Here is a 66526-nt window from a genome sequence, read left to right on the forward strand (position 1 = left end):
AACCATGCTGACTATCCCTAATCATATTATTCCTATCTAGATGATTATAAATCGTATCTTTTATAATCCTCTCCAAGACTTTACCCACCACAGACGTTAGGCTCACCGGCCTATAGTTACCGGGGTTATCTCTACTCCCCTTCTTGAACAAAGGGACCACATTTGCTATCCTCCAGTCCTCTGGCACTATTCCTGTAGCCAATGATGACCTAAAAATCAAAGCCAAAGGCTCAGCAATCTCTTCCCTGGCTTCCCAGAGAATCCTAGGATAAATCCCATCCGGCCCCGGGGACTTATCTATTTTCACCTTGTCCAGAATTGCCAACACTTCTTCCCTACACACCTCAATGCCATCTATTCTAATAGCCTGGGTCTCAGCATTCTCCTCCTCAATATTATCTTTTTCTTGAGTGAATACTGACGAAAAGTATTCATTTAGTATCTCGCTTATCTCCTCAGCCTCCACACACAACTTCCCACCACTGTCCTTGACTGGCCCTACTCTTACCCTAGTCATTCTTTTATTCCTGACATACCTATAGAAAGCTTTTGGGTTTTCCTTGATCCTACCTGCCAAAGACTTCTCATGTCCCCTCCTTGCTCGTCTCAGCTCTCTCTTTAGATCCTTCCTCGCTTCCTTGTAACTATCAAGCGCCCCAACTGAAACTTCACGCCTCATCTTCACATAGGCCTCCTTCTTCCTCTTAACAAGAGATTCCACTTCTTTGGTAAACCACGGTTCCCTCGCTCGACCCCTTCCTCCCTGCCTGACTGGTACGTACTTATCAAGAACATGTAATAGCTGTTCCTTGAACAAGCTCCACATATCCAGTGTGCCCAACCCTTGCAGCCTACTTCTCCAACCAACACATCCTAAGTCATGTCTAATGGCATCATAATTGCCCTTCCCCCAGCTATAACTCTTGCTCTGCGGGGTATACTTATCCCTTTCCATCACTAACGTAAAGGTCACCGAATTGTGGTCACTGTCTCCAAAGTGTTCACCTACCTCCAGATCTAACACCTGGCCTGGTTCATTACCCAAAACCAAATCCAAAGTGGCCTCACCTCTTGTTGGCCTGTCAACATATTGTGTCAGAAAACCCTCCTGCACACATTGTACAAAGAACGACCCATTCAATGTACTCGAACTATATCTTTTCCAGTCAATATTAGGAAAGTTAAAGTCTCCCATAACAACTACCCTGTTACTTTCGCTCTTTTCCAGAATCATCTTCGCCATCCTTTCCTCTACATCTCTAGAACTATTAGGTGGCCTATAGAAAACTCCCAACAGGGTGACCTCTCCTTTCCTGTTTCTAACCTCAGCCCATACTACCTCGGAAGAAGAGTCCCCATCTTGCATCCTTTCTACCACCGTAATACTGTCCTTGACTAGCAGCGCCACACCTCCCCCTCTTTTGCCCCCTTCTCTGACCTTACTAAAGCACCTAAACCCCGGAACCTGCAACAACCATTCCTGTCCCTGCTCTATCCATGTCTCTGAAATGGCCACAACATCGAAGTCCCAGGTACCAACCCATGCTGCCAGTTCCCCTACCTTATTTCGTATACTCCTGGCATTGAAATAGACACACTTCAAACCACAGACCTGAACACTGCCGCCCTCCTGCGAAGTCAAAACTGTGCTCCTGACCTCTCTACTCTCAATCTCTCGCACCCCAAAACTACAATCCAGGTTCCCATGCCCCTGCTGAATTAGTTTAAACCCCCCCAAAGAGTACTAACAAATCTCCCCCCCAGGATATTGGTGCCCCTCAGGTTCAGATGTAGACCATCCTGTCTATAGAGGTCCCACCTTCCCCAGAAAGAGCCCCAGTTATCCAGAAATCTGAATCCCTCCCGCCTGCACCATCCCTGTAGCCACGTGTTTAATTGCTCTCTCTCCCTATTCCTCATCTCACTATCACGTGGCACGGGCAACAACCCAGAGATAACAACTCTGTTTGTTCTCGCTCTGAGCTTCCATCCTAGCTCCCTAAAGGCCTGCCTGACATCCTTGTCCCCTTTCCTACCTATGTCGTTAGTGCCAATGTGGACTACGACTTGGGGCTGCTCCCCCTCCCCCTTAAGGACCCGGAAAACACGATCCGAGACATCACGTACCCTTGCACCTGGGAGGCAACATACCAAACGTGAGTCTCTCTCGCTCCCACAAAATCTCCTATCTGTGCCCCTGACTATTGAGTCCCCAATTACTAATGTTCTACTCCTTTCCCCCCTTCCCTTCTGAGCAACAGGGACAGACTCCGTGCCAGAGGCCCGTACCCCATGGCTTACCCCTGGTAAGTCGTCCCCCCCACAAGTATCCAAAACGGTATACTTGTTACTCAGGGGAACGACCGCAGGGGGTCCCTGCACTGACTGCTTCTTCCCAGTCCCTCTTACAGTTACCCATCTATCTCCAGTCTTTGGTGTAACTACTTCCCTGAAGCTCCTATCTATGACCCCCTCTGCCTCTCGAATGATCCGAAGTTCATCCAGCTCAAGCTCCAGGTCCCTAACACGGTTTTTGAGGAGCTGGAGTTGGGTGCACTTCCCACAGATGAAATCAGCAGGGACACTGACGGCGTCCCTCACCTCAAACATTCTGCAGGAGGAGCATTGTACTGCCTTCTCTGACATCCCCTCTAGATTTAAAAAAAAACAAGAAAAAGAAAAAGAAAGGAAGAGCTTACCTGATATTACCTCAAACCCTGATCCCGCTGAAAGGTAAGCAAATTTAAAGGCACTCACTCACCTTCACGACAGGCCCCTGCTCCCGCTTCCCAACCACCGTGGGGTGGGGGGGTTGGTTAGAGGAGGAGGTAGGGTGGGAAACACTCACAAAGTGTTTCGGGTTTAACTGTCACTTGCCGACAGCCCCTCCACAAACCACCTTCAACTTAGGCTGACCGCACTGCACGTATGCAAATTTCCCCAGAACAGCTGATCAGTAGCTCTGCTCTGCTGCCCTCTGCTGGTTGCTTGCCTTTACTCAAACTCCTTGGGTCTTCTTCGCAGGTTCACCTTCAACTTAGGCTGACCGCACTGCACGTATGCAAATTTCCCCAGAACAGCTGATCAGTAGCTCTGCTCTGCTGCCCTCTGCTGGTTGCTTGCCTTTACTCAAACTCCTTGGGTCTTCTTCGCAGGTTCACCTTCAACTTAGGCTGACCGCACTGCACGTATGCAAATTTCCCCAGAACAGCTGATCAGTAGCTCTGCTCTGCTGCCCTCTGCTGGTTGCTTGCCTTTACTCAAACTCCTTGGGTCTTCTTCGCAGGTTCACCTTCAACTTAGGCTGACCGCACTGCACGTATGCAAATTTCCCCAGAACAGCTGATCAGTAGCTCTGCTCTGCTGCCCTCTGCTGGAGTCTTGGAGATTCCCGGCCCATGTGTCTGACTTCCCCTTGAACAGGATTGCTGTCTGAAAACCAATTCAGAAGGAGATTCTATTTTTATGCAGTGAATTGTTACACAGTCCAGGTGGGCACAAACAGTAACTTTCTCAGCTGTATTGTTTCACGACTCGGGTGTCAAAGGAAGGCAGATTAAAGCTGAGAATAATTCAGCAGTTGGTCAAACCGTAATTGGAAATGATACGTCAAGAGTTGTTTTGAATCACCAATTTTCTTTGAATAGTTTATTCTGTTAGAAACACAAGTGGGTCTTGAACAAAGATCATCCCCGATGAATGGCATGAAACTTTCCTCTATTTGTAAATTGTGTGGGTTCTACCACCTCTGCGACCAGAGTCATGTTGCTGGGGTGGGGTGGGGGGGGAAATACACTTCAGCTTTACTCTGCCTCTAATTGTGTTATATGTGATCAAAGCTGTAGTTCTCCGAGTGAGGTGGTGGATAAAATAATGGTGGAGGGTGAAGAGGCAGGATTTTTAACTGTCTGTGTCTGGTTCCTATGTGAAGAATGGCCAATAGACAGAAAGAAACTCTGGTAAGGTCCTTGCACATTCAAATGCCTGCCTGATAGAACTTCCTACAATTTATGGTTCCAGAACTTTCCACGATATTTGCTGATTGATGATTTAACAAAACAATTCATGGTTTCCAGTTGTGTGGCACATTATCAAATTGCTTCAATCCTTTCTTAGCACCAGAAGGTAATGACATGTGTGTCTATGTGTCAGGTCCAGGAAAATAGATATGATGAAATAACCAAAAAAGGCAGTGTTTCTCAGCACTTTCTAAACTAGAGCACATTCTTTCCAATTCTACCAGTGCTCCATCAACGGTAAAAGAAAAGTCAGGTTTTCTAATCTTCTTCCATAGGAGCCAGATGAAATCAGAAGAATATTGCTATGAGCACAACAGATGTTGTTTGCTGAACAAGCCAGACCCCAGTGGGAAACATGTCTTCCTGACCATGACATTTTGTTGCAGTTTGAAAATGAGGAGGAGAAGCTACTGATCCCAGAAGGAATTCCAGCATTTGCAACACAGTCAAAATGTAAAATAATGTAAAGTCCATACGAAGTAAGAAAATGAGTAAGCCATTCAGCCCTTCGAGCCTGCCCTGCCGTTTAGTAAGACCATGGTTAATGTAATAATCACGAAGTGGACTTTCCTACTTAATCACTGGAACCATTAATTCCACTACTTGTTAAAAGCCTATCGATCTCAACCTTGAAAATATTCGAGGACACAGCTTCCTGGGGTAAAGAATTAAAAAGGTTCGCACACTTTGAAGAAGAAATTCTACCTCAACTCCTTCTTAAATGAGCACTCAAGAAACCTTGAAATAAAACCCAGAATTCCCTATGCCTTTCCTGTAACCTTCTGCACCACACCTATATAGAACATAGAACAGTACAGCACAGAACAGGCCCTTCGGCCCTCAATGTTGTGCCGAGCCATGATCACCCTACTCAAACCCACGTATCCACCCTATACCCGTAACCCAACAACCCCCCCCTTAACCTTACTTTTATTAGCACACTACGGGCAATTTAGCATGGCCAATCCACCTAACCCGCACATCTTTGGACTGTGGGAGGAAACCGGAGCACCCGGAGGAAACCCACGCACACAGGGGGAGGACGTGCAGACTCCACACAGACAGTGACCCAGCCGGGAATCGAACCTGGGACCCTGGAGCTGTGAAGCATTTATGCTAACCACCATGCTACCCTGCTGCCCCATATGTTCTCTTTTAATGTTTCATGAACAAGGACTCCTCAAGCCCCTTTATGATAGGGCTTCCTGCAGTCACTTGTCATTTAAATAATAATCCGCCTTCTTATATTTTCTTCCAAAATTAAAATCTCACATTTTCCCACATTCAGGGGAGGGGGAGGAGGAGGGGGCTGAGAGTCTTCTCATTTTAAGATAAGGATGGATAGTTTTTTGAAGAATAAAGGGATTAAGGGTTATGGTGTTCAGGCCAGAAAGCGGAGCTGAGTCCACAAAAGATCAGCCATGATCTCATTGAATGGCGGAGCAGGCTCGAGGGGCCATATGGCCTACTCCTGCTCCTAGTTCTTATGTTCTTATGTTCATCTTTGAGGTCTTCAAGCCATCTTTAAATATTGTGCATATCCATAACAGGGGCAACTACAGATGCTGCCTATCTTTCCTACCAAACACTTCTTGGTTATATACTGAAAGTCACTTTATTATAGAATTTTATAGTGCAGAGGGGCTGGTTTAGCTCACTCGGCTAAATCGCTGGCTTTTAAAGCAGACCAAGCAGGCCAGCAGCACGGTTCGATTCCCGTACCAGTCTCCTCAGACAGGCGCCGGAATGTGGCGACTAGGGGCTTTTCACAATAACTTCATTGAAGCCTACTCGTGACAATAAGCGATTTTCATTTTCATTTCATTTTTCAGAAGGAGGCCATTTAGCCCATCGAGTCTGTACCTGTCCTTGGAAAGAGCACTCTACTTAAGTCCACACCTCCACCCCAGCCCCACAATTCAGTAACCCCACCTAACTTATTTTGGACACTAAGGACAATTTAGCATGGCCAATCCACCTGACCTGTACATCTTTGGACTGTGCAAGGAAATCGGAGCACCCGGAGGAAATTCACGCAGACACGGGAAGAACGTGCAGACTCCGCACAGACAGTGACCCAAGCCTGGAATCGAACCTGGGACCCTGGAGCTGTGAAGCAACAGTGCTAACCACTGTGCTACCCTACCACCCATTTAACTCCCTTTGACTGTGAGAAACCTCTAGCTTCACAATGACAGGTTATTGCTAATGAGGCCTTGTTAGTTGTAACAGCAGTTCACAGCTGCAGGTTGTGTTTGCTGTTTGCTCCTGCTGGTGCTGCAAATGCCTGTATGCTGCTGTTGCTGTTTCCTTCCTTTTCTGGAGCCAGAAAGAAGGGCATTTATTTCTAAGATACCTGGGTCCTGGAACACCCGGCTCAGGCGGACATATGAGCCCAGAAGTCAATCCGGTTTGAAACAAGAAGACGCTGTGGGACCTAATTCACAAAACATTTCCAAATGGGCCGCCTGACAACACCAATAAAGGAATGATTTTGTAGATTGCAGATGCTTTTGATGCTAGTGTGGTGAGTGCTGCATGTAACTGGCACGTCACCGCAGATGTGAGCGCCAGTGGAATATGTGGATGCCACGATTTGATTCCAGTGTGATTGGGCCTCATGGGAGAGGTCTGCACAACTGCGGCTCCTGGACAGAGAATGGTACAGACATGTGGAACAAGTCACACATTGATGGACACATCATTTCTGTGACAAATTTCTGGACATGATAACACATTCTCAGGTTTATCCTTCATTTCTGTTGAGGCACCTGCGAGGGGTGATACCATGGGCGCGATTCTCCCATATGGGGAGAAATCGTAAGGCTGGCGTCAAACCCGCCCGGATTTGACGCCAGCCCCCCCCCTTCCCGACTGGGAACCGATTCTGGTCCCCGGTCGGGGCTAGCATCCCGATGCCGTAAACTCCGGCATCGCGGGCTTAACGAATTTCGTTAAGCCCGCTTGCCAGAGTTAGCGCCGGCTGACGCGTCATATGACGTCAGCCGCGCATACGCGGATTGGAAGACTCCAACCCGCACATGCGCGGATGACGTCATCGCGCATTTGCGCGAAACCCGCGCATGCGCGGGCCGGGATGCCCCTCAGCCGCCCCGCGAATGGATACTGCGGGGCGGCAGAAGGACAAAGATCGGTGGGTACCGATCGCGGGCCCATGGCACCCTTGGCACGGCCGTGGTACTGCCGTGCCAATCGGTGCCATGTTTTTAAAAATCGACAGTTTACGGCCGTTTTTACGAACGGCCAGACCAGGTGTGTTTGCCGTTCATAAAAACAGCCGGAAAGGGCTGGGAACTCGGCCCATCCATCAGCTGAGAATCGCTGCCGGCCGTAAAAAAACGGCGGCAGCGATTCGTATCGGGAGTTGGGCGTGGGGGGGAGAGAATAGCGGGAGGGCATCGGAACAGCGTGGCCGTAAAATTTTACGAGCCACGCTATTCTCCGCACCGTCGGGAGTGCGGAGAATCGCGCCCCATGTGTTTTATATCTTTTATGAAAATAAGCTGATATAGCTTTGTATTGGTACCAGTATGGAACGTTCACGTTTCCTTGTTGTTTAATGGATCGTGTGACATGTGGTATGTTGCCTAGTTGATTTTTAAATCTTAGTTACTGTTGACCATTTAATAAACAAAATATTCTCAGTGCATTCTTGTGGGTACACATGCCATGTTTCAGACAATGATTATTGCATTGCATTTCAATCAGATCTTGAAGCCTGAACAGTTTGCCTGACCTTGCCAAGCACCAACACCATCGAGACAGCAGCCAAGAATCAAATACTCAAGAGCTGGGCTTCAGTACTGGGGATATACTTGCAACCAAAGTGTGAGAGTGTGGATCAAGGGAGGGCACCTGAGCACAGTCTCCCGAATGTTCCCGGCAGGGGTCTTGGGACTAGGGGCTCCTGCTGTGGCTGGGGATGAGTGTACAGAGTGAGGTTTTCCAACTCAGATGGCTCGGTGGATGGCATTCTGAGAAGGTGGGACACATAAGGCTGGGGGTAGCATGGGGGATTTGAGGGTCCTGGAGGGAGGCCCTAACTGATTGTCAGTCTCTGTCCTTCTTCAATGCCTTACAGATACCAAAATGGATGGTGGTATCAATCCCGCAGAGGACATCCTCACAGTGCTGATGGCAGCCCAGGTAGCCAGACACCAGAGAAGGCAGCAGCATCAACGCAAGCTGGAGGCGGCACCCCATGTACTGCACACCCTGAAGACCCAGCCACCCATCAGGCTCAGGAGGAACCCAGAGAGGGACACCAGTGACGACCCAAGATGTACAGGCGTCATTGGTCTTTCAAGGAGATGAAGGACAGCATGTGCCACAGGAGACATTGTCTCAATAAAAAGGATGTGTGGCACCTGTGCCACGTCCTCATGGACTTAACACCTAGTGGAGGAGAAGGGCACCTGCTCCTGGTGACGTGAAGGTCACCACAGCCCTGAACCTTTATGCAATTGTTCATTCGGGGCTCAAGCGGGACTTGTGCGACATTTCCCAAGCTACAACCCACAAGTACATCGGTGAGATCACGGATACCCTGTATGCCCGGGCAGCAGACTGTACCAACTTTGAGCTGGACCAAGCCCATCAAGATGCCTGTGCTGCAGGATTCTTTGCCATTGCTGGGATGCCCCAGGTCCAGGGTAATTTTTTTTTGTATAAATTTAGACTACCCAATTATTTTTTTTTCAATTAAGGGGCAATTTAGCGTGGCCAATCCACCTAACCTGCACATCTTTGGGGTATGGGGTGAAACCCACCAAACAATGACAGAATGTGCAAACTCCACATGGACAGTGACCCAGGGCCGGGATTCGAACCTGGATCCTCAACGCCATAGTCCCAGTGCTAACCACTGCGCCACATTCTGCCCTGGTGGTAATTTATGGCATGCATGTCACCTTGCACTCACCGGGGCATCAGGAAGTGTCCTTCATTAACAGGAATGTGTTCCACTGCCCTAATCTTCAACTCGTGTGCGACCACCGCCTTTGGATCATGCACATGTGCAAATACTTCCCAGGGATCAGACGTGACAGCTATATCCTTGGGCACTCGAAGATCTCCGGCATCTTTGACGACTACCCAAGGATGACGGATTGGCTCTTGGGGATAAGGGGTGACCGCTGATATCCTGGCTGATGCCGCCAGTGTCGAGACTGGAGACTGAGGCGGATACCTGAAGTAACCAGACCCTTGTTGCCACCCGTGCAAAATGCAGTTCCGGTGCCTGGACCTCACTGGTGGTGCCTTCAGTACACTCCCCAGAGGGTCTCCTGCTTTGTGGTGGTCTGCTGTGCCATCCATGGCCTGGCACAGCAGCAGGGTAACATTCCTCTCCTCTCCCATCCTCATTCCCCTACCTTCCCACTCTCCACCCTGTTCCACCCTCCAATGGTCTGTGTAACATCACCACAGGGTGATGAGACTGTGTTAGCACTAAGATTGATGATCAATCGCTGTGAGGTTTATGCCAATTTATGCCAAAGTCTGACACCTGTCTGTCTGCAGACCGTGCATTCATACCCATCCTCTGAACAGAATCTACATAGGATCTACAACAGGATCTCCCAGTTTGATGTTGGACCACTGTGCCCGAGGGGCAGGGGGTGGGGGTAGAGGCATCCGGGGGTGGGGGTGGAGGCATCTGCTTTACATGTATCGGGTATGACATGTTTTCATTGTGAACATTTGACATTGCGAACTTTTGACATTTCCATTCCCCCTAGTTACAGATAGTGACCCCTCCAGTGTCCCCAGTGCCCACTCAGTCATCTTCAATCTTCTTGATCTGACATGGTCGACTGCTATGTCTCGGTGTGACCCCAGGATGAACATCGGAGTGTGGGACAGCCTGCTCCCTATCATGCCCTATGACCTTTAATACCCTTGATATACGTCCTCTGGAGGCCCTGGCCGAATAACCAGTGTCACTAGCATCTCCGTTCCACCCTGTTTTGCCAGCTGCCTTTGAAATGCGACAGTGTCAGGAAGCGGGGGAATCGGAAGAACTGGACCACTGCCGCCTGCTTGGTGGCAGGCCCTGGGTTGTCCTCCAGTGCTTGCTTCCTCTACCCTGATGGTGCCCGTAGGGCCCTGGGGGACTCCTTGGTATGGAGGGGTCAGCTGGAGTGAGCACTAGAGCTCTCTGAGACATCTGGCTCTGCCAGTCCTGGCACCTCCCCACTGTCTGCACCATGGTGTTGATTCCCTCAGCGCTGATCCTCAGTGACTGGGCCATGCTCTGCAGTACCTCAGCAATGTCCGCCTGCATCTGGGACATGGACCTCAGCCATGGTGGTCACAGACTGAGCCACACCTTGGGCACCACCACTCAAGATGCTGACATCCTACTCCAGGCTTTTTACTGCGGTCACCACCCCAGTAATGTTAGCCTCAATGCCATACATTGTTGGTACCATTTCCTGCGCCCATGGTCTTTGGAACCCCTCCAATCGGCTATGCACTCGCTGGAATGTCGCTGCCAACCCTTCCTGAATCTCACGACCATGTCCCAGCATCTGCATCAGCTCTGGGATAACCTTGTCCAGAGGCTCCACATCTGACTGGGACCCAGCTAAGTCCTGAGATCTAGCAGGCCTCTGACTGATGACCCACTTGAATGCTCCTGCCTCCACTTGATGTGCATCAGCAACTGTGTGGCGCTCACCAGATTGTGCCTCAGAAGCCTTCCCATTAATATCACCCAGCAAGGTACGTGTCTCTGCGTTGGTGGAAGGTGGAGGCAATAGCTGTGATGCCTCGATGATCTGTTAGGAGCTCTCCTCTGAAGTGTTCTCTTGGGTGGTGGGGGTGGTGGAGGGGGGGGGAGAGGGGGAATGACTCCGGATGCCTTGGCCCCATTGGATGGATGTCCTACGAGCGAATGGACATGTGTTCAGTTTAGATCATTTTGTCTGACATGAACAACTCACTGGAGGCAAGCCATCTGTGTGAAGGTGCAGTGGACCCACACTTCTGTGACACAGGCAAACCTCGCTGCCGGTAACCACTCTCTCATTTGTATACCTCGCAATCTCCATGCCCTGTTCCTCACAGGGGTGAGGATCTGGAGCTCAGACACCCCGGCCCCGTCTTGGCCCTTTCACGCCTATTATGGGCTGTCTTCTCCTGCGGGGACAAGAGGAGGCCGCTCTGAACCACCCGCTTTATGGATCAGAGGAATCAATGGCAGGTGGCATGTGTGGGCACTGCAACTGGACATGAAGAGATTGTGCTGGTGGTGCCAGGGGACGCTGAGGAATATACATGAAGATCAGATATGGGGAAGGTGCGAGTTGTCAGCCAGTGATTTGGGGGGGGTTGGGAATTTGTGGGGTGGCAGGTGGAATTGTTGCCAGGTGACAGGTGGTAATTTACCCTTGGAGTTCAGTGGAGGTTGTTGGTCTTTTTCCTACATTGTATGGCGGTCCTCATGCTGCCCGCACTGACAGCCACTGCCACTGCCTTTGGGCGGCATTGGTGGCCCTCCGATCCCCTCGGGGGGGACAGGATGTCCCGTCTTGCCTCCACATCATCCGGAAGCCTGACTAGGATCAGTGAGGTGCAGGTCTGTGCGATGCCATTCTTGTGTGTTCACTGAGTGAGTGCTGAAGGAGCATTTAAAAGCAGATCCTCTTGTTAGCAGTGAGACGCTGAGGCACGATTCTGGTGAATCAAACGATGAGACAGCCAGTAATGGCGAGACGCTTGTGGGGACTCATTTCTGGCAGTAAGTGATGTTAAATACAGGCTGCGATGTCGTCAAGGCAGCTGTCAGGAAACACCCCGTCAATCGCACCCAAAATGACACAGAAAGGTTTCCGTTCAATCGCGCGCAATATGAATGCCAAATTTCTTGTTACTTCCTTTTGAAACCTGAAGGGTAAAAGATTGGCCTGCAGCTGTATTCGGGTATGAATGGTCGCAACGAGGCAGGGAGCGGAGGAATTTCATACTCACTCCTCATGTCCCTGACTGGAGCATGCAATCAAGCAAGATTCATGATGCTGGCTGACTGTCGGCTCACCTCGGTCCCTGACTGCCTCTGAGAATAGCAGTTGTTCCTGCTGGCCTCCACTTAAATGGAAATGTCAGTGCAGATAAGAGAGTAATTAAGGTCATGAACACAGTGCTGGAGGCTTTAGCCACGGTGGTTGACAGGAGCCAAGTGTTCCTATTTCTGTAGAAATAGAAAAAAACACAGGAGGAGGCCAATCAACCGATTAAGAGGAGACTTTTTGCAAAGACTGGACCCGGAACCCGGCGCGATTCTCCGCAAATGCGGAGAGTCGTGAAGGCTGCCGTGAAACACGCGTCCCCTCCCGAGACCCGATTCTGCTCCCCGGTCGGGGCTAGCAGCGGGGCCCCGTGAACCACGGCATCGCAGGCTTAGCGAACTTCGCTAAGTGCCCACCGGTGCCCACCGATTGCGGCCCATGCCACCCTTGGCACGGCCGTGGTGCGACCGTGCCAATCAGTACCATGGTTCTCCAGAACGGCACTTTGCGGCCATTTTCACGAACGGTGAGAGCAGGTGTGTTGGAGTTCGTGAAAACGGCCGTAAAGGCCTGGGAAATCGGCCCATCGGATAGGGGAGAATCGCCGCTCGCCGTAAAAAAACGGCGAGCAGCGATTCATGTCGTGGGGCGGCCGTGGGGGGGGAGAATAGCGGGAGGTCGGGAAAAATGTCGGGAAGGTCCTCCCGCTATTCTCCGACCCGTCGTGGGGGGCGGAGAATCGCGCCTCCCAGGTACTTCCCCTTTCTCCCAATAGCGATTGTTCATGAGAAAGGGATGGGCAATAAATGCTGGTAGACGCCCACATCCCAAAAGTGAATTTTAAAAAAAAAGTTCTGAAGCAGTCTAAACATTAACCCTCACATGTTTGCGTTTTTTTTTAATGATTCAAGTCCTGTCCAATCGCAGCAACGTTCACATTTTTAAAAAAGCAGTGAGTTAAAGTCCGAGTGAACTGAACTCTTACTTTTTCTCAACTGCGAGAACCAGAGATGGAGTCATCGATGAAATCCCTCTCCTCAGACTTTGCACTGTATTGTAAGTCCCTTGAAGTTGCCTATGGACACTGCAATGAACATCAGTGCCTGAAAAGGTTCATTGACGAGACTCTGCCTCATGTAATAGCCAGGTATGGTGTGTATGGTTTGCTGAAAAGTGAGGAATCCTGAAGACAAATAATAGCTACATAGCCTATTACATGTTCAGTAGGAACCAAGATTTAAGTTATGTTAAGTTACTGGTAAATGTTTTTGTTTTGGCTTGCAACATGTAATTTCTTGGAAAACAGCCGACCACCAAGTAGATTAACAAATAAACAGTTTATAAAGGCAAATAATTATTTACAGAGAGTGAAATCAATACTCCATGATTTACTCCATGACTCCTAACTAACAGTAATACCCTCACTCAACTCCAGGATTCACACATTTCGATCCCATTGGACTTACGTGCCACGTTTAATTTAATTTTCATAATCTTTATTGTCACAAGTAGGCTTACATTAACACTGCAATGAAGTTACTGTGAAAAGCCCCTAGTCGCCACATTCTGGCGCCTGTTCGGGTACACGAGGGGAGAATTCAGAATGTCCAAATTACCTAACAAGCATCTTTCGGGACTTGTCGAGAATGTGACCCTTTATAGGGGCACGTTTGCGACCAAATTCCTTCCCCTTTACAACAACAGTGGAACTATTTACAATATTGTATAACTAATTGATCTCAGTACAGTCCCTTATAAGGTAAGTCGGTTCAGAGAATTCCAGATTCTTTTGTAGCTTTGTAATTCACTGGTGGCTATGCCCGCAGGAGAGAAAACTTTGGTTTGAACCTCAGTGGGCTTAACACTCAACTTGGAAATGTGCGTCCTTGTAGATAACTTCTCCAGTTCCCCCTGGAACATTACTGGGCCCTTCCACGGGGTAGCTGGCCGTAGCATCACTTTATCATTTCTGCCAGGCATATTAGAGGCGAGTTGCCCCACTAATTCGGAGTGCCATTCTCTCCTCAAATGTGTTTCTTCAACCGTTCTCCTTGGAGATCTATCTCATATGGCACTGGACCTGTTCTGGCCATTACTGTTCCAGGGATCCAATTGGGACCATCACTAAAATGTTTACATATTCCAAGTCAACTGTAACATGACCTGCCAACTCTTGTACTCAATACCCTATCCAATGAAGGAAAGCATGCCGTATGCCTTCTTGACCACTCTATCGACCTGCGCAGCCACCTTCAGGGTACAATGGACCTGAACACCCAGATCTCTCTGTACATCAATTTTCCCCAAGGCTTTTTCATTTACCGTATAGTTTGCTCTTGAATTGGATCTTCCAATATGCATCACCTCACACTTGCCCGGATTGAACTCCATCTGCCATTTCTCCGCCCAACTCTCCAATCTATCTATATTCTGCTGTATTCTCTGACAGTTCCCTTCACCATCTGCCACTCCACCAATCTTAGTGTCATCTGAAAACCTGCTGATTAGACCACTGATACCTTCCTCCAGATCATTTATATATATCACAAACAACAGTTGTCCCAACACGGATCCCTGTTAAACACCACTGGTCACAGTTCTCCATTTTGAGAAACTCCCTTTCACTCTCTGTCTCCTGTTGCCCAGCCACTTCTTTATCCATCTAGCTAGCACACCCTGGACCGCATGAGACTTCACTTTCTCCATCAGCCTACCATCGGGAACCTTATCAAATGCCTTACTGAAGTTTATGTATATGACATCTACAGCCCTTCCCTCATCAATCAACTTTGTCACTTCCTCAAAGAATTCTATTAGGTTTGTAAGACATGACCTTCCCGGCACAAAACCACGTTGCCTATCAATGATGAGCCTATTTTCTTCCAAATGGGAATAGATCCTATCAGTATCTTCTGCAGCAGCTTCCCTACCACTGACGTCAGGCTCACTGGTCTATAATTACCTGGATGATCCCTGCTACCCTTCTTAAACAAAGGGGACAACATTAGCAATTCCCCAGTCCTCTGGGACCTCACCCATGATCGAGGATGCTGCAAAGATGTCTGTTAAGGCCCCAGCTAGTTCCTCTCTCACCTCCCTCAGTAACCTAGGATAGATCACATCCGGATATGGGGACTTGTCCACCTTAATGCCTTTTAGAATACCCAACACATCCTCCCTCCTTATTCCGTCTTGACCTAGAGTAATCAAACATCTATCCCTAATCTCAACATCCGTCAGGTCCCTCTCCTCGAATACTGATGCAAAGTGCTCATTAAGAATCTCACCCATTTTCTCTGACTCCCTGCATAACTTTCCTCCTTTGTCCTTGAGTGGGCCAACCCTTTCTCTAATTACCCTCTTGCTCCTTATATATGAATAAAAGACTTTGGGATTTTCCGTAACCTTTTGCTAAATATATTTCATGACCCCTTTTAGCCCTCTTGATTCCTCATTTCAGATTAGTCCTACATTCCCGATATTCTTCCAAAGCTTCATCTGTCTTCAGTCACCTAGACCTTATGTATGCTTCCTTTTTCCTTTGAGCTAGTCTCACAATTTCACCTGTCATCCATGGTTCCCTAATCTTGCAATTTCTATCCCTCATTGTCACAGGGACATGTCTGTCCTGCACTCTAATCAACCTCTCTTTAAAAGCCTCCCACATATCAAATGTGGATTTACCTTCAAACAGCTGCTCCCAATCGACATTCCCCAGCTCCTGCCGAATTGTGGTGTAGTTGGCCTTCCCCCAATTTGGCACTCTTCCTTTAGGACCACTCTCGTCTTTGTCCATGAATATTCTAAAACTTACGGAATTGTGATTACTATTCCCAAAGTAATCCCCGACTAAAACTTCAATCACCTGGCCGGGCTCATTCTCCAACACCAGGACCAGTATAGCTCCTTCCCGAGTTGGACTTTTTACATACTGCTCTAGAAAACCCTCCTGGATGCTCCTTACAAATTCTTCTCCATCTAGACCTCTGACACTAAGTATATACCAGTCAATATTGGGAAAATTAAAATTTCCTATCACCACTACCTTGTTGCTCCTACATCTTTCCAGAATCTGTTTACATATTTGTACCTTTATCTCACGCTCACTGTTGGGAGGTCTGTGGTACAGCCCCAACATTGTTACCGCACCCTTCCTATTTCTGAACACTGCCCATATCGCCTCACTGCTCGAGTCCTCTATACTGCCCTCCTTCAGCACAGCTCTGATATCCTCTCTGACCAGTAATGCAACTCCTCCACCCCTTTTACCTCCCTCTCTATCCCGCCTGAAGCATCGATATCCTGCGATATTTAGTTGCCAATCTTGCCCTTCCGTCAACCAAGTCCCAGTAATAGCAATAACATCATACTCCCAGATACTAAACCAATCCCTAAGTTCATCTGCCTTACCTACTACACTTCTTGCATTAAAACAAATGCACCTCAGACCACCAGTCCCTTTGCGTTCATCATCTGCTCCCTGCCTACTCTTCCCCTTAGTCACGCTGACTTCATGATCTAGTTCCTCACAGGCTTTAGTTACTACCTCCTTACTGTCCACTAACCTCCTCATTTGGTTCCCATCCCCCTGCCACATTAGTTTAAACCCTCCCCAACAGCATTAGCAAAATCACACCCTAGGACATTGGTTCCAGTCCGGCCCAGGTGTAGACCGTCCAATTTGTAGTAGTTCCACCTCCCCCAGAACCGGTCCCAATGACCCAATAATCTGAACCCCTTCCTCCTGCACCAACTCTCAAGCCACACATTCATCCTGCCTATTCTTTCATTTCTACTCTGACTACCACGTGGCACTGGTAGCAATTCTGAGATTACTACCTCTGAGGTCCGACTTTTTAACTTGGTTCCTAACTCCCTAAAGTCTGCTGGTAGGACCTCATCCCATTGTTTACCTATATCATTAGTGCCTATATGCACCACAAGGACTGGCAGTTCACCCCCCCCCCCCCCCCCTTCAGAATGTTCTGCAGCCGATCTGAGACATCCCTGACCCGGGCACCCGGGAGGCAACATACCATTCGGGTGTCTCGTTTTCAATTACAGAACCGCCTATCTACTCCCCTTACAATTGAATCCCCTATGACTATAGCCTTTCCAATCTTTTACCCGCCCTTCTGTACAGCAGAGCCAGCCATGGTGCCATGAACCTGGCTACTGCTGTCTTCCCCTGGTGAGCCATCTCCCCCAACAGTATCCAAAACGGTATACCTCTTTTGGAGGGAGATGACCGCAGGGGACACATGCACTGCCTTCCTGCTTTTTCTCTGCCTTTTGGTCACCCATTTCCTTTCTCCCTCAGCAATCCTAATCTGCGGTGTGACTAATTCGCTAAACGTGCTATCCACGTCCTCCTCAGCATCGCCGATGCTCCAGAGTGAGTCCACCCGTAGCTCCAGAGCTGTTAAGTGGTCTAACAAGAGCTGTAGCTGGACACACTTCCCACACGTGAAGGAGTCAGGGACATCGGCCACGTCCCTGAGCTCCCACATTGAGCAAGAGGAACATAAGACGGGTCTGAGATCTCCTGCCATTTTTAATCTTAAGCTTAACTTAGTCCAACTATAATATCAAATAATAGATAAATGAAAAAGGGAAAAAATAAGAAAAATTGTTACCTATCACACGATAAAAAAAATAGAAATAGAAAAACCTTACCTTATCAACATACCTCAGGGAAAAGAAAAACTACTTACCAGTCACCAGCCAATCACTTATCTGCTGGCTGTGACGTCACGGTTCAACTTCTTTCTACTTCTACCTGCCCTTGAGTCTCCCTCTTGATCTTTACTCGGCTAGGATCCTTACAGTGATTGTTTTTTTTTGGTTAGAGGAGGAGGTAGGGAGGGAAACACTGAAGAAGTGTTTGGGGTTTAACTGTCACTTGACAACAGCTCCTCCATGATCTACCTTCTGGATACAGTGACCGCAATGCATTGACGCAAATTTTCCCCACAACAGCCAATCAGCGGCTCCGCTGCTGCCCTCTGCTATTATTATTTAAATAATAATAATCTTTATTGTCACAAGTAGGCTTACATTAACACTGCAATGAAGTGAAAATCCTTTGGTCGCCACATTCCGGCGCATGTTCAGAGGGAGAATTCAGAATGTCCAATTTACCTAACAGCACGTCTTTTGGGACCTGTGGAAGGAAACCTGATCACCCGGAAGAATAACAATCGCTTATTGTCACAAGTAATCTTCAATGATGTTACTGTGAAAAGCCCCTAGTCACCACATTCCAGCACTTGAAACCCACGCAGACACGGGGAGAACGTGCAGACTCCACATATACAGTGACCCAAGCCAGGAACCGTCCTAGGACCCTGGAGCAGTGAACCCACTGTGCTACCATGCTGCCCCAGACTGCATTGTCACGACAATCAGGAACAGTTTCATGGTCATCATTAGACTTTTAATTCCATATATTGTAGTGAGTCTAAATTCCATCACCTGCCATGCTGGGATTCAAACCCGGGTTCCCAGATCATTATTCTTGGTCTCTGGATTACCAGTACAATGACAATATCACTCTGCCACATCCTTCCCAAGGGTACAGTAGGGCTGCAAACAACATCTTTTTCCTGCATTTGACACTGGTCACAATTTTGAACAGATTCTCTATGTCGATATCAATCCCAGGCCACTACGCATATCCATGTAGTTTTTCGAGTCATAGAGGTCCGTGTCTCGTGGGGTCAGTTTTGGGGCCCTTGCTGTTTGTGATTTATGTCAGTGATTTAGACTTCAATGCAGGAGGGTCATTCAGTAAGTTTGCAATGACACGTAATTTGGTGGGGTGATAAATAGTGTGGAAGAAAGCCTTAGATTCAAGATGGATTACAATATATTTTAGAGTCATAGAGGACTACTGCACTGAAAGGGCCCTTCAGTCCATCATGTCTGCGCCGGTCAAAAACAACCACTAAACTATCCTAATCCCATTTTCCTCCACTTGCCCATAGTCAACGTTATGAAGGTTTCTGCCTCCACCACCCTTTCAGGCAACAAGTTCCAGACTTCCACCACCCTCTGGGTGAAAATGTTTTTCCTCACATCCCCTCTAAACCTCCTGCCCCTTACCTTAAATCTATATATCCTTGTCATTGGTCTTTCCATCCAAGGGGAAAGTTTCTTCCTGTTTACTTTATCTATGGCCCTTATAATTTTATACATTTCAATCATGTCCCCTCTCAGTCTACTCTGCTTCAAGGAAAACAATCCCTATCTATCCAATCTCTCAATTTGACTAAAACTCTCCAGCCCAGGCCATACCCCGGTAAATCTCCTCACTACCCTTTCCACTGCTATCACATCTCTCCTGTAATGCAGATTCCAGAACTGCACACAATACTCTAGCTGTGGCCTGCCAATGTTCCAATATAGCATCCCTGCTCTTCAACTGTATGCCTTGGCTAATAAAGGCAAGCTTACCATATACCTTCTTAACCACTTTTTCCACCTGTCGAGCTATCTTAAGGTACCGGTGTACATGCACACTAAAGTCCCTCTGATCCTCGATACTTCCCAGGATCCTGTCGTTCATCATGAATTCCTTTGCCTTGTTTGTTCTCCCCAAGTGCATCACCTCACACGTATCTGATTGAATTCTATTTTCAGTCGATCTGACCAGCCTGTCTATATCCTCCTGTAAGATAAGGCTTTTCTCCACACTAGTTACCACCCCGCCAAACTTCGTGTCATCTGTAAACTTACTGAACAACCCTCCTGGATTCATGTCTAAATCATTGATAGAAGCCACAAACAGCTAGGGCCCCAACACTGATCTGCGAGTAATCCCACTGGACACACACTTTGCTTCCTCCAACACTGGACTTTGCTTCCTGCCACTCAGCTAACTCTGGATCCAATTTGGCAAATTTCCTTGTATTGCATGAGCTCTTATCTTTGCTATCAGTCTCCCACGTGGGACCTTATCAAAAGCCTTGCTAAAGTCCAAGTAGACTACGTCAAATGTATTTCCCTCCTCTACATACCTGGTCACCTCTTCGAAAAATTCAATCAAGTTCATCAGACATGACCACCTCTTAACAAAACCATGCTGACTATTCGAGATTAATCCCTGCCTCTCCAAATGCAGATTAAATCTGTCTCAGAATAGTTTTAGATAGTTCCCGCACCACTGAGGTTAGACTGACTGGCCGGTAGTTACCTGGTTTATTCTTTCCTCCATTCTTAAATAACTATGCCATATTGGCTATCCTCCAGACCTGCAGCACCTCTCCTGTGGCCAAAGAGGAATTGAAAATTATTGTCAGCAGCCCGACTATTTCTTCCCTTGCCCCACTCAACAGCCTGAGATACATTTAATCTGTCTATGTTAATTTTGTTAATTATAACACTCTCCTTCTCCCTGATTTCTATCCCCATATTGTCCCTCTTATTCGTGAGCACCAACACAAAGTATTAATTCAGTATCCCATCTACAATCTCCAGCTCCACACACAAATTACCAACTTGGTCCTTAATGGGCCCGACTCTTTCTCTAGTTATCATTTTACCCTTAACGTACTAATAAAACAATTGAGGATTTTTCTTTATTTTAACCAGTATCCTTTCATGTCCCTTTTTTTTCCTCCTAATTTCCTCTTGCACAGTCTATACTCCTCTAAGGTATCCCCTGTTTTCAGCCCACAATATTTGCCATAAGTCTCCCCTTTTCTCTTTATCCAATACTGTATACCCTCTATATCCAAGCCTCACTGGAACATGCTGGCCCTGTACTCTCCCTATTTCCTTCAGGACATCGTCCCACTGTTTTGCCACACATTTACCTAAAAGTGTCTGCACCCAACCCACCCTCAGAAAGTCAAATCTGATCTTATTAAAATCTGCTTTGCCCCAGTTTAGAGTTTTGATTTCATGCCCATCCTTGTTCTTTTCCATAACAATCTTGAATCTAATGGAGTTATGATCACTGTCTGCAAAATGCTCCCCTGTTGATACTTTAACCACCGGCCCGGCTTCATTACCTAATTTTAAGTCTAGGACTGCCACCTCTCTTGTAGGACTTTCTAGGTACTGACTTAAAATGTTCTTCTGGGTGCATTTTAAGAATTCTGCTCCCTTTAAATCTTTCACACTATGACCTCCCCAGTTAATGTGGGGGAAGTTGAAATCAACCACTATCACTACCCGATTACTTTTACTGAAACTTGCCTGCATATAACAAAGAACAAAGAACACTACAGCACAGGAACAGGCCCTATGACCCTCCAAGCCTGCGCTGATCACGTGTCCTATCTAGACTGTATCCTCCGTCTGTTACCCAGTCTGTTCATGTGCCTATCCAGTTAAGTTTTATAGGTCGCTAACATATCTGCCTCAACCACCCCACTTGGCAGGGCATTCCAGGCCACCACCACCTTCTGTGTAAAAAAACCTCCCCCGCACATCTCCACTGAACCTTTTCCCCTCACCTTGAACTTGTGCTCCCTTATAGTTGTCATTTCCGCACTGGGAAAAGCCTCCAAATGTTCACCCTATCTATACCCCTAATAATTTTATAAACTTCTATCAGATTGCCCCTCAGCCTCCATCTCTCGAGGGAGAACAATCCCAGTTTATTCAATCTCTCCTCATAGTTAATACCCTACATACCAGGCAACATTCTAGTAAACCTTTTCTGTACTCTCTCCAAAGCCTCCATGTCCTTCTAGCAGTGTGGTGACCAGAATTGGACACAGTATTCCAAATGTGGCCTAACCAACGTCCTATATATATGTAGCATAATTTTTGAGCTTTTATACTCCATACCCCGTCCTATGAAGGCAAGCATGCCATATGCTTTCTTTACCACCATTTCCACCTATGCTACCACTTTTAAGGATCTGTGGACCTGCACGCCCAGATCTCTCTGTGTCTCTATGCTCCTCATGGTTCTGCCATTTATTCTGCCATTCAGGCTCCCACCTGATTTGAATTGACCAAAATGCATCACTTCACATTGGTCCGGGTTAAATTCCATCTGCCATTTTTCTATCAATTTTGTAGCCTATCTATATCCAGTTGCATTCTCTGACAATCTTCATCACTATCCGCAACTCTTGCAATCTTAGTATCATCCTCAAACTTGCTAATCAGACCCGTTACATTTTCTTCCAAGTCATTTATATATATTACAAAAAGCAGAGCTCCCAGTACTGATCCCTGCAGAACACCACTAGTTACAGACCTCCATTCGGAAAAACACCCTTCCACTGCTACCCTGTGTCTTCTTTACCAAGCCAGTTTGAATCCATCCTGCTAGTTCACCCCTGACCCCATGTGATTTAATCGTTTGCACCAGCCTGCCATGAGGGACCTTATCAAATGCTTTACTAAAGCCCATGTAGTCAACGTCAACAGCCCTTCCCTCGTCAATCATTTTGTCACCGCCTCAAAAAATTCAAGCAAATTAATGAGACATGACCTCCCTCGTACAAAATCATGCTGTCTGTTGCTAATAAGACCATTCACTTCCAAATGTCCTATCTCTGAGAATCTTTTCCAACAATTTCACTATCACCGACTCAAGCTCACTGGCCTATAACTACCCGGATTATCCTTGCAACCCTTCTTAAATAACAGTACAACATTGGCTATCCTCAGAGCAGCACGGTGGCCTAGTGGTTAGCACAACCGCCTCACGGCGCTGAGGTCCCAGGTTCGATCCCGGCTCTGGGTCACTGTCCGTGTGGAGTTTGCACATTCTCCCCGTGTCTGCGTGGGTTTCGCCCCCACAACCCAAAAATGTGCAGTGTAGGTGGATTGGCCACGCTAAATTGCCCCTTAATTGGAAAAAAATAATTGGGTAATCTAAATTTATAAAAAAAAAACATTGGCTATCCTCCAATCCACTGGGATCTCACCTGTGGCCAATGAGGACACAAAGATTTCTGTCAGAGGCCCAGCGATTTCATCTGTTGCCTCCCTCATTAATCTGGGATAGATGGCATCTGACCTTGGGGATTGTCTACCTTAATGCTTTTTAACACACCTAACACTTCCTCCCTCGTAGTAACGACCTGTTCTAAAGTGTTTACACATCCCTCTGACACACCACCAATCAACATGTCCCTCTTCTTTGTGAATACCGATGCAAAATACTCATTAAGGATCTCATCTACTTCCTCTGGTTCGATACATAATTTCCCTCCTTTGTCCTTGAGTGAGCCAACTCTTTCTCTAGCTACCCTCTTCTTCCTAATATACGTATAAAATGCCTTGGGATTCTCCTTAATCCTGTCTGCCAAGGACATTTTGTGACTCCTTTTTACCCTCCTAACTCCCTGCTTGAGCTCTTTTCTACTTTCCTTGTATGCCTCAAGCGCTTTATCTGTTTTTAGTTGCTATACCTCACATATGCATCTTTTTTCTTCTTGACAATATTCTCAATTTCCCTGGTCATCCATGATTCCCAAACCCTGCCTTTCCTGTCCTTCCTTTTTACCGGCACATGCCTGTCCTGCACTCCCATCAACTGTTCCTTAAAAGACTCCGACATGCCAAATGTAGATTTACCCTCAAACACCCTCTCCCAAACAATAGCATCCAAATCCTGCCTAATCTGGTTGTAGTTTGCCTTCCCGAATTTAGCACCTTAACCCGAGGACAACACTTGTCCTTTTTCATGAGTATCCGAAAGCTGACGGAATTGTGATCACTGTTCGCCACATGTTCCCCCATTACAACGTTAATGACCCGGCCGGGCTCGTTCCCCAGTACTGGGTCCAATTCAGCTCTCTCTCTAGTCGGACTATCCACATATTGTTTCAAAAAACCTTCCTGGACACACTTAACAAATTCCTCACCATCCAACCCCCTAGCCCTCAGGGATTTCCAGTCAATCTGAGGCAAATTAAAGTCTCCCACTACAACAAACCTATTATTTCTACATCTATCCAGAATCTGCTTACATATCTGTTCCTCAACTTCCTGTAGGGTGTTGGAAGGCCTGTAGTGCACCCCCATCACAGTGACTGACCCCTTTCTGTTTCTGATCTCTCCCAACAGTGCCTCGTTACTTGATTTTTCCATGGTGTCTTCCCAATGTACAGCTCTAATATGTTCTTGAACCATATTGCAACACCCCCACCTCTTTTACCTTCCTCCCTGTCTCGCCTAAAACACCTATATCCTTGAATATTTAGCTGCCAGTTCTGTCCCTTTTTTAACGAAGTCTCCATTACAGCAACCACATCCATGTTTCATGCATGAATCAAGGCTTTAAGTTCATCTGTCTTACCTGTTATACTCCGTGCATTGAAGGAAATACACTCCGGACATCCAGTCCCACTGAATTCGACTACCCCCAGCCTACCCTTCCTCTTAGCCAGCCTGACCCTGGTACCATGCTCATCCGCAGTCTCTACACTTGCTGGCTTGCTGTCCTGATTCCCAACCCCCTGCCAAATCAGTTTTAAACCCACCTGAACCATATTAGCAAACCTCCCAGCCTGTTCTTCTATTTCAATTGGATTGGTAGGGAGCCTGTAGAACACTCCTAGATATATGATTGCTCCCTTTGGTTTTTAAGTTCTTTCCATATCGCTTCAGTTGAAGAGCCTTCTAAGATGTTGTCTTCTTTACTGCTGTAATTCATTCCCTGATCAAAATTGTGATATCTTCGCTTTTACCTCTTTCCCTGTCACAGCTGAAGATCATAGATCCTGGAATATTGAATGTAGGACATAGAATATACAGTGCAGAAGGAGGCCATTCGGCCCATCAAGTCTGCACTGACCCATTTAAGCCCTCACTACCACCCTATCCCCATAACCCAATAACTCCTCCTCATCTTTTTGGACACTAAGGGTAATTTATCATGGCCAATCCACCTAACCTGCACATCTTTGGACTGTGGAAGGAACCGGAGCACCTGGAGGAAACCCACGCAGACACGGGGAGAATGTGCAGACTCCGCACAGACAGTGACCCAGCATGGAATCGAACCTGGGATCCTGGCGCTGTGATGCCACAGTGCTGGCCACGTATGCTACTGTGCTTCCCATGGTATTGAGCTGCCAATCCTGCCCCTCTCTCAACCATGTTTCAGTGACAGCAATAACATTGTACCCCCATGTTTTAATGTGTGCCCTCAATTCATCTGCCTTGTTCGTCTGACTCCTTGCATTAAAATAAATACCATCCAATCTTGCAAAACTCTCTTGTGCTTTAACTGGCCTATAATCTCTGTGCCTTCCTGACTCACTTGTTGTTTCTTCTAATTTTGGGTATGCATCTCTCCCTGCAGAAACTCCTCTCAGGATCCCACCTCCCTGCCAAGATAGTTTCAAGTAAAACTAAAGTCACCATAGTCCCAGATGACCATAGGTTGCTGTCCCCTTTGAGGGGGAGAGCTGACTAGTGGTGATTTAACCTGAGGATCACCACACCTCAGGCAAGGAACAAGGTTGAGAAGACAGGTCTTCATGAATAACCTCGGCTGGTACGAAAATTGAACCTGTGCTCTTCGCCGCACTCTGCCTCACAAACCAGCTGTCCAGCCAACTGAGCTGAACAATGGTCCTCAGAGACCACTGGAATTTCCATGATTTGCCACAGAGCATAGGAAGAGACTATCACGGAACAATTCTCCTGCTATTAAGCCCCTCATTTACTCACTTTAAGCTTATGTAGGAATACTATTTACTTGCCTCCCTTATGCTAACTTTACTTATTCTACTTTGCTTACTTGTGTTAGTAACTAACTTTCACTTATTATGTGTTGTTCCTCATTGAATCCTCCTTCTAAAAAAAAAACACTTTTTGAAATCGCAACTGCTTCTCTGCAAGCTGGAGCGAGGACAGTGTTCCCAGGCTGCTTCATTGCAATGCTGACTGAAAGGACACTGTTCACAGACCACATCATTGCGATGGTGGCTGAGAGGACACTGGACCCATACAGTTTCACTGCGACGAGGACTTAATTCCTGGACCGCTTCATTGCAATGCTGACTGCGAGGACACCGTTTCCAGACTCTTTTCATCCTTGTCATCCCAAGATGGGAACAGTCCGGCTCTTGCAATGACAGCTGTTTAACAAAGTGTGAAGGACCATCCTTGCTCCCCATAATAATACCCATTCCCTCGCCCTCCCGCTCGGAGTGCAAGCCACAAGTTCCCTGTTTCTCAGGATTTTCACCAATTTATCACATCAGGGCTCCAAGCTGTGAGGGGCTTTGCATCCCAGGAGGTGGGTGAATCGGGCGTCCTCCCCGGTAATAATATTTAAATCAGGAGGTGTCTTCATGTTCCTGGCAGTTCTGGACGGAAATCTTACTTGGGCTTGCCGGAACCTCGTTCGGGCCAGTGGGGTTGGCTGGGAAACTCTCAATGACATTGATGCTCAGTGTCAATTTTGTTTTTGGCCTTGCATCCAATTCACCGGGCCATCGTGATTCCCTTTGCTGGCTGGTGGTCCCCGGGAAACCCTTCCCCACTCCAGAGGTTTCTGTCAGCTTCAGAGATGCTGCAACCACAGCAGATGTTGTTGCTGAACAAGACTGAGTGAAGCCTGTCTGATTATAAATTGGTTTGCATTCTGAAAACAAGGAGGAAGATTGACTGACCTCAGAAGCACAAGCTCCAGGAACAACTATAAAATTTTAAAAATTAAAAAGATTGATTGAGAAGAAACAATACATACGCATATAAGATTTTCGCCACACAATTAAAACATTGTTGCAGAACAACCTCCAAAAACACACGCTTTGTCAAAAATGCACAGGTCAACTTCCTTCTTGGCAACAGCTCCTGCATAGATTTTTGATGGGAAATTATAGGCCGACTAGCCTGACTTCGGTCATTGGTAAGATTTTAGAGTCCATTATTAAAGATGAGGTCGCGGAGTACTTGGAAGTGAATGATAAAATAGGACTCAGTCAGCACAGCTTTGTCGAAGGGAGGTTATGTCTGACAAATCTGCCTGAGTTCTTTGAGGAGGTAACAAGCAAGTTAGACAAAGGAGAAGCAGTGGACATGATTTATTTGGATTTCCAGAAGGCCTTTGACAAGGTGCCGCATAGGAGACTGTTAAATAAGTTAAAATCCCATGGTGTTAAGGGTAAGATCCTCATGGATAGAAGATTGGCTGATTGACAGAAGGCAGAGAGTGAGGATAAAGGGGTCTTTTCAGGATGGCAACCAGTGACTAGTGATGTGTCTCAGGGGTCTGTGCTGGGACCAGAACTTTTCACAATATACATTAATGATCTGGAAGAGGGAACTGAAGGCACTGTTGCTAAGTTTGCAGATGATACAGAAGAACAGGTAGTATTGAGGAAGCACAGGGCTAAATCGCTGGCTTTGAAAGCAGACCAAGGCAGGCCAGGGGCTTTTCACAGTAACTTCATTGAAGCTTACTTGTGACAATAAGCGATTTTCATTTCATTTCATTCATTTTCATTTTCATTTAATTTCATGAGGCTGCAGAAGGGTTTGGACAGGCTAGGAGAGTGGGCAATGAAGTGGCAGGTGAAATACAATGTAGAAAAGCGTGAGGTTATGCACTTTGGAAGGAGGAATTTAGGCATAGACTATTTTCTAAATGTGAAGATGCTTAGGAAATCAAAGCACAAAGGGACTTGGGAGTCCTTGTTCACGATTCTCTTAAGGTTAACGTGCAGGTTCAATCGACAGTTAAGAAGGAAAATGCAATGTTAGCATTCATGTCCAGAGGGCTAGAATACAAGACCAGAGATATACCTCTGAGGCTATATAAGGCTCTGGTCAGACCTCAGTTGGAGTATTGTGAGCAGTTTTGGGCCCCCATATCTAAGGAAAGATGTGCTGGGCTTGGAAAGGATCCAGAGGAGCTTCACAAGAATGACAGCTTGTAGTATGAGGAATGGTTGAGGACTCTGGGTCTGCACTCAGAGTTTGGAAGGATGACGGGGAACCTTATTGAAAATTACAATATACTGTGAGGCCTGGATCAAGTGGATGTGGAGAGGATATTTTCACATGTAGGAAAAACTAGAAACAGGACACAATCTCAGACTAAAGGGACGATCCTTTAAAACAGAGATGAGGAGGAATGTCTTCAGCCAGAGGGTGGTGAATCTGTGGAACTCTTTGCCACAGAAGGCTGTGGAGGCCAAGTCACTGAGTGTCTTGAAGACAGAGCTAGATAGGCTCCTGATTAATAAGGGGATCAGGGGTTATGGGGAGAAGGCAGGAGAATTCTAACGTTCTATTTGCCTTCCTAACTGTCGACTGAATTTGCACGTAAACCTTAAGAGAATCCTGAACAAGGACTCTCAAGTCCCTTTGTGCTTCTGATTTCCTAAGCAGTTCCCCATTTAGAAAATAGACTTTGCTTCCATTCCTCCTTCCAAAGTGCATAACCTCACATTTTTCCACATTGCATTCCATCTGCTACTTCTTAGCTCACTCTCCTCGCCTGCCCAAGTCCTTCTGCAGACCCTGCTTCTTTAATATTACCTGTCCCTCTGCAGATCTTTGTATAATCTGCTAGGGGGCCAGTACATAACTCGTATCAGGGTCTTTTTACCTTTGCGATTCCTCAACTCTACCTACAGAGATTCTGTGCCTTCTGCTCCTATATTGCTCCTTGCTATCAATTTAACTTCATTCCTTACTAACAATGCAACCTCGCCCCCTTTGCTCACCTGCCTGTCCTTTCGATACGACACATATCCTTGTATATTTAGATCCCAGCGCTGATCCTCTTGCAGCCACGTCTCTGTGATGCCCACAACAACATATCGGTCAATTTCAATGTGTGTAACAAGCTTATTTACCTTGTTCCGTATACTGCGCGCAGTGAGGTACAAAACCCTCAATCCTGCATTGACCACCTCCCTCCTCACACTTGTCATTTTTTTTGCTCTGCCTGAGGGTGATGTTGTTCTCTTAATTTAGTTCTGTATTTTCCCACCTGTTATGACACCTTCTAAGCAAACGCTCTGGTTCCCAACCCCCGCCATATTTGTTTAAATCCTCCCGAATGACTCAAGCAAACCCCCCAGTCAGGATATTGGTGCCCCTCCAGTTTAGATGCAACCCGTCCTTCTTGTTCAGGTCCCACCTGCCCCGGAAGAGATCCCAATGGTGCAGAAATCTGAAACCCTCCCTTCTACATCACCAGTTTAGCTGCATGTTTAGCTGCACTGTCCTCCTATTTCTAGCCTCACTAGCACGTGGCACAGGGAGTAATCCTGAGATTACAACCCTAGAGGTCCTGCTTTTCAACTTACTGCCTAACTCCTTGAACTCCTTCTGTAGGTCCTCATTGTCATAATATACATCCATGTATATGATGGAGTGCAGACAGGCAGTGATTGACACACAGGATGACCAGTGAGAACACAGGACACAGCAGCCAATCACCAGACAGGACACGACCACTATAAAGCTAGAGGGAACCAGTTTTCCCGCTCTCTTGGGATCCAGCCACTAGGACAGTCAGAGCTCGTGAGCAGCAGCCAGTGCAAACACCATGTGGTAGTCAGTTAGTCTGGTCAGGCTAGCCTCAGGTCTCCAGTCAAGTCAGCATAGTGTCAACCCACAGTTGAACATGTAAAATAGATGTTAAATAAAATAGTGTTGCATCTCATCAAGTGTTGTAAGTCTGTCTTTCGCTACACTGCATCAAGCGCAGTCCACATAGACCCAGCCTACCCAACACATCACTCATCATTCTTCCTGCCTATACCGTAAGTATCTATGTGTACTACGACCTCTGTCTGTTCACCCTCCCCCTTCGGGATGTCCTGTGTTCATTCAGAGACATCCTTAACCCTGGCACCAGGGAGGCAACATACCATCCTGGAGTCTCTTTCACTTCGACAGAAGTGCCTATCTGTGCCCCTTACTATAGAGTCTCCTATTACTATCGCACTCCTGCACTTTGCCATCTCCTGTTGAGCAACAGAGCCAGTTGTGTTGCTACTGTTCTGGTTGCTGTTGTTTTCCCCTGATTGGCTATCCCCTCCCCAACAGTATCCAAAATGGTATACCTGTTAGAGAGGAGGGCAGCCACTGGGGATTCCTGCACTGACTGTCTACCCTATCCAGCGGTCACCCATCTGTCTGCCTGCACCTTGGGTGTGACTATCCTATCTATGACGCTTTCCGCCACCTACATGCTCTTAAGTGCTTCCAACTGCTGCTCCAACTGATCCATGTGGTCTGTGAGGAGCTGCCATTGGTGACATGTCCTTCAGACATAGTCGACCAGTACGCTGGAAGCATCACGGATCTCCCATATCTCACAGTTAGAGCACTGCACCCCGCAGAGTGATATTTATGCCCTAGTTAATTAATTGAAAATAAACACTGAAATTGTTATGAGATTAAGTTACAATTAAGTATATTACCCTGGCGCTATATTTTTACTGTAAAATTAAATACTAAATACAGATCTCTGCACTCAGGTTTAGTTACTCCTCTACCTAGTTAATCAATTAGTTTTAATTGTTTTTTCAATGTTATTTTTTATTTATTTAACAGATTCCCCACCAGCCAATTAGGCCACAGTTTTACTGTGATGTAATTTCAGGTCTTTATACCAAAGGCCCTGTATTCCTGGTCAGCAGAATGCACAATTTCAATGTGGACCAGGCCCACCAGGATGCCCGGGTATATGGGGCTCGCTTCATCGCCGAGGTCCAGACGGTGATCGACGGGATGCATGTCACCCTACGAGCACCTGCAGATGACAGGCCTCACTTCACAAACTGAAAGGGGTTCCACTCAATGAACATGCAGCTGATGTGTGACCATCAGCTGCTCATCATGCATGACTGCGCCCAATACTTGGGCAGTGTGCATGACACCTTCATCCTGGCACACTCCAGGGTTCCTGGGTTCTTCGGCAGCGGGGTTAGCTCCTGGATGATAGGGGTTATTTGCTGCAGTTGTGGCTGATGACAACTGTCCGGAGGCCACAGATCGACACGGAGACCTGTTACGACGATCGTGCCTTGACCAGGGGAGAGCTCGAGCGGTTCTTCGGTATCTTGAGTATGCACCGTTCTGGAAGGGTCCTCCAATATAGCACTGGGAGGGTTGCCCACATTGTGGAGGCCTGCTGTGTCCTCCATGACACTGCGCAGCAGAGGGGTGACGTGCTGGAGGAGGAAGTTGCGGGGGAGCGATTGATTGATTTAATTTATTGTCACATGTACTGAAGTACAGTGAAAAGTATTTTTCTGCAGCCTAGTCCATAGGAAGGTGACGGTGGGCAGGACATGGGGCCCGGGCAGGCACGGAAGGCCACACAACGTGTGCACCAGGGCCAATGTTCATAGGACTCTTTGATCGTCTCCAGGTTCACCGATTAGGTGGGGGCATGGACACCACATCCCTACTCTACACCCTCCAGCTTGCAAACCCCTCAGTGATTCCTTCCTGTCTCACTATGGGGTATGGGTGTGGATTGGTAGTAACAGCGGGTAAGGCCCATGGGATGAGCTGTGGTGCTCCACATCATTTGCCAAAGTCTGCCTCTTGCCCATGGTAGCACTTTCCACCAACCACCTGAGTGATCGCTGGTGGGGAGTGTGGGGGTGGGGGCAGTGGGGGTGTGACCGCTGGCAGAACCACGGCCCATGAGCCAATCCCACCCACAATGTCTTCCCATTCCTCCCCTCTCCCGTCGTGCCTCCTCTGCGGCTAGTGCAGACCAGCCCACCCCTCACATCCTTCTGATAGACCACTGAGGCAGGTTATAATGGTGTGCACAGGTGTTTCATATACCCTACGCCCTACCTGCCTTGCACTCGTGCCAACATAACTGCTTTCTGCTCTCCTTACATGCTCTAATGCTGCATCTAGGTGGATCCCTAGATGGTACATCAGGAGTAGAAGCGGCCTACTGTAATTCTCGCCCTGTGACCTGGATCCCCTTTGACACCCATCTTCTGGGGTGACTGGCCTTGATGGCTCTGACTGCTGCTGAGGTGTCCCAGGTGGCGTGGTGCCACCCTGTTCTGCCCACTGCTCCTGTATAGCGCCAGAGACAGATGGGGATGGGGGAATCTGCGGTACTGCCGTGTTCCGACATCTCCCTTACCGGAGTCACCAGCGTGGGCCTCATCACCTCCTCTTCCCTTGGGGTACCTGATGGGATGGGGGTGAGTGCAGCGCTAAGCCCTGAGGTTCCTCCTCCACCTGGCACTGCCAATCCTGGAGGCCCACTCTCGTCATGACCATGAATTCCTTGCTGGTGCCATGGAGTATAGGAAGTGGACTACCTCCATCTGCGACTGAGCCACATCACGCTGCAACTGTGCCACCACTTTCTGGGTCCATGCCAATTCTACCAGTGACTGCACCATCTCCCTTTGGAACTGGGCCACCTCTATCTGGGTCTGTTCCACATCAGCCTGCGCCTGGGCAGTGCCGCTGACGCTCCCTGCCATGGCCCGCTGTGCTTGGGCCATGCTCAAGCACCATTGCCGTGTCCAGGTAGCTCTGGCTGCAATGATAAGGCAGCCCTGTCTGGGCCTCGGCCATTACCTGCACAGATTGCTCCAGGCCTTGGACATCTTGACCCATGTCCAAAACCTTTGCCACCAAGGCCTCCACTGTGGACGCCACCCGTGCGGTGTTGGTCTGGGTGGCACGCATGGTCAGCACCATGTCCAACTCCTGAACGAGGTTAGACTCCTTGAACTGCACCTGCTGGTACTGGATGCTCACCGACAACCCCTCATGTAGTCCTTGGCTCTGCGACTGCATCTCCCCAATCAATGGGACTGTCCGTTCAAGAAGCCAGAAATCCTCTGGATGGCAGCTAGTTCCTGGGGTCGGCCTGCCCCTCCTACCATCCGCCCCCTCTGGAGTTGCTACCTCCACCTGCTGTGCCAGAGATCATGTGTTGTGCACACTAGATAGTGCCCCAGGAGCCTCTTCACTAAAGGCAGCACGGTAGCACAAGTGGATAGCACTGTGGTTTCACAGCGCCAGGGTGCCAGGTTCGATTCCCTGCTGGGTCACTGTGTGTGCAGAGTCTGCACGTTCTCCCCGTGTGTGCATGGGTTTCCTCCGGGTGCTCCGGTTTCCTCCCACAGTCCAAAGATGTGCAGGTTAGGTGGACTGGCCATGATAAATTGCCCTTAGTGTCCAAAAAGGTTAGGGGGGTTATTGGATTACTGGGATAGGGTGGAACTAAGGGCTTAAATGGGTTGGTGCAGACTCGATTGGCCGAATGGCCTCCTTCCGCACTGTATGTTCTATGTTCTATGCAAAGTGCCTAACCGAGAAGAGTGTCTCTGGGATGGTGGAGAGCAGTGAAGAGAGCTGTGACGGGAAGTCCGTGTCATTCCAGACTCGAGCACTGAGGTGTCTCGGGATGCGGATGACATGGACGTCTTTCGCGCTGGTCAACACACCGGGTTCTGCCTGTGCCTGGAGTCAGGAATGGTGGACTTCTTAATGTTCCCACCCCATCACCAGCAACTCCTGGCAAGACAAGACACATGATTGCATAACGGGTCTGGGTAGGGGTAGGTGTGTGTGTGGAGGGGGCGTTGGGTGACGGTAGTGGAGTGGGGCTTGGGGGTAGTGTGGTCGGGAGGGGTGTGGTAGCGGTGGTGGTTGCAGGAGTGATGGTGAGTGTGTGGGTGGGTGACACATGTGCCATGGGGAACCGCAACTCATCAAGGTTTCACTTCCTCGCCCGATGCCAACCTAAGCCCCGATGACTGCCCTTTCCTTGGGCCCTCCGACCACATCCAGTGTCCTTTGTTTTGCTATGGAGAGGGGCCACAGATGTGACGGTCCCCTCCAGTCTTCTCCCACTCAAGATGGTTATGTGCGGCCATTTCCTGGGGGGTGGGAGGAACAGAAAACGCACAGTGTTAAATAGTCTGATGCATGCAGTCCTGGGGGTGGGTAGCTGGTGGCTTCAGTGGTCGTGAACACAGCCCTGTCCATCACACGAACCTGCCTCCCATCCATTGACTCCATCTACACCTCCTGCTGCCTGGAGAAAGCGGGCAGCATAATCAAAGACCCCTCCCACCCGGCTTACTCACTCTTACAACTTCTCCCATGGGCAGGAGATACAGAAGTCTGAGAACACGCACAAACAGATTCAAAAACAGTTTCTTCCCCGCTGTTACCAGAATCCTAAACGACTGTCTTATGGCTGACCTCATTAACACTACACCCCTGTATGCTTAGCACGATGCCGCTGTTTATGTCATTACATTGTGTACCTTATGTTGCCCCATTATGTATTTTCTTTTCTTTTCATGTACTTAATGATCTGTTGAGCTGCTCGCAGAAAAATACTTTTCACTGTACCTCGGTACACGTGACAATAAACAAAATCCAAATCCGTGGCGGCCAGTATGTGCTGGTGTGTGGGGCAGGGTGGGGATTCGGCAGGCCGCCAGGTGGTGAGGGGGCGGTGGGGGGCGTAACGGGTGTATGGGACGGCATTGGTGCTCGGGGCACAGTGCTGCCTATTTACCCTGGCCATCCTGAAGAGGTTGTGCAGTTTCTTCTGGCACTGCTGACCGGTCCGGACGATGTTGCCCAAGGTGCCGATCAACTCTGCTACCTGCGAATGGTCCAGCATATGATGACGGCTGGCAGCCTCCTTCCCACCCCGGGGGACAGGGTGGGCTTGCTCTCCTCCACGGCATCCAGCATGGTCTCCAATTCAGCGTCAGTGAATCTCAGACTGCGCTGCCATCTTGTTGGCTGAGATGGTGTGCGTGGGGAGTGAAGTGTGTGTATATGCGGCTGCATCTTGTCAGCCTCCTGAGTGTCAATCCCAGACCTGGCAAATCCAGCACCGTTTCTCATTGGAATTGACTGTGTTCCGCTTAACGGATGTTGAATTGGTCCAGGTGCGTTGCCAGTTTTGCTGTCGTAAAAGTCCGCTAAACCTGCCCCGGCATCAACATTTCATCTCAGGAATGAAGAAGGCGACCGTATGAGTTTTGCCTTCACGTCTATTGCAAAATTGAAGCAATGTCTTCATAGAATTTACAGTGCAGAAGGAGGCCATTCGGCCCATCGAGTCTGTACCGGCTCTTGGAAAGAGCACCCTACCCATGCCCACACCTCCACCCTATCCCCATAACCCAGTCACCTCACCCAACACTAAGGGCAATTTTGGACACTAAGGGCAATTTAGCATGGCCAATCCACCTAACCTGCACATCTTTGGGCTGTGGGAGGAAACCGGAGCACCCGGGGGAAACCTACGCATACACGGGGAGAACGTGCAGACTCCGCACAGACAGTGACCCAAGCCAGAAATCGAACCTGGGACCCTGGAGCTGTGAAGCAATTGTGCTAACCACTATGCTACCGTGCTGCCCACTTCTTGATTATGAGCTAAAATATTTCAAATGCTTTGGTAACAGTTGCCATTTGGTTTTTGCATGTTAAGATTAAGATTTGCAAGCCTGTGGGAGAATGAGGCTGTTTGCTACTAACGTCATTGTAGGTTGGTACAGATCAGTTCAAAATAAAACTTTTCTTACTTTGCAGAATTGGCAAAAAAGGAGGCTCCAGTCTTGGGGTCCTGGGAATAGGAAGCGGTTCAGGTAGGCCATGCAGTTTCCATTGTTGAGTGTCTAATGATTAAACAATCTATTCTTGATGCATTTGTTTTAACATCTTAGTCAATCAAATGCACATTTACCACAGTATTCTAAGAATAGTGATTATGTTGGAATGTTGATGGAGCCTTTCCATGTTATCCTGTAGTTAATATTAAAATATTGTACCCTGGATTTCCAATTTATAAGCAGAAAGTTACAAATGGAACATAGTTTTTCCACGACAACCTTTACTCTAACATTGTCTGCCATTAACCTCAGGCTGACTTTGTCAAGCAAAATTATTAATTTACCTCCTTTAGTGGTCACACAGAGGAGTCAGGTATGAGAGTACAACAAAAACGATTTATTGTTAAAGCAAACGATGTACAGGTCACAATCCAGGTCCCAGCCGGGACCTCTCTGCCTTGGCTCCTATGTGGGCCAATTTTTATGTCCGTAGTTAATTAGCACACTAATAAGCCCCTGCCCCTCAGCTTGGGAGCTCGGTATTCCATGAGGCTTGGGGGGAGGGGAGGGGTAATCAGTTCCTCCCCGTAGGTTACGTGAGGGTTATAGCACATTCCTTTGACAAAGTTATCCTGTATATGAAACCAAGAGTGGATATAAATTGTTAAAACTTATCTGTCGGTTTTATAAAGTCCTGAATAAATATTACATACACATGCCAAATTCAACAAATTAATTTTTGTGTTCCAGGCAGAAATATTGAAAAGGCACAGTAGGTGAAATATTCATATTAACACTGCCACCCTGAGGGCAGCATGGTGGCCCAGTGGTTTGCACTGCTGCCTCACGGCGCTGAGGTCCCAGGTTCGATCCTGGCCCTGGGTCACTGTCCGTGTGGAGTTTGCACATTCGCCTTGTGTCTGCGTGGGTCTCACCCCCACAACCCAAAGGATGTGCAGAATAGGTGGATTGGCCACGGTAAATTGCCCCTTAATTGGAAAAAAATAAATGGGTACTCAAAATTTATAAAAGAAAAAAAAACACTGGTACCCTTGCACTTTTGCAAACCTTCTCCCAATGGTTATTGGGCCAAAACATACTGTGAGGACAAAGGTTGGAGGAAGAGGTCTTCAGTGGATCCAGACCCTGTTTGCTTCAGTAGTGGACTTTTCCATTGTTCTTTTACTCAGCCACAACATTAGCATTCCATTCCCTGATTACCTGGTCAATGGCGACGTTCGGCCATGTTGATGACTGGCATTGCATTTAATTTAATAATCTTTATTGTCACAAGTAGGCTTACATTAACACTGCAATGAAGTTACTGTGAAAAGCCCCTAGCTGCCACACTCGTGTATCTGTTCGGGTACAAAGAGGGAGAATTCAGATAGTCTGATTCACCTAACAAGCACGTCTTTTGGGACTTGAGAGAGGAAACCAGAGCACCCAGAGGAAACCCACGCAGACACTGGGAGAATGTGCAGATTCCGCACAGACAGTGACCCAAGCCGGGAATCGAACCCTGGTCCCCAACGCTGTGAAACAACAGTGATAATCACTGTGCTACCGCGCCACCCTCCCCATTTGAGGTAAGATGTATTTTTAAAGAGCCCAGTCAGGGGAGTTAAGCCAGCCACTGCTGCTCAAAACATAAGAAAATTAAGGATGAAAGGAAGACACGGGAATGCTGTCACTCTTCCCCATGCCCTCCGCAGTTCTCTGACTCGAACCTCAAGCTCAGACTTGGAGTACTTAAGGCACATGTGTGAGAGTGACCAGCCACCCACACTATACAATCATGGCTGGTGGCCAGAGAAAGTGTGAACAGCAGACCTGTCATTCCTCACTGCTTGCTGCTGTACCACAAAAGGATTAGTGATCAAATAAGGGCAGGAAAGGTGAATTGGACGTATCACATTTAGGTACCAAACCCCAGACTGAAATCAATGGGAATCAGCGGGAATATCCCCCTTTGATTGGAGTCATATCTGGGACAAATTAAGATGATAATGGCAAATTACTGCAGATGCTGGAATCTAAAACAAAAACAGTAAATACTGGGCAATCTCAGCAGGTCTAACAGCACCTGTGAAGACAGAAGGGAGTTAACAGTTTGTGTCTGGATGACTCTTTGTCAAAGCCAGAGATAATTGGAAATAGGGTCAGATTTATAAGGTTGAAATGAAATGAAATGAAAATCGCTTATTGTCACGAGTAGGCTTCAATTAAGTTACTGTGAAAAGCCCCTAGTCGCCACATTCCAGCGCCTTTCCGGGGAGGCTGGTACGGGAATCAAACCGTGCTGCTGGCCTGCTTGGTCTGCTTTAAAAGCCAGCGATTTAGCCGAGTAAGCTAAACCAGCCCCAGGTTACGGGGGAAGGCGACAGCTGGAGATTGACAAAGATGGCGTGGTCAGAAAGACAAAGGGAATGTAAATGGTGTTGATCATGGCTAAGAAGGCTGCTGGTGTTGGCACATTAAGAGATCAGAATGTGTTAATGGCAGAACAAAGGTAAGCAGTATGTCAAAGGACAACTAGGAAAAGGAAAAGGTGGCCAAAGGTGGGGTGGGAAGAAGGGGACAATGGTGAGAGAAAAACAGATCGATGGAAGAAATGAAAATGAATGGATAGAAATGAAAATGGGTGAAGGTGGAGGAGAGAGTTCACAGTCTCAAAATTCACAAGATGAGATGATTGTGGTTGAGCACTTTTTACATTTTAGAGAAGAGTGGAGCCCTGTACACATTATAGGAAGCTAATTCCCTTTTTGCTTTGCACACTTCTGTCCAATTTATATCAAGGTGGTTGAAATTCCCAATAATTATTCAATCTCAGTTGTGTATGCTTATTTCAATTCATTGATCATACTCGTTTAGCACATTGGGCTAAACAGCTGGCTTGTAATGCATAACAAGACCAGCAGCGCGAGTTCAATTCCTGTGCCTCCCCGAACAGGCGCTGGAATATGGCGACTAGGGGCTTTTCACAGTAACTTCATTGAAGCCTTCTTGTGAAAATAAGCGATTATTATTATTACTGTACATTCTGAAGTGTTCTGTTTCTTCATTCAGGTGAAATAGACATTGAAATTCTTGGCAAAATTCAGTCGCAACATCCAGGTCTTTCAATTCATAACGAGGTGGTGGAGCCGAATCCTGAGCTTTTCTCCAAATACAAAGGTTTTTCCTTCAGAAATAAATATTTATATTTGCCACATATATTTTGAGGTAAAAAGCAGCAGTTTTGTTTGAGGTGTTAAATCGTCTTTGACCTGTTTCAAGGTAGTGAACACGTATGGGTGAGACATCAGTATCTTTTTGATTGATCACAGAACCATTGTTTGTACTAAGGCATGTAATGAAGGCTAGTGACCATGTTCAGCAAAAATAACTTAATTTATGAATTATTATCTTCTCTGATTATATGTTGCAATCTGTGTTCAAAAAAGTTCATTATCTTTAGTAAAATCTATTTTTGAATGAGATTTTGTGCTCACTGGACTGAGCCAGTTAATAAATGTTTCAAAAGAAACAGATGGGAAGGGCACAATGTTGTTCAGTCCGGAACATTAAATCTCTGAACTTAAAATAATGGATCACAATAAATGCATTCCCTGTTTCTGAGCTGAAGCACGGTCAGAGGTGAAGAATGCAGAGTGGGATTCTCCGATTGGCGACACTGAAATCACGCTCGGCAGTCGGCCCGAGAATCCATTTTTACGCTGAAATCGGGGGGCGTTGCCGTTTTTCTGATGCTCAACCCCTCAAAACCGCCCTATGCCCACACCATCGGGATAGCCTCAGGACATCAGCTGAAGCCCTCCTTCGATGCTCCGTCCCCATGGCCCGACTTCCTGACGTGTGGTACACGTTCTCTCACTTTTCGTAAACCTGGCATGGCGGCTGCAACTGTGTCTAGCGTCGCCACAGTCGGGAGGAAGCCTTTCCGCTGCCAGGGGAAAGGTGCTGGGGGGACTGGTGGGGGGGTGCTAAGGAGGTGGTGACGGAGGTTACAGGGGGACAGTTTTTGTATGGTACAGCCGCCCATGAGCAGCTGCTGTGCGCATACACATGTCCACGTATCTACCCTAACTCCGTAACCCAGTAACCCCCACTTAACCATTTTTGGACACTAAGGATAATTTAACATGGCTAATCCACCTAACCCACACATATTTGGACTGTGGGAGGAAACTAGAGCACCCGGAGAAAACCCACGCTGACACGGGGAGAACGTGCAGACTCCGCACAGACAGTGACCCAGCCGGGAATCGAACCTGGGACCTGTGAAACAATTGTGCTAACCACTATGCTACCGTACTGCCCGATAATAAACTTTTAATGTCACAAGTATGAAGTTACTGTGAAAAGCCACATTCCAATGCCTGTTTGGGTAAGCCGGTATGGGAATTGAACCCGCGCTTCTGGCCTTGTTCTGCATCACAAACCAGCTGTCTAGCTCACTAAGCTAAGCCCGCCTCTCTGAAACTCACAGAAATGATCTTCTGTGGATTTCTCTTCAAATCCCCCCCACATGATAGTCACATGAATGTTTTCAAACTCCACTCTCAAAAGAACACACTTGAAAATCTTCTGTCAAACAATAATTTCCTTCCACTTTTTTCATCAAGGATCCACCTCCAGGTTTTCCACCTATCATTTCAAACAAAGCTTTCTGTCAGTTGTTTCAGCAAGGATCCCCATCCAGGCTTCCAACTCTCCTTTCAGTATACCTTTGTCTTGAATTTCCGCAAGCATCCAAACTTCTACACAAAATTCAGGTTCTCAGTCCCCAGCCGATTACTATTGTTTTCAAAGGCTGGAAATTAGGACACCAAAATTACAATTGCTTCAGGTATCTAGGGCTGGATTCTCTGATTCTGTGGCTATGTCCACAGTATCTGTCGGGTCTTACAACCAAAAAGTCGGCACCGTCCCACACCGATGCTTCGCCCGGTGGGGGGCTAGCAGCCGTGCCACGTAAAGTCCCCGGCTTTACCTGTGGACACGGCTGCAAAATGGCCAGGTCCGTGGCCGCTCATGCGCATGGTGATGTTTTGCTTCGCCCAACCCGCAGCTCAGCAAGCAACTAACAAGGGGGCAGTTGCACATTTAAGCGGTCCCTCAGCATTCACTCCCAGTCAAGACACAAATTTGGTAGCACAGAGTCCACCTCCCCGATTTGTGGGTGCTGACCTGGTCAGGCTTCTCGGCACCATCGAGGAGAGACAGGTCAGCATGTTCCCCTGGGGCAGTAGGAAACCCAGCAGAATGGTGACAAATGCCACCTGGGCAACAGTGGTAGCTGCAGTGACCAGACGGACCACCATCCAATGGAGGAAGAAGATGAACAGCCTCCAGCGAACTGCAAAGCTAAGTTACCCACTCTCTCCTCCTGGCATCAGCTCCACCTGCCATCCTTCAATTCCAAACCCCTTTCTTCAACCCCCCCCCCCCCAATCCAGTTACTGTCACCTCTTACCCTCCCAACATTCGACCTCCAAACTTGTTCCTCAGAGACCCCTGGCACACTCCATTACAAACCTTTCACGTTGAGTCACGGTGCCCACACATGCCACCTGCTACAGACCCTGACCCATCAAACATGCGGATCACCATTCTTCTCTCCCCAGAGAAGATAGCCCAGGATCAGAAGGAATGGGGGAATATGGGGAGTTGGCATTCCAGAGTTGCAAGTCCTCCCCCTCCATGAGGAACAGGCCATGGAGCTCGCAGGGTAACTCGATGAGGTGACTGACAGCAAGGTCCTGCACCACAGAGGTGAGGATCCACTGCCCCTTCACCCAGATGACCTGTCTCAAGTGAGTTGTTGATGCCCCACAAGATTAACATTTCCGTTTCACTGATTGCATGCCCATTGTCTTGAAGGATCACCACTTGATGATGCCAGGCCACCCAGAGTCGTACCACCCCCATTCCACCCAAGAGACCAATTCAGAGGAGACCTCTCAGGAGAACACCGGCAATGCATCACAGCTTTCACCCGCCCCTTCCACCATTGCAGAGACACACACCGCATTGGGCAATATTAGCATTCAGTCTTCTGCATCATTATCTGGTGAGCACCACAAAGCTGATGATGCACATCAGTTGGAGGCAGGAATATCTAAGGGAGACAGCAGTTGGAGGTCTGCTGGATCTCAGGACACAGCTGAGCTCTAGTCAGGTGCATCTATGGACAAGGTTCTCGCTGAGCTGCGAGAGATGATAAACCAGAGTGGTGTCAGCAACATTGCTGTGACCGCAAGGCCGATTGGAGTCCAAAAGGCTTCAAGCACAGGAGATGGTGCCGACAATTATGTGGCGCCCAGGTCAACATTGGGTGGCGACCACGTGAAAGACGTGGAATACAACGTCCACACAATGAGTAGTGGTGTGCAAGGCATGGCTCAAACTCTGACAACCACGGCTGAGAGTGTCGACATCATATCCCATTCACTGAGGAACGTGTTCCAAATGCAGGTGGACTTGCCAAGGCACTCCAGAGCACTGAGGAGCATTTGTGAGGGTGTCAAACACCATTGTTTAGACAATGGGGAGTCTCCATGACTGACAGCGCCAGATGAGACCTGGACTATTGTGTGCAGTTTTGGTCTCCTTCTCTGAGAAAAGATGTTCTTGCTCTCTAGGGAGTCCAGCGAAGGTTTACCAGACTGATTCCAGGGATGGCGGGACTGTCATATGAGGAGAGATTTACTAGGTTGGGATTGTTCTCGTTGGAGTTCAGAAGAATGAGGGGGGATCTCATAGAGACTTATAAAATTCTACAGGACTAGACAGGGTAGATGCAGGGAAGATGTTACCAATGATGGGTGTGTCTAGAACTAGGGCCACAGCCTGAGGATTCAGGGTAAACCATTTCGGACAGAGATAAGGGACGGGATTCTCCCCTAAGCGGCGGGGCGGGGGGTCCCGGCATACCGGAATGGCGAGAACCACTCCGGCGTCGGGCCTCCCCAAAGGTGCAGAATTCTCCGACCCCCCGCAGGGTCGGGGAATCACCCAGGGCCTTCGTAAACCCTGCCCCGGCCATGGGGGGAATTCTTCGCCACTCGTGAATTGGCAGGGGCGGGAATCGTGGCCCCGGCTGTCGATGGGCCCCCCGCGGCAATTCTCCAGCCCACGATGGGCCAACGTCCCGCCGCTGACAGTGGCCTGGCCCGCGATCGGCGCGGGGCACCTGCCGGCGGGGCACGATTCCCGCCCCCGCCAATACCCGGGAGACAAAGAATTCCCCCCACGGCGGGGGCGGGGTTTACGAAGGCCCCGGGCGATTCCCTGACCCTGCGGGGGTCGGAGAATTCCGCACCTTTGGGGAGGCCAGACGCTGGAGTGGTTCTCGCAACTCTGGTACGCCGGGACCCCCCCGCCCCGCCGGGTAGGGGAGAATCCCGGCCCTTATCTCTGTCCGAAATGGTTTACCCTGAATCCTCAGGCTGTGGCCCTAGTTCTGGACACACTCATCATTGTTAACATATTCCCTGCATCTACCCTGTCTAGTCCTGTAGAATTTTATAATTCTCTGCACCTCTAGGGGCTAGGCCCGCGCCGGAGTGGCTCCCGCTCTGCCGACTGGTGCCAACGGCCTTTGGCGCCCTGCCGACCGGTGTCAGTGCCTGCCGAAAGGCCTTGGTCGGCGTGGGTCCGCGCATGCGTCTGAGCGTCAGTGGCCGCTGACGTCACCACCGGCACATGCGCGGTGGAGGGCGCCTCTTCCGCCTTCGTAATGGTGGAAGCCGTGGCGGCGGCGGAAGATAAAGAGTGCCACCACGGCATAGGCCCACCCGCCGATCGGTGCGCCCCGGCGGGCTAGGCCACCGTGGGGGCAACCCCCGGGGTCTGATCGCCCCACACCCCCCCAGGACCACGGGGCCCGCTCCCGCCTGATCCCGCCGGCACCAGAGGTGGTTTAAACCACGTCGGCAGGAGAGGCCTGACAGCGGCGGGACTTTGGCCCATCGTGGGCTGGAGAATCGTCGCGGGGGGGCCCGCCGACCGGCGCGGGGGGCCCGCCGAGCGGCGGGGCACGATTCCCGCCCACGCCAATTCCCGAGTGGCGAAGAATTCCCCCCACAGTGGGGGCGGGGTTTACGAAGGCCCCGGGCGATTCCCCGACCCTGCGAGGGGGTTGGAGAATTCCGCACCTTTGGGGAGGCCCGACGCCGGAGTGGTTCTCGCCACTCCGGTACGCCGGGACCCCCCGCCCCGCCGGGTAGGGGAGAATCCAGGTCCTTATCTCTGCCGACGTGGTTTAAACCACCTCTGATGCCAGCTGGAGCAGGCGGCGGGAGCGGGGCCGGGGTCCTGGGGAGGTGTTGGGCGATCGGACCCCGGGGGGTGCCCCCACGGTGGCCTGGCCCGCGATTGGCGCGGGGGGCCCGCCAAGCAGCGGGGCACGATTCCCGCCCCTGCCAATTCCCGGGTGGCGAAGAATTCCCCCCACAGCGGGGGCGGGGTTTAAGAAGGCCCCCCGACGGGGGGTCGGAGAATTCCGCCCAAGGATACATTTCTTCATACAAAGAGTGGTGAGCCTATGGAATTTATTACCACAGGAAGTAGTTGATGCTAAAATTTTGAATATATTCAAGAGGCGGCTGGATATAGCACTTGGGAAGAATGGGATCAAAGGCTGTGGGATGAAAGCTGGATTAGGCTATTGAGTTGGATGATCAGGCATGATCGTGATGAATGGCGGAGCAGGCTCAAAAGGCCTCCTCCTGCTCCTATCTTCTATGTGTCGATATATCTGTGACCTAGAGGCTTCTGGAGCTCATTCCAGCTGGCCTCCGTCCCATGGAGTTCCCCAGGTCCCGACGGGAACCCTCTTGGAGGAGGATGCTCTGGAGCCCATCCAGCGTCCTTCCACAAAGGAGATTCCGGCAATCTCCTCCAGTGCTTCTGAATCACCTCCCCCCCCGCCCCCCCGCCTCCCCCCCCCCCCCCCACCCCGCCCCCTCTGATAGCAGCACACCCGAAGGGCAGTGGGCAGAACAGGATGGAATGGTGACACCTTTGACACTGATAGGTCAACCAGGGCCCTCCAGCTCCAGGCCCTCCAGAGGGTGAATGCCAAAGGCATAAAAGCCCATAGGGCATGGAAGGCAGCAGACTGCCTCCACCTCTGATGTGCATCCTGGCAGCACACCTCAACGTAGCACTAGACCACGGAGAATCAAGAAGTTTTCGGAGCACTGAGTGGTAACTATTGAAGTCAATATTTGCAGCTATGGGAATAGTTAATTGTCACATTAAAATGTTCACCAATAAAACTTTTCACACCTGAAACCTCTAATGCCTCTGTGACTTTAATCCTCACAATGGGGTGGGTAGCTCTCTTGAGTCATTTCCTGCTACAGGCTCTCCAAGAAACAGCATCGGTGAGAGCATAGGAAACCACAAGTGGCGGAGGAGGGGGGGGGGGGAGCAGCGGGATCGAGGATGGGGCGGTGTGCTGGAGGAGTGCTGTGTAGAGTTGACGGACACACAATCACATCTCACGGAAATCTAGAGAATATGAGGTCCTCCCTGATCCTCCTGGCATGTCGGGCCCTTACTGCCGCCTGACCTCCTTCCTCTGGATCCTCTTCAAGCTCGTACACCAGCCCCACCTAATCCTCCTCTTCCTCAGAAAATACTTCATTTTCATCCTCCTCTTCATCCAGCATGTCGTCTCACTGCTGTGCCAGGTTTTGGAGGGCACAGCAGACCACCGCAAGGCAGGAGACCCACTGGGGCCTGTACTGCAAAGAACTGCCAGAGTGGTGCAGGCAGTGGAGCCGCATTTTGAGTAGCACGATGCACTGCTCATGGCAGAATAGGTGGCTCATTGTATCAGGTCTCCACCTCTCACCGCACTGGTGTAATCAGCCATGACAGTATCAGGCATCCCTTTCCCCCACAAGCCAATCTGTCATCCTGGGGTGGTCCTCAAAGACACCGGGGATTCTGATTACCTCAGGATGCAGCTATCATGACTGGTCCCAGGGAAGCGTGCGCACACTTGCATGATCCTGAGGTGGTGAGGTGGTGGTCGCACAGCATCTGTACATTCAGGGATTGGAATCCCTTCCTGTTAATATCGGACAAACCCCTACAGTGCAGGAGGAGGCCCATTAATTTTGCATCGACCCTCTCAAAGTGCACCCTACCTAGGTACCTGATCCCTCACCCTATCATCCATAACACCACCTAACCTACACACCACTGGACTCTACGGGGCAATTTTATCACGGCCAATTCAATTTACCTGCACTTCTTTGGATTGTGGGGAGAAACCGAAGGAAACCCATGGAGACCACAGGGAGAAAGTGCAAACCCCGCACAGACACCCAAGGCCGGAATTGAATTCGGATCCTGTAATACCCAGTAGGGACATACGATGGGGCATGATTGCTTTCCCCCTGCTCATTGAGGAGAAGAAGCTCCCCCACTAGGGATAGGGTAGCTTACCCGTGCTTGTATAAAAGCTCGGCCAGTTTGCAACCGATTGATGGGAGGGAGTATCTTGTGAGATTCTACCAGCACTCATGCATATCATCGCTATAAAATAAATGTTGTTTACTTTTGTTTACTTTGAACTTCCCTTATTAAAGATCCCTGCTGCTGGGAGGCAACAGTGCTAACCACTGTACCAACATGCCGCCCATGCATGCCATCGATGTTCTCCTGGATGTGGTGCATCACAGAGCGATGGCAGCAGATCCTGCAGCCCGGATATCTTAGTGTACCTGATGCAGGTCGAAGGTGATGTTGTTGAATGCCCGGGTATGCAAAGCATCCATCAGCTCCCGGATGCACCTTTGGACTGACAACTGTGAGACACCACACAGGTACCCACTCGAGCCCTGCAGTGACCCAGTGGCAGAAAGATTAGGGCTGCAGTGACCGTCACAGCCTCTGGGAATGGGTGTCCTCCTACCCCTGTCTGCAAGGACGTGGCACAGCTGCTGCACTGTCTCTCTATTGAGAAGCATCTTCTGTGGCACATGGTGTCCATCAGCTCATTCTAGGATCATCAATTCCTGTACACCCTTTCTCATCATTGGTCTCCCCTTCTGGATGCCTCCTCGGTCTGATAGACAGCAAAATATTGAGGTTGTCCAACCTCGGCTACGACAATCAGAACAACAGCCATCTCCGTGGGATCAGCTTCAACATTCATCGTTGTATTTGGAGGGATTAGGGGAAGGAGAGACACTGACAATCAGTTAGGTCTTCCATCCCAGGACCCTCAAATTCCCCAAGCCTCTCCCGCCCTTACCATGACAATCCGCCCTCTCTGAGTGCCAATTGTGCTGGCAACCTTTGCTCTGTGCACTCGCTCCCATCCAGATCTGGAGCCCTTAGGCCTGGGCGTCTTCCCAGCTGTCATCCGCTCATCCAGCCAGTTACCCTTTGGCCGCGAGATAGTGCTCAGTGGTGAACCCCTGCTCTTGACTGTTTGATTGTTGACAGCTGCCACAATGGTGCTGATGCATAGAGAGTACAGGCACGCTACTCAGGCATCAAAGCTTGCAGGACACCCAGTCCACAAATTATCCTCTCAGACAGGCCACCTGTTGTTTTGAGAAGGCACTTGAGAGTTCAGAGACCGTGAAGTGCGAACACAACTAACACGCTTAATCCCTCCTTTTGAGATAACCTTCAGCTGTTAAACTAGAGGCTGGTCACAGTCAAAGGGGTGTGAAATGGAACGTGAACACCCAAGTACAAAGGAAGAAAAGAAGGTAGACTGCAACATTGCAATGACAGAGACTCTTGGAACCACAAGGGGCCAAATGGACTTTCATAAGGCAAGCTGCAGCATTGCTCTGTTCTGGAAGACTTTGGTAGGACAGGCGGGCTTCAGCTAAGGTTTCCCCTGTTTCGCATCTGCACAATATTTAAAGATGGCTTAATGACTCACATACGCCTAGGGCGACCCAAGACATGACCCTCTCCAGCACTCCAAACAGCCCAGCCGACTTGAAGGGTCCCCCACCCCCTCACAGCACTGGGGCATCAGCTATGGTACCTTGAGCAGCATGCCAGTTAATAATGAGTGCTACTCACCTCCTCGCGCCCCTTTGTAAACGGGATTGGCGCCGGGCGCAGCGTGGTGGGAAATTCGTGTCTGTTTTTCTCATATCAATTTGTTAACATGAGTGTTTTTTTAAAACTTCAGCACTTGTGGAAGAAAAGTGTTCGGGCCTTAACATCTCATTCCGCTGGAACCAGATGTGCTCAGAAGAATATGAAAGGCAAAACAAGGAAAAAAATGAAAGCAAAAAGTTTGATTTTATTCACATGATTGAGGTAACAGCAGCTAAAGATAATTTTACAAGCAACAGAAATGGTGGACAGTGAACCCATCAGTCAGGGCTGTATGTGAATCCAGTTCCAGCCAAATACCTAACTCTGCCACTTTATGTCCAACATACTGATGGTTGTATGTATCATAGTGTCATGTGAGTGTCCCTTTAAGAAAGGTTTAGTTTCTTATTATGTGACTTGTAGCACATTGGGCTGTGGCTGTGAGGTGAGAGGGGGTTTCAGTTTCAGTTTGATTGCTTTGGACTGCAAAAGGGTAAAGAAGTGTTTTCTTTGTTTTTCTCTGTGTTTATATATATATATGTTAACTACATTCTTCGAATAAACCTTGTTTTAATTAAACTGTTGAATCACACCTGCTCATCCTAGCCAAATTCAATATCAAGGTTATAGAACATAGAACAGTACAGCACAGAACAGGCCCTTCGGCCCTCAATGTTGTGCCGAGCCATGATCACCCTACTCAAACCCACGTATCCACCCTATACCCGTAACCCAACAACCCCCCCCAACCTTACTTTTATTAGGACACTACAGGCAATTTAGCATGGTCAATCCACCTAACCCGCACATCTTTGGACTGTGGGAGGAAACCGGAGCACCCGGAGGAAACCCACGCACACAGGGGGAGGACGTGCAGACTTCACACAGACAGTGACCCAGCCGGGAATCGAACCTGGGACCCTGGAGCTGTGAAGCATTTATGCTAACCACCATGCTACCCTGCTGCCCCTGCTGCACCTATAGGTCAGGTGAACTTCATAATACACTTTGGATTTTCTAAACTCTGGTCCATAACAATAGTCATTAATGTTCTTTTTGTCATTATTCCTTTGTTAGTTGATCTGTCTGCCATTGACACAACTGGAGCAGGGAAAAGTGTATTATATAGAAAATAGAACAGTACAGCACAGTACAGGCCCTTCAGCCCACGGTGTTGTGCCGACCATTTATCCTAATTTAAGATCAACCTAACCAACAACCCCTTCAATTTACTGCTGTCCATGTGCCTGTCCAAGATTTGCTTAAATGTCCCTAATGACTCTGACTCCACCACCTCCACTGGCAGTGCATTCAATGCACCCACCATTCTCTGTGTACAAAACGTACCTCTGACATCTCCCCTGTACCTTCCTCCAATCACCTTAAAATTAGGTACCCTCGTGGCAGCCATTTCCACCCTGGGAAAAAGTCTCTGGCTATCCACTCTCTCGATGCCTCTCATCACCTTGTACACCTCTATCAAGTCACCCGTCTTCCTTCTTCGCTCCAGTGAGAAAAGCCCTAGCTCCCTCAACCTTTATTCATAAGACATGCCCTCCAGTCCAGGCAGCATCCTGGTAAATCTCCTCTGCACCCTCTCCAAAGCATCCACATCCTTCCTATAATGAGGCGACCAGAACTGGACGCAGTATTCCAAGTGAGGTCTAACCAGGTTTTATAAAGCTGCAGCAAAACCTTACGGCTCTTAAACTCAATCCCCTTGTGAATGAAAATCAACACGCAATACGCCTTCTTAACAACCCTATCAACCTGGGTGGCAACTTTGAGGGATCTATGTATGTGGACCCCAAGATCACTCTGTTCCTCCACACTTCCAAGAATCTTGCCTTCAACCCTGTATTCAGCATTCAAATTCGTCCTTCCAATATGAATCACTTCACATTTATCTAGGTTGAGTTCCATCTGCCACTTCTCAGCCCAGCTCTGTATCCTGTCAATATCCTGTTGTAACCTGCAACAGCCCTCAACACTACGTACAATTAAACCAACTTTCGTGTCATGGGCAAACTTACTAACGTACCCTTCCCCTTCCTCATCCAAGTCATTTATAAAAACCATAAGGGCAGAGGTCCCAGAACAGATTCCTGCGGACACCACTGGTCACTGATCTCCAGGTGGAATATTTTGCATCCATTACCACTCCCTATCTTCTTTCGGCGAGCCAATCCTGTGTCCAGACAGCAAAGTTTCTCTGTAACCCTTGACCCCTGACTTTTTTGAATGAGCTTACCATGGGGAAACTTATCAAATGCCTTACTGAAATCCATTTACACCACACCCACCCCCGACCTTCATCAATGTGTTGCGTCACATCCTCAAAGAATTCAATGAGGCTTGTGAGGATCACCTGCCCCTCACAAAGCCATGCTGACTATCTTTAATCAAACTATGTTTTTCTAAATAATCGTGAATGCTATCACTCAGAATCCTTTCCAGTATTTTGCTCACCACAGACGTAAGGCTGACTGTCTGTAATTCTCAGGGATTTCCCTATTCCCTTTCTTGAGCAGGGGAACAACATTCGCCTCCCTCCAAGCATCCGGTACTACATTGAATGTGGCTTGGGCCTATCCATCAGCTCAGTGGTGGTAGAGGCGGGTTACCTCACATCCTTTAAAATGTACCTGCATGAGCACTTGGCACGTCTTAACATTCGTGGCTATGGGCCAAGTGCTTGCAAATCGAATTAGGATTGTCAGATCAGGCTCCTTGGGTTCAGGTGCAGACTCGATGGGCCTAAGGGCCTTTACTACACTGTATTTTTCTGTGATTCTGTAATACTCCAGTGGAGAGTGAGGACACAAAGATCATCGGCAACGGCACAGCAATCTCCTCCCTCGCTTCCCGTAGTAACCTTGGGTAGTAACCTTGGGTATATTCCGTCTGGTCCAGGGAACTTATCTATCCTGATGCTATTTCAAAATTTCCAACACATCCTCCTTCTTAATATCAACCTGTTTGAGCCTATTAACTTGGTTCACGCTGTTCTGATGAGCAACAAGGTTCCTTTCTCTAGTGAATACTGAAGCAAAATATTAATTTAGGGTTTCTCCTACCTCCTCAGATTCTAGGCGCAAGGTCCCTCCACTATCCTTGATTGGCTCTACTCTCACTCTGATCATCCTCTTAATTCTCACATAAGTGGAGTACGCCTTGGGGTTTTCCTTAATCCTTCCCACCAGGGCTTTTTCATGCCCCCTTCTCGTTCTCCTAAGTCCATTTTTAAGTTCCTTCCTGGCTACCTTATAACCCTTGAGAGCCATACAAGATCCTTGCTTCCTCAACCTTACATAAACTTCCTTCTTCCTCTTGACTAGAAGCTCCACTTCTCTTGTCACCCATGGCTCCTTCAACTTACCATTCCTTCCTTGTCTTAGTGGTACAAAATTATCCAGCACTCGCAGCAGTGCTCCTTAAACAATCCCCACATTACTTTTGTGCATTTCCCTGAGAACATCTGTTCCCAATTTATGCATCTCAGCTCCTGTCTAATAGCAGTATAATTTGCCCTCCCCCAATTAAATACCTTCCCACACTGTCTGTTCCTATTCCTTTCCATTACGATGATAAAGGTCAAGGAATTGTGGTCACTGCTACCAAAATGCTCTCCCATCGAAACATCTGACACCTGGCTTTGTTCGTTGCCAAGCACCAAATCTAATATGGCCTCCCCCCCTAGTCGGCCGATCTACATATTGAGTCAGGAATCCTTCCTGGACACACCTGACAAAATCTGTTCCATCTAAACCATTTGCACTGAGGAGGTTCCAGTCAATACTAGGGAAGTTGAAGTCACCCATGACAACAACTCTGTTACTTCTATATCCTTCCAAGATCTGCCGCCAACTCTGTTCCTCCATATCTTTTGAGGGATCTATAGAAAACTCCCAATAACGTGCCCGCTCCTTTCTTGTTTCTGACTTCCATCCATACTGACTTAGTAAACAAATCCTCCTCGACTAACTACTTTTCTGCAGCTGTGATGCACTCCCTAATTAACAGCGTCAGTCCCCCTCCTCTTTTACCTCCCTCCCTATTCTTCTGAAAACATCTGAGCCATGGAACATCTAACTATCATTCCTGCCCCTGTGAAATCCATGTCTCCATAATGGCCATAACATCGTAATTCCGAGTACTGATCCATGCTCTAAGTTCATCTCCCTTATTCCTGTATAATGTGAAGATGCAGTAGGATTGGAAATGTGAAAGAATGATCTGAAATAGACTGAAGGGCCACTTTTCATAAAACCTCGGGTTGAGAACAATGGACATGAATCTCTCCCTCCACATGTTAAGATTTATCAAATAATCTCTGAAGAAAGCAATCACCTTCCCAGCCAATTTGACTCCTGTAGCTAAAGATTTCACAATATCATATTTCAATCAGCCATGTTGGAGATTCCAGCGAAACTGAACACCAAATTATTAGACACTTGAGTGTGAAACTGTTGGTGTCTTCAAAGAGCTGGCGCAGGCACAATGACCTGAATGGTCTCCTGCTCCAGCTGCATGATTTATTTCAGGAATTTTGAGGTGGGATTCCTTCTGGGATTAATTACAGATGGATGAGGCTCTGGGGCTTTTCTAAAGGTCTCTGCTGAGACTTCACAAAGTTATTCCAGATGTAATTCCCATGGAATACAAAACCCAGCCAGATGTAGATGTTTGGGGAAATAGAAACTTTGTCCGCAATTAACTGTGGGGAGAAAGTGTCAAAACAGGTATAATCCTATTTTTAAAATTCTCTCTCCCCTGGGATGTATTTGTTGTCCATCCCTCGTTACCCTTGAACTGAGTGGCTTGCGAGGCCATTTCAGAGGGCAGTCAAGAGTTAACTACATTGCTGTGGGTCCCGAGTCACATGTCGGCCAAACCTTGTAAGGATGGCAGATTTTCTTGCTTCAATGACACTCGTGAACTAGTGGGATTTTATGACAATCGACAATGGTTTCATGGTCACCATTAGACTTTTAATTTCAGATTTTTATTGAGTTCAAATTCCACCATTGGCCTTGGTGCGATTTGAATCCAGTTTCTGAAAGGATTACCTTGGGTCCCTGGATTAGTAGCCCAGTGAAAATGCCACTATTGCCACCTCCTGCAGAAGTAAGTCTGCCCTAGATACAGACCACCCAATCAGAAGTCTGCATGATTCCACCACTGCCTGAATGAAAATTACAATGCCATTACCTTCCAACACCCTTAGATGGATCACCATTAATTTTGAGAGAATGAAAGTAATTTATTGAACAATATATTCATATTTCTGAAATTCTATTTTCTCGTCTAGATGTTGTACTATGTAGAAAGTGTGCCCGACACCCTCAAGTACTTCCACAGTCTTCTGGAAACCAATGGCAAACTCCTAATAACACAGACAGCAGGTAGGTGATTGTCCTGCGTTTCTGATATGTGGACACGTCCAGTGTTTCTGAAGTGTAAATATGTACAGTGTTTCTGAAATGTGGACACGTCCAGTGTTTCTGATATGTAAATACGTCCAGTGTTTCCAATGAGTGAACACGTCCAGTGATTCTAATGAATGAACACGTCCAGTGTTTCTGATGTGAAAACACGTCCAGTGTTTCTGACGTGCGAGCAAGCCTGATGTGTGAACATCTCCCTTGATTTAGAGATGTAAACGTGCCCAGTGTACCTTTTTAAAAAATAAACTCTGAGTACCCAATTTTTTTTTCCAATTAAGGAGCAATGTGGCACGCCATTCCACCTATCCTGCACATCTTTGGGTTGTGGGGATGAGACCCACGTACACATGGGGAGAATGTGCAAACTCCATATGGACAGTGACCCAGAGCCAGGATCAAACCTGACACCTCAGCGCCGTGTGGCAGCAATGCTAACAACTGCGCACCATGCCGCCTAACATGCCCAGTGTTTCTGATGTGCGAACATTTCCAGCGTTGCTGACGTGAAAATGCGTCCAGTGTTGCTCCTGTGCGGACACGTCCAGTGATGCTGATGCGCGGACGTGCCCAATGTTTGCTGACGGGCGGACGCATTCAGTGTCAGATGCATCCAGTGTTGCTGACACGCAGATGCGTCCAGTGTTGCTGTTGCGCAGACGCGTCCAGTGTTGCTGCCACGTAGACGCGTCCAGTGTTGTTGAAGCACAGGTGCGCCCAGTAGTTGCTGACACGCGGTTGAATCCAGTGTTGCGGATGCATCCAGTATTGCTGATGCGTGGATGTGCCCAGTAGTAAGTGATGTACGTGCGTGCCCTGTTTGCTGACACGCGAACGCCTCCAGTGTTGTGGACGCATTCCATATTGCTGACGCTCGGAAGCGTCCAATATTGCTGACGCGCGGATTCATCCTGCGTTACAGATGCATCCACTGTTGCTGACGCGGGGACACGTCCAGTGCTGCTGATGTGCGGATGTGTACAGTGTTGCCGATGCACGGATGTGCCCAGTGGTTGCTGATGCGCGGACACATTCAGTGTTGCAGACGTATCCAGTGTTCCTGACGCATAGATGCGTCCAGTGTTGCTGATGTGCGGACACATCCAGTGCTGCAGATGCATCCACTGTTGCTGATGCGCGAATGCGTCCCGTGATCCTTTTTTTAATCAACTTGAGAGTACCCAATTACTTTTTTTGCCAAATAAGGGGCAATTTAGAGTAGTCAATCCATTCATTGGGTTGTGGGGGTGAGACCAATGCAGACACGGGGAGAATGTGCAAGCTCCACATGGACAATGACCCAGGTCCGGGAATGAAGCTGGGTGTTCAGCACCATGAGGCAGCAGGTCAAACCACTGCGCCACTGTGCTGCCTAACATGTCCAGAGTTTCTGATGTGTGAAATCGTCCAGTGAATCTGCAGTCCAGTTTTTCTGACGTGCAATAACGCCAGGTGTTTCTGATGTGCGAGCACGCTCCTTGCTTCAGATATGTAAACGTGTCCAGTGCATCTTTTAAAAAAATTTAGAGTACCCAATTTTTTTTCCAATTAAGGGGCAATTTAGCGTGGCCAATCCACCTACTCTGCACATCTTTGGGTGTGAAGATGAGACCCAATGACACATGGGGAGAATGTGCACACATCCAAATGGCCTGGGACGGCAACCTGGGATGGGATCAACCCAGATCCTCAGCGCTATGAGGCAGTAGTGCTAACCACTGCACCACCATGCCGCCTAACATGTCCAGTGTTTCTGATCTGCGAACAGTTCAGTGGATCTGACGTGCGGTCTCGCCCAGTGATTCTAAAGTGCAGACATGCAAAGTGGTTCTGAACTGCGGACGCGTCCAGTGGTTCTGAAGTGTGGACGCGGCCAGTGATTTTAAAGTGCGGACGTGCCCAGTGATTTTGAAGTGTGGACACGCCCAGTGGTTCTGACGCGTGGATGCGCCCAATGTTTCGGATGCGCCCAGTGGTCCTGACAGCGGATGCACGCAGTGGTTCCATGCGTGGGGACAGCCCAGTGGTTGCAGACACGCGGATGTGCACAGAGGTTGCTGACACATCCAGTGTTGCAGACACTAGGACCCGTCCAGTGTTGCTGACGCATCCAGTGTTGCAGACGAGTCCAGTGCTATCGACGCGTACAGTATTACGGTCACTTCCAGTGTTGCTAATGTGCAGACGCGTTCTGTGTTGCTGACGCTCGGACACATCCAGTGTTGCTGATGCGCAGATGCACTCGGTATTTTTGACTCCAGTGGGTCTGAAGTGCAAGCGCGTCCAGTGGGTCTGACATGCGAACACGTCCAGTTTGTCTGACGTGTGATCCTGTCCAGTGGGTCTGACGTGCAAACCCTTCCAGTGCTTTTGTTTTTAAAGAACTTAGAGTACCCAAAGTTTTTTTTCCAATTAAGGGGCAATTTTGGGAGTTCAATGTTTCAGACGTGCGAACAAGTCCAGTGGAGTGAACACCTCTCTTACTTTCGATATGTTTACAGAGGCGCTGATTCTTTTATAGAATTTACAGTGCAGAAGGCGGCCATTCGGCCCATCGAGTCTGCATCGGTCCTTGGAAAGAGCACCCAAATTAAGCCCACACCTCCACCCCATCCCCGTAACCCAATAACCCCTCCTAAACTTTTTGGACACTAAGGGCAATTTAGCATGGCCAATCCACCTAACTTGCATATCTTTGGACTGTGGGAGGAAACCGGAGCACCCGGAGGAAACCCACGCAGACACAGGAAGAACGTGCAGACTCCGCACAGGCAGTTCCCCAAGTCACAAATCGAACCTGGGACGCTGAAGCTGTGAACATATGTAAATATGTCCAGTGTTTCTTTTTATAATAAACTTAGAGTACCCAAATATTTTCTTTCCAATTGAGCGGCAATTTAGCATGGCCAATCCACCTACCCTGCATATCTTTGGGTTGTGGGTATAAAAATGGGCAGAATGTGAAGCTCCAGATGGACAGGGGCCTGGGGCCGAGCTTGGAGCCGGATCCTTAGCACCATGAGGCAGCAGTGCTAACCACTGCACCAGCATGCTGCTTAACGTGTCTGATGTGTGAACACTTCCAGTGTTTCTGAAGTGCAATATCGACTAGTGTTTCTGAAGTCCGAATGCGTCCAGTGTTTCTGACGTATGAACATGGCCTGTGTTTCTGATGTATGAACAAGGGGCGCGATTGTCCGCTCCCCACGCCGGGTTGGAGAATCGTGGGAGAGCCGGGCGACTCACGACACGCCCCCCTGGCGCCACCGGCGATTCTCCCACCCCCCGCTCGGATGAATCGCCGCTCGCCGTTTTTCACGGCGACCAGCGATTCTCCGGCCTGAATGGGCCGGTCGGCCTGCCGTTCCCAACCGGTTCACAACGGCGGCAACCACACGTGGTCACTGCCGTCGTGAACATGGGCACCAAATGCTCATTTGTGGCTTGTGGGGGGCGGATAGTGGAGTGAGCACCACTGCCGTGCTCGGGAGGGGACTGGCCCGCGATTGGTGCCCACCGATCGTTGGGCCGGCTTCTCCAAGAGACGCACTCTTTCCCCTCCGCTGCCCCGCAAGATCAAACCACCACGTCTTGCAGGGCAGCGGAGGGGAAGACGGCAACCGCGCATGCGCGGGTTTGAGCCGTCGTGACGTCAGCCGCACATTTGCGGGTTGGAGCCGTCAGCCGTCGTGACGTCAGCCGCGCATGCACGGGTTGGAGCCGGCAAACCTGCGCATGCGTGGCTGATGTCACTTCAGCACCGCCATCGCGTCATTATCAGCACGCCGCCTTGACACAAGCGTCCAGGCCCGGCTGCCAAGAGTTATGGAGCGTCGCTCCTAGCCCCCCGGATGGGGGTGAATAAGGTGCGAGGAGCGATCTCCGAGGCCGTCGTGAAACTCGGCCGAGTTCGTGACGGCCTTCAGTGGGCTTGACGTGCGAACGCGTCTAGTAGGCCTGACATGCTAACACATCCAGTGAGTTTGGTGTGCGAACACGTCCAGTGGGTCTGACGTGGGAATATGTCCAGTAGGTCTGACATGCGAACACGTCCAGTTTTTCTGAAGTGCGAGCACGTCCAGTGTTTCTGACATGTCCACTCTGCAGACGGTCTGTGTATTTCCTGAGTACATTATAGCAGAAGTTATTTTCTAACCTGCGTTATGGTTGAAATATGGGTATATTTCTGAAGCTAACAGGGAGTGAAACAGTGGTGTATAATAGAGGTTTAAAAATGGCTAATGTAACACCCCTGTTTAAGAAGGGGGGGGGGGACAGAAGACATTATAGGCTTGTTAGTCTGATTTTGGTTGTTGGTGAGATATTAGAGTCTATTGTTAAGAATGAGATTGTGGTAAAATAGGACTGAGGCAGCATGGATTCGTCAAGGGGAGGTCATGTAATATAATCTTTTCTTATTGTCACAACTATACTTACATTAACACTGCAATGAAGTTTCTGTGAAAAGCCCCTAGTCACCACATTCCGGTGCCTGTTTGGGTACTGCTGGTACGGGAATTGAACCCGCACTGCTGGCCTCGTTCTGCATTACAAACCACCTATCTAGCCCACTGAGCTAAACCAACCCCTGTGTAGGGACTGTAGCTATTCACCATATACATTAACGATCTGGAAGAAGGAACTGAGGGCATTGTTACTAAGTTTGCAGATGATACATAGGTACGTGGAGAAATAGGTTGTGTTGAGGAAGTCAAGAGGGTGCAGAGGGGCTTGGGCAGGCTAGGAGAGTAGTCAAAGAAGTGGCAGATGGAATACAATGTTGAAAAGTGTGAGGTTATGCACTTTGGTAGGCAGAATAGAGGGATAGACTATTTTCTAAATTGGGAAATGGCTTCGGAAATCAGAAATACTTTGGAGTCCTAGATCAGGATTCTCTTAAGGTTAACATGTAGGTTCAATTGGTAGTTAGGAAGTCAAAATCAATGTCAGCATTCATGTCGAAAGGGCAAAAGTACAAGAGCAGGAATGTCCTGTTAAGGCTGTATTAGGCTGCGGCCAGACCCTATTTCGAATATTGTGAGCAGTTTTGGGCCCAGTATCTAAGGAAGCCTTGAAGGGGGTCAAAAGACGTGCACAGGAATGATCACCGGAATGAATGACTTGTCAGATGAGGAGCGGATGAGGACTCTAGGTCTGTACTCAATGGAATTTAGAAAGATGGGCAGGATCTCATTGAAACTTAGAAAGTACGTGGAGAGGATGTTTCCACGAGAAGGAAAAGCTAGAAGCCAAGGACACAGCATCAGACTGAAGAGAGAATCATTTGAAACTGAGATGAGGAGGAATTTCTACAGCCAGAACTCACCATCACATATTGCACCCCCCCCCCCCCCCCCCGCCCCACCCAAACCCGGATCGGCCACCTCGAACGCTATCCGCTTATTAACCAACACCGCCACCCCCCCCTTGTCTTCATAATATCCAGCCCCGAATGAAACACCTGTCCACCCATCCCTTTCTCAACCTTGTCTGGTCACCTACCTTCAGGTGCATCTCCTGAAAAAAAGCCACATTCGCCTTCAAATTCCTAAGATGCGCGAACATCCGTTTATCCGGCCCATTCAAACCCCTCATTTTCCATGTGATCAACGTGCAGCATGCCCCCATTGTCCTCCGCCATCTTTTCCGTGGTGCACCACGAAGAATTCCTGCTCCCGTTGCTTTCTTTCTTGTGCTGCTCCTTGTTCGTGGATCCATCCACCAGCCACACCAAAGGAGTATTACCTTCCCCAGGCACCCCTGTACCTTTTGCCCTCAAATATCTTGCCCTTTGGGCAGGAAGAGACTGAAAACAATCTGCTTTGATCGGGAGCCACCAGATGTGTGACCATTCACTCCATGGTCGCCACTGGAATTCTTGGGAATGTATTTTGCATATATCCAAACTGTCTCCCATTTGAAAGCAGTCCATTGTTCCAATCCTACCAGCCTTTGATTTACATTTACCTGGGCCAGATCTGTTCACACTCCATGGAATGCTGTACCCTCCCCCACCTAATGTTTTTATCCTTTATTGTACCTTTTACTTTCCATTGCTAGCTTAAACCTCTTGACGTTGTGAGCTCTGTCCCCTAAATATGATCAATGCATAAATATTTTACAGAGGCATCTTATAATAGCAGCATTTCAATTCAATAAATTATTTTTCACAATTATGTTTCAAATATTTCTAGATGAAGGAGGATATCATTCACTTTGGAAAAAATTTGGATCCCGGTTTGTTAGCAGTTGTCGTTTCTTCGACGTCCCCAAAGTGCTTGATGAATTAAGAATGAAGTATCAGATCTACAAACTCTCCTCTGTCATGGATATCACGGAGTGTTTCATTGAAGGGAACGGAAATGGGGAACGCCTGTTAAATTTCCTCACAGATACAGTAGATTTCAGGAAAAATGCCCCAGCGAATCTGAGGGATGAAGTTCTTCATTATCTCCGTCATCCTCAGTGCTCAAGAGAGGAAAATGGGAAAGTTATTTTCAACAATGATTTGTGTTTCATGGTGGTTGACTATTAAATATAATTCTTTCAGCCAGTCATTTTCCAAATAAATTCATTGAGAATTTATATTCTTGCTCCAGGTTTATTCCTATCGAGATCAAGTAATTAATAGATTGTGCTTCGAATTAATCCATTATTGGATTGGATTTGTTTATTGTCACGTGTACCGAGGAAAAGTATGTTCCTGCGAGCAGCTCAATAAATCATTAAGTACATGGGAAGAAAACGGAATAAACGAAAATACATAATAGGGCAACACAAGATATACAGTGTAACTACATAAGCACCGGCATTGGATGAAGCATACAGGGTGTAGTGTTAATGAGGTCAGTCCATGAGAGGGTCATTTTGGAGTCTGGTAACAGCAGGGAAGAAGCTGTTTTTGAGTCTGTTCATGCGTGTTCTCAAACTTCTGTATCCCCTGCCCGATGGAAGAAGTTGGAAGAATGAGTAAGCCGGGTGGGAGGGGTCTTTGATTATGCTGCCCGAATTCCAGAATGTCACCTCCCCGTGCATGTAAAATTTCTGTTCACCTGCCCTCTCATCCTACAGCCAATCGCTTTAAATCACTGCTCCAAGGTTATTGACCTCCCTGATAAGCAAATGGAATTTTACATTCCACTCTTTCTAGGCCCCTCATCATTATATACAATTCAATTATATCTCCTCTCAGCTACCTGTTACAAAGAAAACAACTCCAGTATATCCTCTTTCCTCAAAGCTATTGTAAATCTCTTCTGTCCCCTTTATAGTGTGATCACGTTCTTACTATAGTCAGCGGCCAGAATGTACGCAGTGATCTAGCTATTCCAATGTTTTCCACAGTTCTGGCACATCTTCCTGCCCTTATATTCGTTGTCTTGTCTAAAAGAGGAAGGTATTGCACATATCTTGTTCACCGCCTTATCTACATGTCCTATTATCTTCAGGAATCTACAGATATGAGCTCCAAGGGCTGTCTGTTCCTCAACCCTAACATTCCTTGTGTATTTCCTTGTCGTTTTTGCCCCCCCTATATGAATCATCACAAACTCTCTGAATTGATTTCCATTTGCCACTTCTTTCCCTCCTGCCCGGCCCATTAACATCTTCCTGCAGTGTAAGTATTCTTTAACACAATCAACTACATGGCCCATTTCTGTATCATCTGCAAAATTCTTAAGCAGACAATCTACATATAATCATTGATAGATATTTGGATTGAGCACTGCAGGACCCCACTGGAATTAGCCTTCCAAACTGAAAAATCCCCATGAACCATTACCCTGTCGGGTTTTATTTACCTGCCAAATGTGTACATGGGATTTTGCCAAATGTCTTGCTATCACAACATGTAGCGTTCATCAAACGTACCATCCGCTACCAACGGCCCCCAACCGGCGTGGTGGGAATCCCACCCCCGCCCAAAAAATGGCGCCAAAGAATATGGCAGCCAGAATCGGGGCTGTGGAGCAGGATTCTCGCCCCCCCCCCCCCCCCGCCAGAGATTCTCCGGCCCGGTGTGGGGTTGGAGAATCCCGCCCAGAATGTTTCTGTTCAGGAAACAGTAACAAGAGGCTATATTTGAAAAGCTTATCACCAAATTTTAAGGCCAGAAAAAAATGATATATATAGAATGCAGAATTCCATGCTCAAACGATGTTTGAACCAGAATCAATAGGTACTTTCTGAAGGGTGAACTTTTTGAAAAAGGGGTATGTTATGGGATATGGGAAAGATTAAAGGCAACCGAGAATAAGCAGCAGTGGGATTGGAATGTGAGATGAACATAGGAATTTCAGAGATTCTCCATTGGTTGACAGCAAAATCGGGAAAGGTGATCTAGCGGAGAATAGATTCTGACTGCAAAATCACGCACGCCCCAATTTGACGCCAAATCACGATTCTCCGTCACCTCAAAAACAGCGTCAATGATTTTCACTCGGCATGTACAATAGACACCGTTTGAATATCATTAGCGGGCCCGATCTGGTATTCTCCGGGGCCGCCGCAATTCTCTGCCTCCGATGAGCCGAGTTCCCGAAGGCGCGGTTGACTAGTGCTTTTAAAAATCGTGAGGCTGTTGAGATAGAGAGAGAGGAAATAGGACACCGAGAGGAGCTGCCGGTCCGGATATTGGCCGTGCTAGCTGGGGTGGGGGAGCTCTGCCAGGGCCAGAGGATGGGGGGAACGGGGGGGGAACGTGGGGGGATGGGGGCAGACCGCGTGGCCAGGGTGGCCTCCCCCACGGGACTGGGGCGGTGCCAACGCACGGACCATCTTTATAGCTTTATAGCGGCCATCTTGCTGCACAACCACTGACCACCTTGGCCCTTGGTTCTGACCTGTCTCACCGGCCGTATGGGTGCCCCCACCCATGCACCCCACCCCATCTCCTTGCCATACCACCCGCCTGCCCCAATCCCTCCCCCACCCATCTGCCACCCACCGGTGGCCCAGGGCAACACCCACATTAGCCCCTGGCAAGGGCAGTGTCAGCCAACGGTACCCCTGGGATCAGGGACAGACACTAGGCCAGAGGCTTCCATGGTGCCGGCCACGGACGGTGCCAGGGATGAGGGGATAGGGGACGGGGAGGGAGATGCAGGGGCATGTCCCGCAGTGCCAACTGGGACCACCGTGTAGCCCGGTGGACCTGGTTGGGCACGGGGGTACACACCATGCTAACATGTTGACCTTTCACCCCTGCAGTCAATAGATATTGGAATTCAACCAGCAATGGTGGCCTTCATGCTTGTTGTAGCAGACCTAGGGGATGTTCCGTGGCTGTACGAGTGAGAGCTCCTCTGGGAAGAGGAGGACGCTGCAACAACAGAGGGGGCAGTAGAGGTGGGTGCAGCAGAGTGGCAGATGGCAGTCACCCAGGCTGGAGAGCCGGCTGTCCAACAAGCCAAGGAGTTGGAGGTGACAAGGAGGTGCCACATGATGCCTCGTGTGTTCCGGCACCGCCTGTCATTTGAGAAGCTGCCAGACCGGACATGTCATCGAAAACTCCAGCTGAGCAGAGAGACAGTGCAACATATCTGCCAGATAATGGCACATCTGGCACCACGGGTGTATGGGGGAGGACACCCGATCCCGGTGGCTGTCAAGGTGATTGTTGTCTTGAACCTTTACGCCAAGGTGTCCTTCCAGGCGCCGAGTGAGGACATGGTCCAGGATCTCACAGACCTCGGTGCACAGGTGCATCCGTGCCATCATAGAGGCCCTATATGCCCAATATGATCAATACATCGCTTCGATGTGGACTGAGCCACGAGGATGCCCAGGCATCGGGGTTCACCGCAATTACCGGGATGCCCCGGATACAGGGGGTGGTCGACTGGATGCATGTACCCCTACGAGTACCTGTGGATAACAGGCCGCTATACACAAACCAAAAGGGGTTCCAATCGAAGAATGTGCAGCTGGTGTGTGACCATCAGATAAGCATCATACACGTCTGCGCCTGCTACCCGGGCAGTGTGCGTGACGCCTTTTTCCTGGAACACTAAACGATTCCTGACATGTCTGAGACACACCCCCAGCTGGGGGGTTGGCTCTTGCATGACTGGACTATCCGTTGCGGTTGTGGCTGATGACACCTATCCAAAGGGCACAGGCCAACGTGGAAACCAGCTACAATGACACCCATGCAGCATCCAGGGGCGTGATCGAGCAGTGCTTCATCCTACACGGGACTGTCAGAGTAGAAATTCAAGAATAGTCAGTATAAATACGTAGCTTGAGAGATGGTGCAGGAGGGAGGGGTTCAGATTTTTGGGATATTGGAACCGGTTCTGGGGGAGATGGGACCATTACAAACCGGATGGTCTACACCTGGGCAGGACTGGAACCAATGCCCTAGGGGGTGCTTTTGCTAACACTGTTGGGGAGGTTTTAAACTAATGTAGCAGGGGGATGGGAACCTGATTAGGAAGTTAGAGGTCAGTAAAGAAGCAGCAACTAAAGCCGGTAAGGTACAAGATAATAAACTCCATGTGACTAAGGGGCAGAGTCGACAGGGAAGAGATGATGAACGCAAAGGGATAGGTGGTCTGTCATGCATTTGTTTTAATGCGAGAAGTGTAGCAGGTAAGGCAGATGAACTTAGGGCTTGGATCAGTACCTGGGAATATGATGTTATTGGTATTACTGAGACTTGGTTGAGGGAAGGGCAGGACTGGCAACTGAATATCCCAGGGTATAGATGCTTCAGGAGGGACAGAGAGAGAGGTAGAAGGGGTGGAGGAGTTGCATTACTCATCAGAGATGATATCACAGCTGTGATTAAGGAGGGCACGATAGAGGATTCGAGCACTGAGGCAATATGGGTGGAGCTAAGAAATAGGAAGGGTGCAGTAGCATTGTTGGGACTTTACTACAGGCCTCCCAAAAGTGAGCATGAAGTAGAGGTACAAACATACAGACAGATTATAGAACAATATAGGAGCAATAGGGTGGTTGTGATGGGAGATTTTAACTTCCCCAACATTGAATGGGATTTGTGTAGTGTTGGAGGCGTAGATGGAGCAGAGTTTGTAAGGAGCATCCAGGAGAGTTTTTTAGAGCAGTATGTAAATAGTCCAACTCGCGAAGGGGCCATACTGGACCTGGTATTGGGGAATGATCCCGGCCAGGTGGTTGATGTTTCAGTCGGTGATTACTTTGGGAATAGCGATCACAATTCCGTAAGTTTTAGAATACTCATGGACAAGGACAAGAGTGGTCCGAAAGGAAGAGTGCTAAATTGGGGAAAGACAGAGCATAACAAAATTCGGCAGGAGCTAGGGAATGTGGATTGGGAGCAGCTGTTTAAGGGTAAATCCACATTTGAAATGTGAGTCTTTTAAGAAAAGGTTGATTAGAGTGCAGGACAGACATGTCCCTGTGAAAATGAGAGATAGAAATGGCAAGATCAGGGAATCATGGATGACGGGTGAAATTGTGAGACTAGCTAAGATGAAAAAGGAAGCATGTGTAAGATCGAGGCAACTCAAAACTGATGAAGCTTTGGAGGAATATTGGGAAAGTAGGACGAATCTCAAACGCGCAATAAAAAGGGCTAAAAGGGGTCATGAAATATCTTTGGCTAACAGGGTTAAGGAAAATCCCAAAGCCTTTTATTCGAATGTAAGGAGCAAGAGGGTAACTAGGGAAAGGATTGGCCTACTCAAAGACAAGAGAGGGAATTTATGCGGTACTCAGAGGAAATGGGTGAGATTCTTAATGAGTACTTTGCATCGGTATTCACAAAGGAGAGGGACACGACGGATGTTGAGGCTAGGGATGGATGTTTAAATACTCTAGGTCAAATTGTCATACGGAAAGGGGAAGTTTTGGGTATTCTAAAAGACATTAAGGTGGACAAGTCCCAGGACCGGATGGGATCTATCCCAGGTTACTGAGGGAAGCGAGGGTCGAAATAGCTGGGGCCTTAACAGATATCTTTGCAGCATCCTTGAGCACGGGTGAGGTCCCGGAGGACTGGAGAATTGCTAATGTTGTCCCTTTGTTTAAGAAGGGTAGCAGGGATAATCCAGGGAATTATAGACCTGTGAGCTCGATGTCAGTGGTAGGCAAACTGTTGGAGAAGATACTGAGGGATAGGATCTATTCACATCTGGAAGAAAATAGACTTATCAGTGATAGGCAGCATGGTTTTGTGCAGGAAAGGTCATGTCTTACAAACCTAATAAAATTCTTTGAGGAAGTGACAAAGTTAATTGATGAGGGAAGGGCTGTAGATGTCATATACATGGACTTTAGTAAGGCGTTTGATAAGGTTTCCCATGGCAGATTGATGGAAAAAGTGAAGTCGTATGGGGTTCAGGGTGTACTAGCTAGATGGATAAAGAACTGGCTGGGCAACAGGAGACAGAGAGTAGTGGTGGAAGGGAGTGTCTCAAAATGGAGAAGGGTGACTAGTGGTGTTCCACAGGGATCCGTGCTCGGACCACTGCTGTTTGTGATCTACATAAATGACCTGGAAGAAGGTATAGGTGGTCTGATTAGCAAGTTTGCAGATGATACTAAGATTGGTGGAGTTGCAGATAACGAGGAGGTCTTTCAGAGAATACAACAACATATAGATAGATTGGAGAGTTGGGCAGAGAAATGGCAGATGGAGTTCAATATAGGCAAATGCGAGGTGATGCATTTTGGAAAATCAAATTCAAGAGCGGACTATATGGTCAATGGAAGGGTCTTGGGGAAAATTGATGTACAGAGAGATCTGGGAGTTCACATCCATTGTACCCTGAAGGTGGCAATGCAGGTTGATAGAGTGGTCAAGAAGGCATACAGCATGCTTGCCTTCATCGGATGGGGTAATGAGTACAAGAGTCGGCAGGTCATGTTACAGTTGTATAGGACTTTGGTTAGGCCACATGTTTAGCTGCTCTATCTTCCTATTTCCAGCCTCACTGGCACGTGGCACAGGGTGTACACCCCGAGAGGTCCTGTCTTTTAACTTTCTTCCTAGCTCCCTAAACTCCTGCTGCAGGACCTCATGCCCCTTCCTGCCGATGTCGTTAGTCCCAATATGTACAACGACATCTGCCTGTTTGCCCTCCCCCTTCAGGATGCCCGTTACCCGTTCTGAGACATCCTGGACCCTGGCACCAGGGAGGCAACATACCATCCTGGAGTCTCTTTCACGTCCACAGAAGTGCCTAACTCTGCCCCGACTATAGAGTCGCCGATGACTATTGCTCTTCAGCGCTTTGACCCTTCCTGCTGAACATCAGAGCCAACAGTGGTGCCACGGCTCTGGTTGCTGCTGTTTCCTCCTGATAGGCTATCCCTCCCGACAGTATCCAAAGGGGTATACCTGTTCGAGAGGGGGACAACCACAGGGGATTCCTGCACTGACTGCCTGCCCTTTCTGGTGGTCACCCATTTCTCTGCCTGCATCTTGGGTG

The 66526-nt window shown here is 48.5% G+C and overlaps 1 protein-coding gene across 1 annotated transcript; it reads left to right on the forward strand.

Moving 5' to 3' along the window:
• Nucleotides 1-12989: 12989 nt before the first annotated feature.
• Nucleotides 12990-59690, forward strand: LOC119962081 (histamine N-methyltransferase-like). Its single transcript, XM_038789932.1, has 6 exons — nucleotides 12990-13196; nucleotides 35549-35604; nucleotides 38641-38748; nucleotides 47753-47883; nucleotides 52973-53066; nucleotides 59300-59690. The coding sequence occupies exons 1-6, from the start codon at nucleotides 13060-13062 to the stop codon at nucleotides 59638-59640; spliced, it is 867 nt and encodes a 288-aa protein (XP_038645860.1). The 5' UTR covers nucleotides 12990-13059; the 3' UTR covers nucleotides 59641-59690.
• Nucleotides 59691-66526: the final 6836 nt, after the last annotated feature.

This window comes from Scyliorhinus canicula, chromosome 2 (genome assembly GCF_902713615.1).
Source record: "Scyliorhinus canicula chromosome 2, sScyCan1.1, whole genome shotgun sequence".
Classification (NCBI taxonomy): Eukaryota; Metazoa; Chordata; class Chondrichthyes; order Carcharhiniformes; family Scyliorhinidae; genus Scyliorhinus; species Scyliorhinus canicula.

Excerpts from the sequence above, each read along its gene's own strand:
- LOC119962081 (XM_038789932.1), top strand. The coding sequence starts at position 13,060 with ATGGAGTCATCGATGAAATCCCTCTCCTCAGACTTTGCACTGTATTGT. Across the intron at positions 38,749-47,752 it reads GCTTTTCTCCAAATACAAAG|CACTTGTGGAAGAAAAGTGT; the intron begins GTTTTTCCTTCA and ends TTAAAACTTCAG. Across the intron at positions 53,067-59,299 it reads CCTAATAACACAGACAGCAG|ATGAAGGAGGATATCATTCA; the intron begins GTAGGTGATTGT and ends AAATATTTCTAG.